Source organism: Brassica napus, chromosome C5 (assembly GCF_020379485.1).
Source record: "Brassica napus cultivar Da-Ae chromosome C5, Da-Ae, whole genome shotgun sequence".
NCBI classification, from domain to species: Eukaryota; Viridiplantae; Streptophyta; class Magnoliopsida; order Brassicales; family Brassicaceae; genus Brassica; species Brassica napus.
This window is the reverse complement of record NC_063448.1, coordinates 23,828,091-23,900,179: the sequence shown is the minus strand read 5'-3', so window position 1 is coordinate 23,900,179 and position 72,089 is coordinate 23,828,091. Positions and strand designations below refer to the sequence as shown.

Genomic DNA, 72,089 nt, shown 5'->3' with positions numbered 1-72,089 from the left:
GATACCCGTTTTGTTGATCCGTTACGGCTCGGTATATAACTTCATAATCTTCAGCTAACGTTTTGGCCACCCGCACGCAAGCTTCGGACCTGAGTTTAGGGACTTGTATCTGCTCGAACTCAGGAAGAGTGCCTTCGCTTCCCAAAACGAGGCCGAAGAAGGCCTTGAGGCATTCTGACAGCACTGCGGGTGATGTCTCCTGTCGTCCAGACAAAGCAAGTTCAGTTGTGGTGTAAGAGCGGAAGATTTGCATTTTGTCTGAAAGACCGCATCTTTGGAGGAGCGTGTCGACTTCTTTCTGGACCAGGAGGTTTATGTGGTTCTCGATCATTGATCCGATGTTAGTTACGTACTGTGACGCCACATCGTGTCTTAGCAACGGTTGTTGGATGGCGCATAAACAGTTGATGAGGAATATCTTCGAGGGTGTTTCATTGTTCTGTAAGAACGAGATAAATCTTGAGAAAAGTCTTTTCTTGAGGTTAAAAGGAATGTAACGGATTATATATATATATATACCTGTGGTGGGGACGAGCTGCTAGAGAGTAGAGCATCTACTGTTGTTAACTGGCTTGAGTCGGAACTTGTTCGGCTTCGTCTGGTTAATTGGCCGCTCATTTTCGATTTGTGCGCCTCAGCTGCTTGCTCACACATCTGTGGAGTTTCAGAAAAGTTCAAGAATTTATCTTCAATGCACAATCATGGCTTTTGATGGACAAATGATTTATACCTTAATGATAGGGTCGAGCAGTGCAGAGAGGACGGGATCAAATGCCGGTTTCTCTCCTGAAGCGGAAACCATCATGCTATTGTAGTTCTCGATTATCTCAAGAGTTAGAGAAACTCCTTCTCGGACAGCTGGAGGCGGAGAGAGATCAATAGCTACCGGTGGAGGGTATCGTAGAAGCTTCTCCCCTCGGGTTTTAAGAATGTCGAAGAAGGTTTTCTGTGCAGCATCCTTAACCATCCCAATTGTATTACAGAGAGCAGTGTCTCGCCCGAGTAAGTCTGAGATCTGCAAGGTGAAGGGAACAACGCGGTGATGAAATCTAATAGAGCGATAAATGCTTGTAGTATAGCAGAAGAGGTCAATAAAAAAAAAAAACTCACAGTGTAGCTGTAGAACTCCAAGGTGTTGGTGAGTTTATAAGAAATAATAAGACTTGGTTGTGACTGCAGCACTTGCTCGACTCTCACTTTAAATGGCCTGCAAACTCCTTCGAAAATTCTATCCAGAACAAATGTAAAATCAGATTCTGCTGCCTTTAGGGAATCATTCTCAGCCGTATTCTTCGCCGTTGATTTATAATCTGCTGAGTCTATGTCAAATAAAGCATGAACAAGTTCTCTTTCTGATGCCAAAGCCTGCACCCAAAACAACAACCACCTTAGGAAAAAGAAGCACAACAACATGATATATTTGGTCTGAAGATCATGACAATGAATTCACACACTATATTGATAACAGAAGTTTTCATAGCCAAAATAAAACAATCATTCTAACATCAGTTGCATTAGGACTCAAAAGAGAAGAAAAAATGGTCACAAACCTGATGCAGCCACCCAAGCATGTCTCCAACATATCGTAAGGGGTCATGGGCATGAACTTCAATAGGTCTAGGCATTCCTCCAGGTCCTCCACGTGTAAGAGCGCTAATAAACCTTCTAAATAAGGCATTATGTCTCAGATTTCCTACCTGCATGATTTCCGCAAACATGCCCCAGTATCATTAAAGTATAAACAAAGAGTAGACTTGAGTAAAGTTGAAAGACTAACCTCCTCTGCACAATATTTGAAGAGCGCGGGTTTCTCCTTAAGACAGCGAACAGCAGTCCTCAAAAGGTCACCCACCTCTGGGTTATCCGTATCACCCAGTTTCCTACACTCAGCCTGAACCCACCTAGAAGAATCAACTTTTTTTCGGTTATATATTGATAGTTATGAAACCTCAAAGCTCACAGCCAACAAAAAATATTCTTCATAGTAAATCTTCTCTTGGACATGGCTAAAAATCTCTAGCAAACTGATAGGTGTGGTAACTGGTAAAGAAACACCGTTGAGAAGTTCAGGAAGAGACGACCAAACTATATTTAGGGTCCAAAATAGCAATGAAGAATTCATGCTAGTTCCAAATACTAACCAAGTTTCAACCAACAAAGTAATCTTTTGGAAAGAAGAAGCAGAAAATGTACCTGCAAAGACGCTCATACGCTCCTTCTTGGTACATAGCCATCACTCCCATCAACTCCAACCCAGCTCGCTGCATACACATTCCTTATAATCAAACACTAAACCACTCTGAACGCAAGACAAATACAAGTTTGGAACTTGTTTCGGAATAAGTCACCTGATGATGCGTCCTGAGAAGCAATTTGCAATTGGAATGAATCTCCTGAACATGAGACAAGGCTTGGAAGAAACTCTCATCCAATTCATCTTCCCTAAGCGCTTTAATCTGCATCAATCAACAACAATTACAGATCTGATCACCATCAAGATACAAACGCACTCCCTCACTCACTCACCTCTTCGTTCGATAGCTGATAATCACGAAGAAAGCAACCAACGATCTCCTGCCTCTGAGTAGTAACCTCAAGCTCTTGCTTCAGCCTCTCAGTGGTACTGATGATATCGCTTGTGGTCTCCGCTGAGCTGCTTAGCGCCGCCGCGATCTTGTCGCAGCAATCTGCCAAAGCGTTCACTTCCTCCTCCACGCGATCCAACGCGATCTGAGTCGAATCGGCCGCGCTAAGGAACTCGCTGTTGATCTGGAGCGCGCGCTTCTCGATCGTCGATCTGAGGTTCCGCCGCGCGTGAGCGCTGTTCTCGTCGTAGAATGAAGACAAAGCGTTTAGCGACGCCACCAGATCCGGAGTATCCGTACGGCATTCTAGTACCTTCTTCAGCTTCCGAGATAGTCCGGGAGCTAATCCCACCGTCGAAGCCATCGTCACCTCTGCTCCGTTTCGTTCTCTTCTACAAACGATCTCCCAGCATTTGCCTTCTTCTTCTTCGATCTCAGATGATTTTCTCTCGCCTACACTGTCGGATCTGATTTGCTACTATGATGGGCTGGATACTTTGTGCGCTAGGCCCATATAACTTCTTTAGATATTCCCCTGGTAAGATAGGCCCGTATAATATGTTCGTTAAGACCCATCACCAACCAATCCTGCTGTATAATTTATGTTTGATATGAATGGAAATATCATTTTAAGAAATCAAAGTTGAGATACTACAGCATGAGATTAACAAATTATAATAAGACTTCCACACATAATTTCACAGCAAGAAATAATGACGTGGAGGTAAAACCGATTGGTACTTAAAACCGTTTAGCTAGCTTAGTAGCGAACGTCTGTAGAAGTAAAAACCAGAAAGCATATATAGTATTAAACGGTTAAAACCATTATAAGCACTTAAACGGTTAAATCTATCAAGTTACGTTTTAATACTAACCGGTACATGCTTGTTCTAATGTCAAGCGACTTGGGTCAAATCTATTGGGAACAAAAATAAATCACGCATCCTTGCTGCTAAAACTTGGTTGGACACGATAGGTCAAGGTCTAATACGCAATACTAAAAGTAAACCTAATCATCACATTATGGCCTAAAGACTATATAATATGGTTACTCTGCTAACTTTCTTGTAACTCCAACCCAAACCTTTCAAAACCCTAGAGCGGCGATTTTTTCCTCTCCCATACCTCTTCAACTTTTTCCTCAGATCTGAGGTCTTCTTCGGTCCGGCGGCGCTTCTCGCTGGTACCGTGAGAGGGTCTCCTCTTATCATTACCCTTTTCAAGTTTAATTTTTTTCTTAGGTGTATGTTCTTCGACGTTGCTGGAAGTAAATATAAGTTATGTTCGTTTCGGTTGTGATCTTGTGCGTGGTGTGTGGCTTCTTGCCTCCTCCTCCGAAGATATGGATTCAGATCCGGAATAGAGACTCAAATCTCAGAGAATTTCATTTCGGTTTTCACCTATGTTGATCTTTTTAGATCTAATGTATGTGGTGTGGTGGTTTGTCATGGTTTCCGGTTGTACTAAGAAGGATCTTGTTGGTGGGGCTTCGGTTGTCATGTTCGCGGTGTGTAGTCACATTAAAAGTGTGTGGAAGGCCCATTCACATATGTGGTTTAGCCACCGGAGAAGTGGTGTATCTTTTGGCATTGTCAGGGTGTGGAGTCGCATCAGAGGCGCGCGAAAAGCCCATTCACAGTCCAATAGCATATCTTCTTTGGATATGGAGAGGCTCTACTTCGACGGTTATATATTGCAACCATGCCGGTTTGGTTTTCTCTTTGTCGGGTTTTTCTTTCAGTCTCTAGTCGTTCTTGTCGTTTTATTTTGGCTCCAGTCATTTACTTTAGAGTTTGAGTTGTCATGATTGGTTTGTCCTCGAGTCTTTAGCTCTTGCAAGCGTTACCCTTTTGTGGGTTATAGGAATGCTGCAAGGATTGAGGAGTTCTTAGGTCCTGTAGCTTCAATAGATTGGGAGCTCTTTAGCAAGACTATGCAGAATTCCCTACACTACAAGAAAACAGCGGCATACTGAGGAAAAAAATCGTCGGTATGTCGTCGGAATAACGCTATTCCGACGATATACCGACGAAAAAAATCCTCGGAAATAACTCCTCGGAAATTCATCTTTCCTCGGAAATCCCTCGGAAATTTCCGACGGAATTCCGAGGACTTTTTTCGTCGAAAATTCTTCGGAATATTCCGAGGAAGATGTCGTCAGAATATTCCGAGGGATACACTTCCTCGGAATATTTCCAAAATTAAAAAAAAAATTATAAATTTATTTTTTTAAATTGAAATTCGAAAATATAAAATTAAAATTGAAATAGAAAACATATTTAAAATACAAAAAATAATAAAATAGTTTTTATAAATAAAAAAAATGTTTTATAAATACAAAATTAGTTTTAATAAATATAAATATTTTTATAAATATGAAATCATCTTTTTATAAATACAAAATAGTTTTTATAAATACAAAAAATAATAAAATAGTGTTTATAAATCAAAAAAATGTTTTATAAATACAAAAATAGTTTTAATAAATATAAATATTTTTATAGATATGAAATCATCTTTTTATAAATACAAAATAGTTTTTATAAATACAAAAAATAATAAAATAGTGTTTATATAGAAAAAAACGTTTTGTAAATACAAAAATAATAAACAATTTATAAAAAAAATTCTAAATCAATTCAACACAACCAAATCACAATTCTAAACCTATTACACAACAAATCACAATCCTACCCAATCACCCTAACAAAAATCTATCAAAAAACTTCTAAAATCATCAAATCTACTTAAAAACCTAACAAATAGGACCTAAGAGAGTGGGATAGGGTCCTTACATGATTTGTAAGGGAATGGAAAGGATTCGCCGGAGAGATCGTCGCGAGAGAAGGTGGAGAACGCCGGAAGGAGAGAGAGATCGCCGGAGAGGAAGAAGAGAGAAATGGGGAAGAAGATGCGGTTCGAGTTTATAAAACCTTGGGTCTGACGGATATTTTCCTTCGGAATTCCCTCAGTATTTTCAATTTCAATTTTCGCGAAATATTTGGCGGCTTGTTTGCCCGGTTAAATGAAAATATTCCGAGGAAATTCCGACGGCCACTTAAATATCCGTCGGAATTTTCTCGGAATATTTTCATTAATTCGAGGAAAAAGAATATCATGTGCATGTATTTCTATTAATTTATATTGTTCCTCGGAATTTCCTCGGAATATTCCGAGGAAATACCGAGGAACTAGTGTTTGGGGTTTCAAAACATCAATTTTTTTTGCTGTATTTCATTTCTTATACAATTGTAATGCATACCATTGAGGATTCTTTGTATAGATGAGCATAAACCATGAAATAACAAATTTCAAAACTAATTGAAAGTATTTCCTTTACCGTTCATTAAAGTGTATAAGTGTTTCTCTTATGTTGTGGGGATTTCGTTCATACAATCGGAAAAGTGTTTATTATAGGGTAAGGAACAAATTTTTGACTTCATAATCAGTCTAAGACACTTAATAAGGGTTATATAAGTGTTATTCAAACCGCAAAACGTTGTTTTCGGTTTAAAAATCCTATTTCCTCGGAATTTCCTCGGAATATTCCGAGGGAATTCCGAGGAAACCCTAATCTTCCTCGGAATATTCCGAGGAAATTCTGAGGAACACTTGATAAACTCGAACGTTTTTTTATAAACGCATCGATCGATCCGTTGATGTTCAAAAACGCATCGATCGATCGAGTATATCAAGTGTTCCTCGGAATATTCTGAGGCTTTTCCGAGGAAACAGGGTTTGGGGTAACAATGTGATCGATCGATTAGATTATCCCATCGATCGATGTGGATATCCAATAGATCGAATGAACAAAATCTCGAACGTTTTTTTATAAACGCATCGATCGATGCGTTTATGTTCAAAAACGCATCGATCGATCGAGTATATCAAGTGTTTCTCGGAATTTCCTCGGAATATTCCCGAGGCTTTTCCGAGGAAACATGGTTTGGGGTAATAATGTGATCGATCGATCCCAAAATGGATCGATCGATCACCAAGATAGACCAAAGCGTAACAATGTGATCGATCGATTAGATTATCCCATCGATCGATGTGGATATCCAATAGATTGAATGAACAAAATCTCGAACGTTTTTTTATAAACGCATCGATCGATCCGTTTATGTTCAAAAACGCATCGATCGATCGAGTATATCAAGTGTTCCTCGGAATTTCCTCGTAATTCCTCGGGAAATTCCGAGGATTTCATTTTTCGTCGGAATGTCCGTCAGAATACCGATGTTTTCTTGTAGTGCTAGTCCACTGGTTGATAGGAAAGAATGAAAAGGGTAGACTAATACCCTGGTGGTCTCATTTCAGCTGGTTCTTATACCTTGACGGTTCAAGGTTTATTACTTAATTTGGTGCCTACTGGTATCAGGTTTATTACTTTGGTGCCTACTGGCATCGATTGTCTTTATCAGCTACTGTTTTTTTTTCCTTTTTTGTATTGGTGTATGTTTACACTACTTGGTTTATGCATTTATGTACGACCATTTTTGTCATGAACTCTATATTGGAATGAATGAGATTAAGCGTAAAAAAAAAAAGACTATAATATGGTTTGAGTACTTAAAGATTAACCTCTATTACCTGCAAAATTAATTGTAACGTTCGATCAAATAATGTGTATCTTTAATCACTTTTGTTAATAATGGGCGGTGCAAAGTTAATTAAGGATAGTGTAATATAAGAGTGCAACAAAATAATAATTAATCGAAAAGGGGAAAACAATGGTGGACGACTTGAAGATGATTAAGACAAATAATGATTAGGTCTATAAATAGTCCCAAGTGGGTTCACGGTCCCGACCAGGCTGGCCTATATCCTCGAAAGAAGACACGCCTATGTCTTAGTTTATATGAATAATATTAGGCATTTAAGTATGAGAAAGATCATTATGGTAATTAAACAACTAGTAAAAGCATGAAACTATTATTTATTTGTATCGATAGAGTGTCGACATAAGTTGAACGTGTGCATGTAAGTCGAAAACAAGATTTTTTTGTAAAGAATTTACCAGTGACAAAAATGTCATGAAACAGAAGAAAAATATAAAACTAAGTGCATTATATATAAGATGTATGAGATAAACCAATTTCTACCGGAACAGTGAATGAATGTCATTTCATGAGTGTATTCAACACCATCGAAGCGAATTTTAAGTTTATAATAAACATCACCAATACAATAAATAATCAATTTAATTAGGTTGCATTCATGATCACGACAAGAATCGATTACTGTACATATTAACAACATTCTCTATGGTTTCTTTTCTATCATAAATATGTGTATCGTGCACCTTATAGACAATCTTAATTCTGAGATTTCAATATTCTTTTGTCCAAATTCAAAGTTACACTTTTCTAACTTGTTTAATAATGCGTTTTTGACGTCAAACACTCATCTTTAATAATCGAACATATTGGCCGCTTCAACAAAACTAACTAGTGGGGGGAACCAAATAAAAGGGTTTCTCTTTATGAGCTCCGCGAGCAAGAAAATTCGTTCTTTTCTACATTTTTTTGTATCGTTCGGTTCATAAACAATCCAACGGAATAAGCCAAAATTGAAGAAAATATTATACGTTAAAGTATACTCCAATCCGACAATCATACATCCAATTGTTAACTATTTATATGCATGTATATTTTCACACGGACTAACGTTTTTGCAGCCTAATAACTCATCATCTGTTACCGCATATTTTTTTATATGGGTTTAACCCGCTGGTTCCTTTTTTTTTTGTCAACACCATTTGGTTCCTTTAGAATCAATATAGTTAGTTTCATGGGAATTTTTCTAAGTATGACTCAAAATTTGAATTTGAACACAAAAAAACTCATGTTTTTTTATTGAAATTTTTATTTGCCATATTCATCCTAAAAGTTCGAGTTATTCGCAAAAATGCTATTGTTTCTTTTTTCCGAAAACGAGTTTTTTACTCATTCATTCTCACCTTCTTCGTTTGTTTATAACATTGTCATTGTCATCAAAACACCAACCACCATGAACAACCAAATTCAAGTTCTAAATGCATATAAAATCAACATGATATACATCTTCATATCCTTATGTTTTTACCGACATAAACAATTTACCTTTCCTTTATCTCCTATTTCATCTAAAAATCCTAAATTTTTATTTCAACAACTACAAGCTTATTAGAGTTCATGATTCATGGTCAAGAATGAGTGAGTAACTTCTAGAGAAGTCTTCTTCGCGAAAAAGATCTGAAAAAATCAAATATTATTTTTTGAAAAAAATCAACAAAGTTAGTTTTCCAATGCGAAGACTTCTCTGGTCAATGCATAGGTTAGTTTTGCAATTGATTTTTTTGTGTGTTTTTAGAACTTCTGTAGAAGTTTTCTAACTTTTCTTTGTTAACAAAAAAAAAAAAAGATTTCTCGAAAATTCTTCTCTGATAAACAAGTTAGTTTTGCAGTTAATCAAAGTTTGTCAGAAATTAGACTTTGTATAGAAGACTTCTTTACTGTTAGATGAAGTCTTCTCAGTGCCGCAAGAAATCTGTGTAGGTCAGTTTGCAGTTGACGAGTAATAGGAAAAACTTTAATATTAATGAGAGTACTTTTTAAGAAATCTTCACTACAAGAAAACAGCGATATTCTGACGGACATTCCGACGGAAAATGAAATCCTCGGAATATATCGAGGAATTTCCGAGGAAATTCCGAGGAAACACAAAATTGGGTTTCCTCGGAATTTCCTCGGAATATACCGACGGGATTCCGAGGAAACTACAGTCCGTCGGAATATTCCGAGGAAATTCCGAGGAAAACTCTGTTCCTCGGAAAAAACCGATGAATTCCGAGGAAATATTATAGCCGTTGGAGAGCCGTTGGGGGATTTTACAAAATTCCGAGGAAATTCCGACGAACTAGTTTTGTCCGTCGGAATTCCGTCGGAATTTCCTCGGTATGTCGGCAGGATTTAAACTATAAATACAAGCACTCCTCTTCCTCTTCATTCACTTCATATCTTCATCCTCCCTCTTACTCTATTTACACACGAATTTGATTCATAAAAAATATGTCTTCTTCAAATTATTTTCGTTCTTGGATCGATCGACCTCATTTGGATCCGAACACGAGATTGCTTACGGAAGAATACCAACGAGGTATAACTGAATTCATGGGGTTAGTTCACCGACAACCGGAAGCAAAAACAGGTATGTTAAGATGTCCTTGCTCTAATTGTAAAAATAGAAAGGTTATTAAAGAGTGGGATGTTTGGACTCATCTATATTTGAGTGGGTTTACACGAAGTTACAAAATTTGGTATCATCATGGGGAAACTGATTATGAACATGGTAGTACTAGTGAACCTCAGCCAGCGGTTAGATTAGAAGAACCAATTAGAACGGATGTAGATTATGGTGTAGGTACTGAGCAGATGGTAAATGATCATTTTAGAGGGGAAGATTTACCCAATGCAGAAGCTAGGAGATTTTATGATATGTTGGATGCTGGAAAGCAACCATTGTACGAAGGTTGCAGAGATGGTCATTCAGCTTTATCATCTGCTACAAGATTGATGGGCATTAAAACAGATTATAATTTGGCTGAAGACTGTGTGGATGCGATTGCTGATTTTGTAAAAGGTATTCTACCCGAGGATAATGTAGCTCCTGGTTCATACTACGAGGTTCAGAAACTCGTAGCTGGTCTTGGTTTATCGTATCAGGTAATAGATGTATGCAGCGACAACTGCATGATTTATTGGAGGGTGGATGAACAGCGGGTTACATGCAAATTTTGTGGAAAGCCTCGTTATAAAGATACAATTGGAAGAGTTCCAGTGCCATATAAAAGGATGTGGTATTTACCTTTGACGGAAAGGTTGCAGAGGTTGTATCTGTCTGAACGCACAGCGCAACCAATGAGATGGCATGCGGAGCACTCAACAGATGGTGAGATCAGACATCCTTCAGATGCAAAAGCGTGGAAGCATTTCCAATCAAAGTATCCCGACTTTGCGTATGAGAGAAGAAATGTCTACCTTGGATTATGTACTGATGGTTTCAGTCCGTTTGGCAAGAGTGGAAGACAGTATTCTCTATGGCCCGTCATTCTTACACCATACAACCTCCCCCCAAACTTGTGCTTGCGACGAGAGTTTTTGTTTCTCTCGATTCTCGTTCCCGGACCAGAGCATCCTAAGAGATCACTTGATGTGTTTCTTCAGCCACTAATATATGAGTTGCAACAACTATGGGCTCAAGGTGCTGAAACATACGATGTTTCGTGTAAAGAAAACTTTCAAATGCGGGCAGTACTAATGTGGACAATAAGTGATTTTCCAGCATATGGTATGTTGTCTGGATGGACAACGCATGGAAGGCTATCATGTCCATATTGTCAAGATAACACTGATGCTTTCCAACTAAAGCACGGAAGGAAAACGTGTTGGTTTGACTGTCACAGGAGATTCCTACCACCTGATCATCCATATCGTAGGAGTAGGAATTTGTTTACGAAGAACAAGAGGGTGTTTGACAGTCCACCTCCGGAAATTTGTGGGAAAGATTTGAAGATACAACTAAGAGATTTTGGTGCAGAAAGGACGCCAGAAGTCGGTGGACATGAGCGTTTTCCGGTAGATGCTGTTGGAGAACTACATAACTGGCACAAAAAAAGTATTTTCTGGGATCTGCCATACTGGGAGGATCATCTGCTAAGGCATAATTTAGATGTCATGCATATTGAGAAGAACTTTTTTGACAATCTCATGAACACGATCCTTAATGTTCAAGGTAAAACAAAGGATAATTTGAAGTCAAGACTGGATTTAGTCGATATATGTGCTCGTTCAGAACTTCATGTTGATGAGAATGGTAGGGCTCCTTTTCCCATATACCGACTTGATGCAGCGGGAAAAGATGCGTTCTTTGATTGGATTTCAAACGATGTGGAATTTCCAGACGGTTACGCATCAAATTTGCGTAACTGTATCGACAGAAAGGAAGGAAAGTTTACTGGCTTGAAAAGCCACGATTGCCATGTAATGATGCAGCGCCTCCTTCCGTTCGCCTTCAAGGAAATATTACCACGAAATGTTCATGAAGCAATTGCAGGGATAAGTGGTTTCTTCCGCGATTTATGCACGAGATCAGTGACTCTTGAAGGTATTGAAAATTTGAAGACTAACATAGCCGTGATTCAGTGCAACCTTGAGAAGATATTTCCTCCCTCATTTTTTGATGTTATGGAGCATCTTGTTATTCACCTGGCAAGAGAATTGGAACTTGGTGGTCCTGTGCAGTATAGATGGATGTATCTGTATGAGCGGTATATGTTCCATTTGAAGAAGATGGTGAAAAATTTAAGTAGGGTGGAAGGTTCTATAGTCGCACAGATGATCAATGAAGAAACTTCAAACTTTGCCGAGTACTACTTTCCAGCAGAAGTTCAGACCAAAAACAGAAGACCTGCTCGGCATGATGATAGAGGCGAACGGGCAACATATCATGTTACGGTTCCAGACATTTTCACAGACGTTGGACGACTTAGCGGAAAACCAAAGGACCGTCGACTTACTGAGCAGGAGCGCAGTCATTTGCAAACATATTTGCTCACCAACTGCGAAGACGTTCTTCAATATGAGAGGTAAATAAATGAGCTTACAAATTTTTATTTTAACAAGTTGAAATTTAAATCTTAATTAATTACATTATTGTCATCATATACAGGATTTTCATGGCAGAAAAGCGGTTCGAGTATAGATACGCCACAGAGGACGAACTAGAAGAAATGAAGCAGAGAGAATTTACTGGATGGATGTTTACTTATGTGAGTGCTTTAAACAAATTAAAATATATTTTATCACATATTTATACTAATTCACATTTATTGATATAATATATATATATGTGCTATTAATAGGTGTCTGCTGGTTTGGCCAGAGGTGAAACATTTGACGATTGGATACGTGAGATGGTCGTTGGACCAAACTTTGTTGTGAAGTCATATCCGAGATTTTGTACTCGAGGATATGCATTCACAACTCAGAAGAGGAGACGTTCGAGTACGACTTATGATGCTGGCGTTTGTTCTGCATCAGGAGATGATGTATACTACGGACACATACATGAGATTTTGGAAATCAAGTATTTGGGCATGGTTGGATTGCGCTGTACTGTTTTCTATTGTGATTGGCACGACAACACCCCAGATCGAGGTGTGAGAACAGATGCATTTGGTGTTATATCAGTAAATTCGAGGCGAAAGCTGCAATATTATGATCCTTTCATTCTTGCTTCCCAGGCCGATCAGGTAATTAAATGTTAATTATTCAGAATGATTCATCATCATGTGTATTAATTTATAATTTTTCTAAATGTTACAGGTTTGTTATATCAAGTACCCCCGGGTAAGGAACAGAGATGATCCATGGGTTACTGTTACAAGACTCAACCCGAGAGGCCGAGTTCAGGGAAGTTCTGAGCTGGAAGACCCACTACAACCAAGCACATCCGGCAACTGTAGTGCAGCAGAAGATTTAGCTGGAGTTGGCCTTGTAGTCGATTTAACCGACTTTGGAGAGGAAGCCGTCGTTCACGTAGAGGATGAACCAGTAATTGGAGAGTTTCACCAAGATCCAGATTCAGATTCATCTGGTGATGATGACTCGGAAACAGACTACCATTGAACTTATTTTTTTTTTTTTTAAGAAATACCGAGGAAATTCCGAGGAACACTTGATATAACCTCTTTCCTTGGATAATAGTTATTTGGTTTATCTAGCAAGGCAAAGCTGAATACGAATTAAAAGCTACACAAAACACAACCAAATAAAACAAAGAAACCATGTAAAAGAAATACGAACTCATAATTAAGAAACCTAAAAAAAAACTCAGTTCAAAATTAACAGAAAATAAGACCATAAAACGTTAGAATAGAAAAGAAAATAAAATAGCCGGTGATAGCTCCTACTCCTCGTCTCCTGCTCCAGATGTTCCTGCATCGTTGGGTCTCTTGGACCTCTTTCTTACCATGTGTGTACCACTCGAACCCGAACCAGAGCTGGATGGAGAGTTGTCCCGATGAACTACATCATCCTTTTGGCAACGACACGGCCTGATACGTGAAATGGCAGCCCAGATCTTGTGTAGCATGTCGTTGTTTGTCTTTATGCTCTGATCTCTCCAATGTTGTTGCTGGCGCGAAGTGGCGTTCGGTGGAAGCTCTTGCAGCTTGTACTGGCTGGAGTCTGATGGGAGTAGCTGATGGGGTTGTGAATCATCTGGAATGGCTTGTGCAGCCTCATCTTGTCCTTCTTCATCAACCACGCCCTTGCCTTTGGTCTGATATTTTGGCGTGAAGAAGGATGGCTTGTCTACTAGTGCGGTAGCAGGGGGTAGAAACTCAACTGCAGCCTCTGAAAGTAGAGCAGTCAGGCCGATCTGAGGCAGGTGGCAGTAGAGTGTTTTCTTCGCTCGGTCCTGGAATACGTAGACGTAAGGACCATCCCGATCGATCCTCGAGTGGGGACCAGCTATGAACTCCTTACTTACTAGAGAAATGACATCCAGGTAGTTCCAAGCAATGTTGTTCGATCTGTCCAGTGCTACCTGGTGGTTCTCACAGTCTACACCCACATGTCTAAGGATCCGAGTAATCACTGCACCAAATCCACATGCATTGCTCTTGGATTTGGTTACTTTCCCCTTGTATCCTGCTAAGTTTGCGGCCAGCACCGCTCCCATGTTGAAGGCAGTAGCAGGTGGGAATGTAGAGTTTCCAAATGCCGGTAGCAAATGCCTCACACCTTGGTACAGGAGGCACAACTCCCATTGCGTGACTGATGCGGCTGTGGTTGTCCCGTATAGCAATGAGCCAATGAGGCGTGTCGCATATCTCAGTACTGGGCTCCGGATAAGTGACTCCTTTGCCTGAGAAGATCTATAAACCCCTGTGCCAATCGTTTCCCAGAAGTTCAACAGCTCTGAAGTCCAATAAAGACCATATGTCCTCTCCCCCGCACTCAATCCAAATAGTCCGCAGAGGTCTGTGAAAGATACCTCATAGTATACTTTCTGCACTACGAATGCCAGAAAACCTTCCTGATGGCTATCATCGGGACGGGTGACGTATGCGGATGCTATGAACTGGCGTACCAACTCCGGATAAGTGGGTTCCTTGAGGTTGCATAGTTGGCCTAGACCCATGTTCTGGAACAGTCCTTCAATGTCTGCTTTGATTCCCAATATTGTCATCGTCTCAGGACATGCTAGTTGTGTAGCCGGAACGGCTACCTTCTTCATGTTGTTGTAGTGGGTGGTATCAGACTTATCCCACTTCTTTGGCCTTTGCTTCTCCAGCTGTGACGAACCCGCTTCTTGTGTGTTTTTCTTTGCTGATGTTTTCGTGCGCTTCATTCTCTACAAAATAGAATCATTGCTCTCAACATGGTTATAATCAATTAAGAAGGCAAAGCTGAACATGAAAATGAAAAGCAAAATCGAGTTGTGATAAAAAAAAACGAAATTGAAAAAAATTCTCTATCCCTAAATCATCTCAAATCATGTTCCAAACTCGTTGATCACAGACAATTGTGTTCTATTCCATGTTTAAACATCTGTTTCATGCATATTTGATCAAGGAATCAACACGGAAATAAGAAATTCACAAAACCCAAAAAATTGCTCAAGAACACGATTTCAGAATGTGGAGATTCGCGGAGTATACCTGTCTTAGGGTGAAGACGAGTGTAGGAATCAGGTAGAGCTCGAAAAATCAAGTGGAATAGAGCCCAAAATTGTTCAAATCGGATGATTATAGAGAGAGAAAGGGGGGGGCGAATTATAGGGGAAATCGGAGGGGATGAGAGTTCTAAGGTTTAGATCCAAAAAAGGTCGGGTTTTGCCTTATAATTCTGTTTTCCGAACACGCATCGATCGATGCGTTTTGTTTCTATAACGCATCGATCGATCACATTCTTACGGCCCGGGCCATCTTGGTAATCGATCGATGCGTTTTTGTTCTATAACGCATCGATCGATGCGTTTTTAAAAAAACATACAAGATTTTCCGAGGAAATTCCGAGGAACAATTCAGATTGTCGATCGATCGATGGGATACTCTCATCGATCGATCACAATCTTACGGCCCGGTCCATCCTAGTAATCGATCGATGCGTTTGTGTTCTATAACGCATCGATCGATGCATTTTTAAAAAAACATACAAGATTTTCCGACGAAATTCCGAGGAACAATTCAGATTGTCGATAGATCGATGGGTTACTCTCATCGATCGATCACAATCTTACGGCCCCGTAAATCCTAGTAATCGATCGATGCGTTTTTGTTCTATAACGCATCGATCGATGCATTTTTAAAAAAACATACAAGATTTTCCGATGAAATTCCGAGGAACAATTCAGATTGTCGATAGATCGATGGGTTAATCTCATCGATCGATCACAATCTTACGGCCCGGTCCATCCTAGTAATCGATCGATGCGTTTTTGTTCTATAACGCATCGATCGATGCATTTTTAAAAAAACATACAAGATTTTCCGAGGAAATTCCGAGGAACAATTCAGATTGTCGATAGATCGATGGGATACTCTCATCGATCGATCACAATCTTACGGCCCGGGCCATCTTAGTAATCGATCGATTTGTTTTTGTTCAAAAACGCATCGATCGATGCGTTTTTTTAAAAAAAATTACGTTTTGAAACCCCAAACACTAGTTCGTCGGAATTTCCTCGGAATATTCCGAGGAAATTTCGAGGAAGAAGAGGGTTTCGTCGGAGTTCCCTCGGAATAATCCGAGGAAATTCCGAGGAAATAGGGTTTTTAAACCGAAAACAACGTTTTGCCGTTTGAATAACACCTATATAACCCTTATTAAGTGTCTTACGTTCATTATGAAGTCAAAAATTTGTTCCTTACCGTATAATTAACACTTTTCCGATTGTATGAACGAAATCTCGCAACATAAGAGAAACACTTATACCTTTTAACGAACGGTAAAGGGAATACTTTCAATTAGTTTTGAAATTTGTTATTTCATGGTTTATGCTCATGTATACAAAGAATCCTCAATGGTATGCATTACAATTGTATAAGAAATGAAATACGGCAAAAAAAATTGATGTTTTGAAACCCCAAACACTAGTTCCTCGGTATTTCCTCGGAATATTCCGAGGAAATTCCGACGGATATTTTACTATCTGTCGGAATTTCCTCGGAATATTTTCATTTTACCGGGCAAATATTTCGCGAAAATTGAAATTAGAATTCCGACGGAATTCCGACGGATAATGTCCGTCGGACCCTAGGTTTTATAACCACGAGCCCCTTCTTCTTCCCCATTTCTCTCTTCTTCCTCTGCGCGACTCCTCTCTTTCTCTCCGGCGATTTCCCCCTGAAATCCGACGATATCTCCGGCGATCTCCCTCTTCTCTTACACAAATCATGTAAGGACCCTATCCCACTCTCTTAGGTTCTATTTGTTAGGTTTTTGTGTAGTTTTGATAGATTTTTGTTAGGGTGATTGGTTAGGATTGTGATTTGGTTGTATAATAGGTTTAGAATTGTGATTTGGTTGAATAATTTGTTTTGTTGAATTGATTTAGAATTTTTTTATAATTTTTTTATTTTTTGTATTTATAAAATCAATTTTTGTATATAAAATCGATTTTTGTATTTTACAAAACGATTTTTCTATATAAATTCGATTTTTTGGATTTTACAAAAAAAAATTTCTATATAAATTCGATTTTTTGGATTTTACAAAACATTTTAATTATTAAACAATTTTTATTTATTAAAACTATTTTTGTTTATTAGAACTATTTTTATATATTTATTAAAAAAATTTAATATATATAAATCTTTTTCTGTGATTAAATTATTTGGGATTTTTTTTTAATAAAAAAAATTAATTTATATATTTCTGTATTTATTAAATATATATTTTTTAATTTACAGGTCTCATGATGATCAGACCCGGCCTCGACAGCGTCGTGGTCGTGGTGGTACGGGGAGCCAGTCTCGGGATTCCAGCCATTTTCAGGATTCCCCTTCGCCCCACAGCTCCAACCATACATCTCCCTCTGCTGCACCCGCTCATGCTCCTCTCGCTCCCGCTGCTGCATCCGCTCCTGTTCCTCCGGGTCCTCCGGGAGTGATGAGGGTTGCGGAGTTGGTTCAACAGCCCGGTCGTGACCATCTTCCGTATCTCACTCCGTATCCACATGGACGGGGTCAAACATGGTAATTAAACATTTTTTTTTCTTTAAATTTGGATTCATTATTAACCGTTTGTTCTTTTAATAAGGTTCAACCGATCCGGGAACGGGATCAGCGCATGGATCAACCGTATGATGTACTCGGCCCTCGACAGTGGACATCCGACTTTCACTCACTTCCCAACCGACAAGCAGGTTCTGTGGTTTCGTCAGTTTGCGGTAAGTATTCTAATTTTTTACTTATATTTTTAATCTTTAATATAAATTTTCTACTAATTGTGTTTTTTTTTCAGCAAGAGTTCAACTGGAATTCCGATGAGACGCTCTTTATCTATCACCACTTCGTCCATAAAGTAATGGACAACTATGGGAAGCAGATCCACGAGTGGAAGAAGAAGTGGGAAATCAATAAGGTTCGATTTAATTTATTAAACAATTTTTTAATTTATTAAACTATTTTTTAATTTATTAAACTTTTTTTTTTTTTTTTAATTAAAAGGTCCCAAAGTCGATGAACGATACGGTCTGGAAGGAGTTGTGTGCGCATTGGGATAAGGAGGAGACGAAAGAAACTTCTTCCACCAACTCCACCAACCGCAGGAGCGACCGTAAAGGGAAGGGCATCTACAAGCATAACTTGGGTGCTCAATCTATTGCCACTCTCGGAGATCGCATGGTAAGTTCAACCGCTTTTTCTTCAATTATTTGAGTTTCAGAATTTAAATTTATTGTGCATTTCTTCTAATTTCTAATGTTTCTTTAATTTTATGTTTTTTTTCAAGGCGGAAGAAAATGATGGCGAGCCGGTCGATGATCTCGCCCTAATGAGGAGGGCGTATACCAACAAGAAGACCGGCCAGATTGATGACGGTCTTGTGAGGGACGTGGTCGACCTGGTCCAAACTCAGGTGGTAGACGAAGTGTCTCAGCTTCAAACCGAGGATGACGCTTCGACGGCTTCGACCAACTTGTCCCGGTTTCGAATCAACGAAATCGTTGAATCCGTAAGTTCTTTTTTTTTAAAGTTCAATTCATTTATTTCTTGGTTTAAATTTCTAAATTTGGCTTTTTTCTATTCAGTCGGTTCCAAAGAAGAAGGGACGTTTGTTCGGTTTGGGTCGTCGCACCCGGTCGGTTCCTCCTTCTTCTGCACCACCGCCCTTTGTTGATCCAGAAGTACTTACGGCTCAGTTGAAGGACAAAGATGATCGAATATCTTTGTTGGAGACCCAGATGGCGGCTCAACAGGCGGGCTATGAGGCACAGAGGAGGCTGAACCAGCAAATGATGGAGATGATGCAGAGGATGTACCCGAACGAGGTGTTCCCGGACGTGCCAGACCCGTAGTTTTTTTTTCCCCAATCTCGGAATGTTTTATTTTTATTTGTGAAACTTTGAATATTAATTAGTATGATTTCAATTTTACTTTTAATTTCATATTTTCGAATTTAAATTTCAGAAATTTTATTTTTTCAAAAAAATTAATATTTTTTACATTTCGAGGAAATTAATTATATTTTTCACTACATCGATCGATGCGTTTTTGAACAAAAACGCATCGATCGATCCGTTTTTTTTTTAAAATATAGCGAGGGACATTTCCCTCGGAATTTTCCGAGGGACAACTCCCTCGGAAAATTCCGAGGAACGGATCCCTCGGAATATACCGAGGGAACAGTTCCTCGGAATAAACCGAGGAAAAAGTCCGTCGGTATACTCCTATCGATCGATGTATATATGTCCAAATACGCATCGATCGATGAACTTCCGAGGAATTATCCCGACGAAGTTCTACCTCGGTATATTCCGAGGACTTTTCCGACAAACAAGGGATCCTCGGAATTTCCTCGGAAATTTATTTCCTCGGAATTCCGTCGGAAAATTCCGAGGGATTTCAGAGGAAAAAAGAAATTCCGAGGAATTATTTCCGACGACGTATTTCGTCGGAATTGCGTCGGAATAACGATATTCCGACGAAATTCCGACGATTTTTTCCCTCAGAATCCTTGATGTTTTCTTGTAGTGCTTCTCGAATTTTATTCCCTTTTTTTGTCAAACCTTTGGTTACGAGAGAAGACTTCTAGAAAAATCTTCTCTGAAAAGTCAAATATAGTCAATTGCAAAAGTAACCTACTCAGACTTCTTGTGACAGTGAAAAGACTTCATGTGAACGTAAGGCTTCTATAAAAGTCTTCTCCAAGAAGTCTTCTAAAAAAAGTCAAATATCTGCATAACTAACCTTATAGAGAAGTCTTTTCTAGTATTTTCGAGGATTTTTCACATTCAAAAGTAAGCCAAGTTTACAAAGGAAGAATTCTCTAGATGTCTGATATAGAGTAGACTTCTTAAGAAATCTTCCTTCGTAAATTTGCAATTGCAAAAATGACCTAAATGGAAGACTTCTTAAGAAGTTTTCTATGTCAATCTTTATTATATACTTCAATTTTCTCTAAAATTAAAATGATTTTTTAATATTTTCATGTTAATTCATGTATATTGTATTAACTGCAAAGCGATTTCATCCGCCAAGCTTATGAACCGACATCCTTCATACCTTTGGATGATTTTTCCCAAGCTTGGCGGATTGAATTCGCTATACTAGTCAACACAAGTAAACCAATGCGAGTAACAATTTAGTAACACGAGACATAACAAAATTAGTGAACTAGTCAACACAAGTAATGAAATCAAGCACTCACAATTTAAAAATCAGTTCAAGAAATTAGTAATGAAATTAACAGACTCAGCAATCTTGTATACTAACATCAGTCAAACAATCAACATCAGAGATATAACGACAAGCATGAACCATGAAACAAGACTAGACTAGATTTATCACGAGCAAACATGGCAACAATATGACACAATGATTTATCATGAGCAAACAGAAAATGCAATAATACACAATGAATTATTAGTAACAAACAGAACATGTTGTAGTCATCATACTAAGAGAAACCAAACCGAGAAAACATACATAACACGTAGATCTATTTGGTCTTGTTGGTTCTATTACATGGATCTAACGGTCTTACACAATCAATGAACTAAGTAAATACCTTTGGATTTTGGATCTTGTTTTGTTGGTCTTTTAACATGGATTTCTTTCCTTAGTTAGCTAACAACCTGCACATAATATACAAGAGTCAAGAGTTGGAGACTTTGAGCTGAGAGTTTGTTGGATTAAGAAACTTTAAAATATTTTCTGAAATACTTATTTTTGTACATGCATGTCTAATATGTGATGTTTGGAAGCCGAGTTGGAAGAACCGCTGTTGTCGGAGTTCCATATCTTGTGACAGTGAAAGTTGAAATTGAGTCGCCTTTCACTCTCTCTCTATCAACTTTGTTTTTTTTTTCAAATGAAGAATGAAATGAAAAATCTGCAATTTGCGGGACATTAGGTTAACCACAAACTCTATTTGGGCCATCCCGATTTAAGCCCATTCCCGCACGATACCAACCCGCGAAACCCGCAATATTATGAAACATGATATGTCCAGCCCAATACCACTCCGATGCAAGCTTTAGCATGCCAGGCCCGCGGTCCAAGTTGTACATCGCCATCCTTAAGTTACATTGTGGCCCATGATAAAACAACATATATGCATTGATGTGGTAAGGTTTTACTTATAAATCCTAGTTGAAAACCGAACATTACTTTTCATTTTTTGTTATTTACTATGTGTACTAGGATAAGACCCGCGCCTTGCGCGGAATTAAGTTATTATTTTTATTATATTTTGGAGAATGAAACAATAGTTTGGCTTCATTTGGATTAGGGGTGTTCAATCCAGATATCAGATTGGTTTCGGTTCGGTTCGGTTTTTTCGGTATTTTGGTTAGTAAAATATAACTACTATTCTAAATCCATATTTACTTTGACTTTAATCTTTCACATACTTTTGAAAGATTTCAACTGGACAACTAAATTGATCAGTCAATCTTGTTGCTTTAAATCATTAGTATATATATATATATATATTATTTAGTTTGAATATTTATTAAATAAAAAATCATATGCGTTATATTTTATGATCATTTGTAACTTATTATAACAAAAAAAATAATCTATTGATCACAAAATTTTCAGAGTGAGAATCTTCAAATTTCTAATAATATATAGACGTTTTGAAAAATTCAAAATATAACATATAAGAAAAAATATAAATGTTTTTATTATATATTTAATGTGATTTTTAATATCTTTTAATAATATAAAATTTAAAAAAAGAACTAAGATACCAAAATTGTTATCAAATATTTATTATTCATAATAATTAATTTTCATATATACGTTAATCATATTAGGTAATTTCGTAGCTTCTAATTAAGAAAAGTGCAAAAACAAAATTTGGTAGATTATTTATCAATTCGAATATTCGATAGTTAGTTTAATAAAAAATATAATGTAAGTTAAGATGGACCAACCTATTTTTTAAAAAATAGTATATTTTATATAGTCATTTATTAAATGAGAATTTATAATCATACAGTTCTATGATCATTCATATCGTTTTATAACTGAATATTTAAATCAACGATAACAAAAATTTCAATGTGAAATCCTTAATAAGTTTATAATTTATAAATGTTTTTGAAAATTCATTGAAAGTTTTAATATTAAAATATTTATGTAATCTTATGGTATATAGTTTAATCTATATATATATATATATATATATATGTGTTTTATTATTAAATGATATTTTTTACTCATATGGTTTTAAATCATGTGTATCTTCTTATAATATTAAATAAAAGTTCATATTAATACAATTTTATGATCATTTGTAACTTATTATGACAAAAAAATAATCTATTGATCACAAAATTTTAAGAGTGGGGATCTTCAAATTTCTAAATTTATAGACGTTCTGAAAAATTCAAAATATAACATATAAAAATATTTATTATATATTAATGTGATTTTTAATATCTTTTAATAATATAAAATTTTAAAAAAGAACTAAGATACAAAAATTGTTATCAAATATTTATTATTCATAATAATTAATTTTCACATATATGTTAATCATATTAGGTAATTTCGTAGCTTTTATTTAAGGAAAGTGCAAAACATTTTTTGGTACATTATTTATCAATTCGATAGTTAGTTTAATAAAAAGTGTAATATAAGTTAAGATGGACCAACCTATTTTTCTAAGAATAGTATATTTTATATAGTTATTTATTAAATAAGAATTTATAATCATACGGTTCTATGATCATTCATATCATTTTATAACAAAATATTTAAATCATCGATAACAAAATTTTCAATCTGAAATCTTTAATAAGTTTATAATTTATAAATGTTCTTAAAAATTCATTGAAAGTTTTAATATTAAAATATTTATGTAATCTTATGGTATATAGTGTTTAATTTATATATATATATATATATATATTTATTTTATTATTAAATGATATTTTTTACTCATATGGTTTTAAAATCATGTGTATCTTCTTATAATAAAAATGTTAAAACATTGATCATTAATTTTTAACATAATAATTTTAATAGTTTTAGTCATTTATTGTCGTTTTTAAAAATTCAAAATATAACATATACGAAAAAATCTAAATTTTACTTTTATAGCTAATTTGATTGTTTAATTTATTTTAATAATATAAAATTAAACGAAAAATGATGGAGGAGATATAAATTGTTATCAAATCTTTATTATTAAAATCATTAATTGTCATATATATATTAGTCATTTATGGTAATTCCGTAGGTTTTATTTAAGGAAAAAAAATAGCATATCATATCATTATATCATATAGTTTAACCAACTTATGTATCTAACAACATATAAAAATCGAATGTGGACCTACTTATTTTTCAATTGAATGTAATTGACTATCTAATTGAGTGTCACCTATGCATTGGGACCTATTTTAATTAATACAAAATTGAGGTTACATTTTTTCAAATGTTTCTCAATTAATATATAGATTATGTGTATATCGCAATTCCCACTTCCACAATGATATGCTATGCTAAGAGGGTCTTCTTCACAATGATAACGAAAATAATATTAAATATTTCCTCCACTCACAAAAGAATAGTTTGGGGGACTAATTAGCTAGTAATCATTGAGCACGTATGTTATAGTAATACTTTTTACTATAGTAGTATTACCCGCCATTTTACCTTTTTCGTGGTATGAAACTCTAGTTATTCTTTTCTAATATGCACTATGCGGCTGAAGGTTGTTTTTTTTTTGTTTAGTTAGGTTTGTCTGGAATAAAATCTATACTATTAAAACAAAATCCTTCTTAGGATTATGTCCCCGACTTTTTCAATTAATTACAAAATTTTCCGTTAATTTTTTTCAGTGACTTTTCCAATAATAAACATGATTTTGTCGGTCAAAACAATAAACTAAATTTGTAAGGACAGTGGGCTTGGGTCTATTAAGATAAAATAAGATATATGTTTGCTTTGCTTTCTGGTTGAATTGGTTTTTGCGATCCAACTTGATCATTTTTGCATGTGATTTTAAAATCAGGTAATAGTGCGTCTCATTTTAATTCTTTTCAGCAAATTAAAATATTTGAAAATATAAAATATCGACATTATAACTTTTTCATTATATAAACATTACAGATTATATTTTAATAAAAACTATAACATTTTTTATGAATATAGTAACTTTATGTTATTAAAACTATTTTTTATTCTTTGCTATATTATTTATACGTTAAATAAATAGATATGTAAATAAAATAATTTTCTAAATATTTCTTTCATTTTACTATATTGGTGTTTCACAATATGAAGATTTTTTTATTTTACCTCAATTATTTGAAATGATTTAAAACAGTAATGTAACCAGAACCGAAAAATTCAAAATTTTTATATATCCATACCACACAAAATATCAAAATATTCAATCACTTTAACCAAAACTCAACTTCATATATAACCAAAATTGTTCATATATTTCTAAACCAAAAACCACAAACAAACTGAAATCAAAAATCAATAAAAGCAAATTAGAATCGAACGAAAACCGAAAATGTTTATAGCGAAATAAATTAGTTAACAAACAGTTATATCAATAAATTTGTCAACAAATATATTTTCGCGCTTTGAAAGCGCAAATCAAAATCTAGTTTATTAATTAAATATACTACTCTTCTTAAGTTTTTTCTTTTAGGTTTCTGTAGTCAAGTTATAATTAGTACACTTACACTATTTTGGTTTCTAGTGGCAGGTTCAAAAAAGAGAATAGGTTTTCAGCAGCGTTGAATTTTATTGTGTTATAGTTTCTCTTTCAACCAATAAAAAAGATGGAACGAATTAATTCGTTATTATTTTTTGGTTTGCGGAAAAGTGGAAATCAAACTTCTTCTATAAGGTTCAATGAAAAAACAGAGGAAAATGTACACTAAAATTTTGTTTATATTTTTTCTCTTGACTTTTCTTCTCATTCCATTTAGCATTCAATTTTATCAGTCAAAATCTAGAACTCTTAACCTTTGAATCAAAATAATTAAAATGAACAAAACATATATACAAATGGAGAAAAAATCTTGGTACAGGAGTGGAAATAGAATATCTACATGTTCGAAGAAATCGAATAAAATCTTAGCAAAGGAACCGAAAGCTTTATTAGTGATTTGACAATATACATGAATGTGTAATCTTCCTTATTCGAGAGTACATTTATAAAATATAGACTCAAGGATGTTTACAGCATGATGATTCTGTGGTGTAGAATTTTTTTTATTACGTTTGTCAACAAGTGGACAGTAATTAAAAAAAATAAAATAAGAAGTAATCGACTTTACTCACATTTATATAAGATTTTTTTACATCCGAAATCACTTTATCACTTTTCAATTACATCCAAGATAACAATGCATTTGCAAAACACTTTTTATGGGACTTACAGAAAGAATATACATATTTGCCCTTAATGAGAAGAAAATGAGATATTTCTTAGACAAAAGTAAAGAGAAAATACGTTTCTTTATTATTGTTTAGTCTACTTTTTAATATTTTGTTTTTGGTTATTTTTAAATTAAAAATACATATAGAAAATTTTGTGGATATAATAAATTATATTTTTTTATTCTCTATAATTTGATATCCACTTTGATATATATTTTTGTTATATTTTAAAATCTATACTTGTACATGTATTCAATGATTGTGTTGTGGATGAGTGATGTGTGTATATTTGAAAAACATGGATAACTACATGTAGAATATAAGCATGAAACAACATATGTGGTTGGGTGTGGGAAAATAAGCGTGGACGGGTAAACATGGACGGCTATTTGTGGACGAGTAAAATTATGATGAAAATTCAAAATTCAGCATACTATATATCTCATGGTGGAGGACTGTGACGAGCTCGAACCACCGCAGCTTCACCAAGCTCATCCACGACGATGTTGAGCTCGGAATCCATGGTGTGGCTCACCGGGAAGAGGAGCTGACTCGTTTTGACCGGGAGTTTTGGAGGAGGAGATGACTCGTTTTAACTTTTTGGTTTATTTAGCTTTGTTTTCATCACTCAAGCTTGTTTTTTTTTCTCGACATGTACGTTGTAGTTATTGGTTTGAAGTTATTAATTTGTTCATCCTTGAAATTGTGGACACATTGGCATTCATATCACAGTCTTTCAATATGTTACATTTTTATATCTATGTTTAGTGTTTGATTTAGTACTCTATCCACTATATCAAGCTTCAATTCCCTGTACATAGGAATGGCAATTGGACCGCACCCCGCGGGCCTGGCCCGTACAAGACCCATGCGGGGCGGGTTTGGGTAGAGATACTGTAGGCCCATTTGTGAGTGGGTCTCGCGGGTTAAGTCTCATGCGGGTTGGGCCTTTACGGTTTGAGTCATTTCGGGTCTTGCGGGGCAGAAAGAACCCGCACAACTTCCTCTTTTGTTGTGTCTACACGTGAAAAAAAAAAGATGGACAAAAATGACGATATGGCGATTCATGTTTTATGTGGCCACGACTCCATTGACGAGCACCAGAGGAGCATCACCACCAACCGTTTCTTCTCCTCGACTAAGGTCACCACCGGAGCTTCTCTCCGTCTTCTTTCCACCACCATAACTTCTCTTCTTGGAGATCCCGCCACCGAAACTTTTCTCCTTCCTCGAGCCTCCACCGGAGCTTCTCTCCGTCTTCTTTCCACCACCATAACTTCTCTTCTTGGAGATCCCGCCGCCGGAATTTCTCTCCTTCCTCGAGCCTCCACCGGCGGGGCGGACCACGGCGGGGCGGGTGGTACTGTTTGCCACTAATATTTGACGACCCGCGGGCTGCCCGCAAAGGCTTAAGATGTTAGCGGGACGGGTTTGGACTTAAGGATTGAGACTGCGGGTCGTGGCGGGCCAACCCGCAAAGAACCGCTGGAGAGAGAGACCATTGTAGGGCGGGCTACGGCGGGGCGGGTGGTACCAAATGCCATTCCTACCTATACACAAATTTAAGAGATCTCTCTTGTTCTTTACTCATGGTTATGTTAGCCTTTATATCCACAACATAATCAAAATCTTCTCGTCCCCGTCCACAGACAAACATTGTTGTTGGAGTTGTGTCTTTAAGTTCAACTATTGTGGAGCTTGATCTGATGAAGCTTCTGGAATTTTTACACTCATCTCCGTCGACGCATCACCCGTTCACGTATCATCCATCCACACATCACCCGTCCACGTAGCATCCGTCCACGCATCGAATGTCTATTAAGGACAAAGTTGTCAACAATTTATTGCTGTCCCACAACAAAGTGTCTCACATGTAGGAAGTGACTATGAGTGTAAAGAAAAGTCAAAAAGTGGTCTAGAGAGTAATCAACTCTTTATATAATAAATTAAAAATGACCAAGATATATCTAATATCATTGTGCTAATGTCGCTGTATTGTCTGTCATGCATATTCCATATTCGTACATTAAATGCTACTTTTTTTTTTGAAACTAAAGGCTTACATTAAATGCTACTGATAGAAGAATAATATCACATTCTACTATATATTAAATAAAAAGTAACTTAAGTGATTTTTTATTTGATATCAATTATACAGAGAAAGTTACAAAAAAAACTGTTATAACTTGATCCGTTAATTTTTTTTAATTTTTATTTATTTTAATGGACAAAAAGTAGCTATAGAACTAATTTGTATTAGTATCCATACAACCAAAATATACACATAAAAATTTACGGTAACTAACTCTATGATTTATAGAAAATGTATATAGTGCTTCATAAATTTATTTTTGGAAAAATCTATTTTTAACGAATTTTTGTATCACTATTCTTATTTATCTTTATTAAAAAAATATTTTCATAAATACCTAAAACATGAGGTTTCAATTTTTTTTTTTTTTTTTGTGATGCAACCTCAAATTAACCCTAGAACCAACTCTCTCAAATAAGTGATCAGATGTAGCACTTGGTGATTGAATACAACAGGCCGAGAACGCAGGAAAGAAGGATATGCATGATCAAGGAGAGCGATTTTTGCTACCAGCCTCATTCACAGGAGGACCAAGATACATGAAGAACAATTATATGGATGCAATGGCTATATGCAAATATTTTGGGTTTCCTGATCTGTTTATAACATTCACCTGCAATCCTAAATGGCCTGAAATCACCAGGTATCTACAAAAGCGGAACCTTATTGCTGATGATAGACCTGATATTATTGGAAGGATTTTCAAAATCAAACTTGATTCTCTCATGATTGATTTAACGGATAAAGAGCTGCTGGGGAAGACAGTCTCATGTGAGTAATTATGTGTTATTCTCTTTTTTTTATACTTTTGACCCGTTTTTTAAGTATAGATCTTTTACTCATTTTTATTTTATTTCAGCTATGTACACTGTTGAGTGGCAGATACGCGGTCTACCACATGCACATATTATGTTGTTCATGCATCCTAATTCTAAATTTTCTACGACGGATGACATTGACAATGTTATCGTTGCTGAGATTCCAGATAAGGACAAAGAGCCAGAGCTTTATGACATTATTAAAGATATGATGATTCATGGTCCATGTGGAGCTGTTAACATGAATTCTCCATGCATGGAAAATGGTTTATGTTCGAAGATGTATCCTAAAGCTTATGCTGAGGTGACTACCGTCAACAAAGAAGGGTTTCCTGTGTATAGAAGACGAGAACAACCAGACATATTTGTTGAAAAAAAAGGTTTCAAGTGTGGCAACAGATATGTGATTCCATACAACAAGGATTTTTCTCTTCGTTTTCGTGCTCACATTAATGTGGAGTGGTGCAATCAGACCGGTTCTATAAAATACTTATTCAAGTATATTAACAAAGGGCAGGATCGTGTCATCATTGCTGTTGAGCCCCCAGAAAAAAGATCTGCCGGCCAGAACATTTCAACGAATGGTAAGTTGAATGAGAAGAAAAAAAATGAAATCAAGGACTTCTTCAACTGCATGTATTATTTCTAGCAGATTTATAAAATTTAATATTGAGCTTTCCAAGTCAGTGGATGTTTACTTTGTAGTATCCTGATCGTCTTGCTATTATTCATTGTTCAGATATGTCTCAGCCTGCGAAGGTGCTTGGAGGACTTTTATGTTTCATATTCACTACATATCAACACCAGTTGAGAGATTGCAGTGGCATCTTGAAGGAAAACAGATCATTATTTTTAAAGATGATGATACATATGAAAAAGTAACTAGCCGGAAGCTTATTGAAAATACTATGTTTTTGGGTTGGTTTGAATTGAACAAGTTCAGTTCAATAGCTCGGACACTCACTTTAGCTGAAATTCCAACAAGGTTAATTTGGAATAAGAAAGACAAAAGATTTCATGATAGGAGGAAAGGATTCAGCATTGGGAGAATCAATTATGCACCACGTGAGATTGAAGACACATTCTATTGTCGTGTGTTGCTTAACATTGTGAGAGGTCCAACATGTTATGAAGATATTAAGACGTTTCGAGGGGTGGAGTATCCTTCATACAAGGAGACATGTTTTGCAATGGGACTGTTAGAAGATGATCAGGAATATATTGACGACCTCAAAAGAGCAAGTTTCACTAGTTCTGCGTGTTATTTGCGTCAAGCTTTTGTTATCATACTCATGTCTAAGAGTTTGTCAAATCCAGAAGTCGTTTGGGAAGAGACTTGGGAGTTTCTTGTTGAAGACATTGAGCATAAGAGAAGAAAGCTATTACATAGACCAAGTACAATTTTTTGACTCAAATATTTTTGAAAATAAATATGTGAAAGCAAGATTTCTCGGTAATATAGTCTGAATTGTTAGTAACTATATATTTTTTTGGAACCAGATCTTAGTTTGAGTGATGCGGAAAAAAACAGTACGCGCTTATAGAGATTGAGAAGCTTCTAAAGAGTAATGGAACTTCTTTGGAGAAGTGGAAATCTATGCCTAAACCAATTCCATTGTTAATAACAATGTTTTGATTATGGACGAGCTCAGTTACGACCGGGAGGAGTTAGAATCTGACCTTCAGCGTGACATTCCAAAACTAACAGATGAGCAAAAGAAGATATACAATGAGATTACTGATGCTGTTTTCATAAAAAAGGAGGGGTGTTTTTTGTTTATGGATTTGGTGGTACATGCAAAACTTTCTTGTGGAGATTGCTTTCTGCTTCAGTACGTGTTAGAAGAGAAATATGTCTAAATGTTGCCTCGAGTGGGATAGCTTCTCTGTTGCTGCAGGGAGGAAGGACTGCACATTCTCGATTTGGTATTCCTATCAATCCAGATGAATTTTCCACATGCAAACTTGCACCAGGAACTGATAAAGCGGATCTGGTGAAAGCAGCCTCCCTCATAATCTGGGATGAAGCTCCAATGATGAGCAAGCATTGTTTTGAATCATTGGATAGGAGTATGTTGGACATTGTTGGAGATAAGGATAAAAGACCTTTTGGTGGCAAAGTTGTTGTTTTCGGTGGAGATTTTAGACAAGTGTTGCATGTCATTCATGGAGCTGGAAGGGCAGAGATTGTTATGGCTGCTCTTAATTCATCTTATCTATGGAAGCATGTAAAAGTTTTGCAGTTAACCAATAATATGCGTCTGCTGTCCAATAATTTGTCGGCTGAGGAGTCAAAAGCTTGCAGGAGTTTTCACAATGGATATTAGATATTGGAGATAGAAAGATTGGTGATGGAAATGATGGGGAAGCTCTTATCGACATCCCAGAGGAGTTTCTAATTCTTGATGCTAAAGATCCAATAGAAGCTATAAGTTCAGCAGTGTATGGAGATGCTACTTCTTTACACCAGAACAGCGAGGCAAAGTTTTTTCAGGAGAGAGCTATTCTATGTCTTACTAACGATGATGTCAACATGATTAATTAACATATGCTGGATAAGCTTCATGGTTAGTTACAATTTTCTAATTTTTACATGTAATATTTTTTGAAGTGATATATATTTGTTAACAACGAAGGTCTTTTATGCAGGAGAGGAAAAAATATTTCTAAGCTCTGATTCTATTGATGCTTCAGATAGGTTTTCAGTTAATGACCAAGCTCTTACTCTAGATTTTTTAAACAGAATCAAGGCATCAGGATTGCCAAATCACAGTCTGCGACTGAAAGTGGGTTGTCCAGTGATGTTGCTAAGAAACATAGATCCTGTTGGTGGATTGATGAATGGTACTAGACTCCAGATTACAGAAATGTATGACTTCATGATAAAGGCGAAGGTTATGACAGGGGAAAGAGAAAAAATTGGTCGAGCTGTGCTAATTCCTAGACTCTCTATAACTCCTTCAGACAAAAAGTTGCCATTCAAAATGAAGAGGAGACAATTGCCTATTGGTGTGGCATTTGCCATTACTATCAATAAAAGCCAGGGTCAAACATTGTCTGAAGTTGGAATTTTTCTACCAAGACCGATTTTTTCTCACGGACAACTATATGTTGCTGTTTCCAGAGTGACTTCAAAAAAAGGATTGAAGATATTGATTATTGACAGTGAAGGTAAACCTCAACGTCAAACCAAAAACGTGGTCTTTAGAGAGATTTTTGATAATCTATAGATTATAAAGTTTATGTTTAGTTACTGTTTTATATTAAAACGTTTCTCTTATATTATGATTGGAACTTTTGGAAAAGTTTGATTCATAAAGGATCCTAATTTTTTATTTTCATGATGAGGCTGGAAATCCTCAATACCAAATAATGACTATTTCAAACAGGCATATTTAAATTCTGCAGAAGTTTTATATTTGAAAACATAACACAAAATGCCAGATAAGTCAGATGCCAGCTTCATCTCTAATAAAATTTACACACTAATTTTTAAGTCTCTAAAGTAGGAAACACGTATAATGCAATCAACATTCATCAAAAAATCTTCCGGTTTATTCCCCTAACTACCAGTTTCAGCTCGAAGCCTAATTACTAAAATTTTAAGCTTTTAAAATGCACTTACTTGGGTTTGTATTTCTTTGCAGTCATGTCTTTGTCCCATGTCCTTCAAATGAATTAAGCTTCTGTCTCTAAACCTTTGACTGCTCGACCTTCTGTGTAAATCTCATGTTGTGTACAACAGACTGCACCACCTGTACATCAATTGTATATTTAATTAAGTCAACTCACTAAACGGTAAAATATATACCGTTTCTCATTTCTAAATCAACCAAATAAACCTATAGTCCGAGACTTATCTGTGTACTGCAAGGTTTTTGATAGACTTTGCCTCATGGCCTTCATCATTATTCAACTGTCAGCTTTGTGCTGTTAAATTAGGAAACAACATTAAGTCTAAAGTTGATAGTTTCCAAATATTGAATATGACTTTCGTGGATGAATAGATGAAAGAAAAACTATGTTCCAATGGAAGATATATTATATCTAATGTAAAAAAGACAAACTTTCTGAAAATAACTTAACTTTTATATTGAAGTCATGTTTTCCTTCATAGGAGAATGAAGTCTGTAGTCTTTGATTGATTCACATCGTCTTCAGACTCTTCAAAATCATTCCAATCTCACATTGATAAGAAATCTGAAATCAAACAAAACGTTACAATTTGATATATGTTATTTACAAATCTCAAGAACAGAGGAAATTATATTTACCATTTGTTTGTCTTCCAACTCTTCTTATGATATAATCGACAACCATCCCAGACTCATCTTTGTTCACAAGATTTTGCCTTCAGCTCTGAAATACAAAACAATAACATTTTTTTTAAGATCATCATTGACGTTAGAGATGGGCCAAATATAAAAGAAAAATTGGACCTACATATTTGGTATGGTCAAATCCTCGGTGAATCTACCGACTTTTAAAGCTTCTGTTTCACTCTGTTTCCTTAAAAAAAAAAAAACAAGCAACAGATTTAACTAAAACAGATTAGTTGAATCGGGCTTTCAAAACTTACATGCTTTAATAAGATCTTTGACTTCCTCTTCGATCCAAGTTCTTAACAAGATCTGAACAGATCTGAGATCTTAGTGTTCTGTTCCGTGGACCTGAGAAAGATCTTTTACTCTGTCAATGTTGCATGTGGTTTCAATTGTTAAAAACCAAGAACAAAAAATAACAAAGATTTAATCATCGAAGAATGTATTGTAATACTTACCTTTTATAACACACAGAGATGAACAAGACATGAGATTACTCCTTCTGATTTTTTTGTTCTATCTTCGAATCGGAAACAACGAGGATCGTCGATTACTTTTCTAATTTGAGAGAAGTTATGGAGAAAAGGAATATGTCGGCAGAGTTATTGTCTTTTTACTTTCACTATCTGATTTTTTAATAATACTAAAGAATCAGATTTTTTTGTCTTTTTTATTTCAACATAAAGAAAATATTTAATATATTTTTGGACCATCTTATAGTGTCTCAAGCCGAGTTATATATGCAAAAAAGACTTAATTCATATTCCAATGTGGACTAATAAGATTGAAAAATAATTTCAACATCCCATTAAACAAATCTGAGAAAATGATATTAATTACACTTTAAAAAAACTTTACATAATTAACACAAATCATCTACTACTACCCTTACATATACATAATGATCACCCAAAAACAAAGAAAAAAAACTACAAAACTATACAAAACAAATTATATTTTTGCAATTTTAAAAATTACATTTATAGTTTTTAATTATTACAAATTTGGAAAATTAAAGATACCAAATTAATTTTTAGTTTTGATAGTAAAACATGTCTGATAATATAAAAAAAACCCACTTAATATTTGAACTCTTTTCAAAACCTCTCAACTATAAATACATATATATATATATACATCTATACTATTATATTAGCATCAAGATTATATATTTTTATATTTATATATAGATACTTATCATCCTAATTATATAAAACCACTACTACAAATATAACATAAAAACACTTATTAAAAAATATACATGTTATACATGTTATAAATAAAATATATTTCAAAATAAGATAATCCCGCGCTTTGAAAGCACGGATCAAAATCTAGTCTATACTATTAAAACAAAATCCTTCTTAAGATTATGCCCCTGACTTTTTCAATTAATTACAAAATTTTCCATTAACTTTTTCAGTGACTTTTCCAATAATAAACCTGATTTTGTCTGTCAAAACAATAAAATATATTTGTAAGGACAGTGGGCTTGGGCCTATTAAGGTAAAATAAGATATATGTTTGCTTTGCTTTCTGGTTGAATTGATTTTTGCGATCCAACTTGATCATTTTTGCATGTGATTTTAAAATCAGGTAATAGTGCGTCTCATTTTAATTCTTTTCAGCAAATTAAAATATTTGAAAATATAAAATATCGACATTATAACTTTTTCATTATATAAACATTACAGATTATATTTTAATAAAAACTATAACATTTTTTATGAATATAGTAACTTTATGTTATTAAAACTATTTGTTATTTTTTGCTATATTATTTATACGTTAAATAAATAGATATGTAAATAAAATAATTTTCTAAATATTTCTTTCATTTTACTATATTGGTGATTCACAATATGAAGATTTTTTTATTTTACCTCAATTATTTGAAATGATTTAAAACAGTAACCAGAACCGAAAAATTCAAAATTTTTATATATCCATACCACACAAAATATCAAAATATTCAATCACTTTAACCAAAACTCAACTTCATATATAACCAAAATTGTTCATATATTTCTAAACCAAAAACCACAAACAAACTGAAATAAAAAATCAATAAAAGCAAATTAGAGTCGAACGAAAACCGAAAATGTTTATAGCGAAATAAATTAGTTAACAAACAGTTATATCAATAAATTTATCAACAAATATATTCTCGCGTTTTGAAAGCGCGAATCAAAATCTAGTTTATTAATTAAATATACTACTCTTCTTAAGGTTTTTCTTTTAGGTTTCTGTAGTCAAGTTATAATCGGTACACTTACACTATTTTGGTTTCTAGTGGCAGGTTCAAAAAAGAGAATAGGTTTTCAGCAGCGTTGAATTTTATTGTGTTATAGTTTCTCTTTCAACCAATAAAAAAGATGGAACGAATTAATTCGTTATTATTTTTTGGTTTGCGGAAAAGTGGAAATCAAACTTCTTCTATAAGGTTCAATGAAAAAACAGAGGAAAATGTACACTAAAATTTTGTTTATATTTTTTCTCTTGACTTTTCTTCTCATTCCATTTAGCATTCAATTTTATCAGTCAAAATCTAGAACTCTTAACCTTTGAATCAAAATAAAATGAACAAAACATATATACAAATGGAGAAAAAATCTTGGTACAGGAGTGGAAATAGAATATCTACATGTTCGAAGAAATCGAATAAAATCTTAGCAAAGGAACCGAAAGCTTTATTAGTGATTTGAGGATATACATGAATGTGTAATCTTCCTTATTCGAGAGTACATTTATAAAATATAGACTCAAGGATGTTTACAGCATGATGATTCTGTGGTGTAGAATTTTTTTTTATTACGTGTGTCAAGAAGTGGACAGTAATTAAAAAAAATAAAATAAGAAGTAATCGACTTTACTCACATTTATATAAGAATTTTTACATCTGGCATGCATATTCAAAATCCGTACATTAAATGCTACTTTTTTTTTTGAAACTAAAGGCTTACATTAAATGCTACTGATAGAAGAATAATATCGCATTCTACTATATTTTAAATAAAAAGTAACTTAAGTGATTTTTTATTAGATATCAATTATACAAAGAAAGTTACAAAAAAAAAATTTTATAACTTGATCCGTTAATTTTTTTTAATTTTTATTTATTTTAATGGACAAAAAGTAGCTATAGAACCAATTTGTATTAGTATCCATACAACCAAAATATACACATAATAATTTACGGTAATTAACTCTATGATTTATAGAAAATGTATATAGTGTTTCATAAATTTATTTTTGGAAAAATCTATTTTTAACGAATTTTTGTATCACTATTCTTATTTATCTTTATTAAAAAAATATTTTCATAAATACCTAAAACATGAGGTTTCAATTTTTTTTTTTTTTTTGTGATGCAACCTCAAATTAACCCTAGAACCAACTCTCTCAAATAAGTGATCAGATATAGCACTTGGTGACTGAATCCACGGGGAGCTGAAACACACAATAGAGCAGATCAAATATAAGATTAAGTTAGGCAGATAAAATATTAAAACAATAAATAATGAATAAAGCGGTAAATAAAATAGATGAGTTTGTGTTCACAGATAAAATAGAAGCTAGACTTTCATGTCAGATAATTCAAATTATGATATAGTTGCTAAGTGCATGTGATATTAATCAATCCTAGAACTTGAATACTAATGTAAGATATCCAGCTCTCGCTGCGAGTCTACGTGTTTGAATCTATATCCACACTCTTGTATGTGACACATAACAAGTGTCGATCGATACACCTATAGGGTGTCGAACGATACTTCTTCCAAACAAGCTTTAAGCTTATGTCGATAAGTTCACTTAATTTGTGAAACCAGCTAGCTATAGCTCGTGTCTAACAACCTAGTTCGGCATAATTATTATCAGGTATGAGTCTATTTTCGTAGTTGCCAACTCCTAGATCATGATCCTAGTTAGCTACTCTAAAATGCAAGCAATAAGTAGTAACTCTGTGAAGGATGTTAATTAATCACCTTAGCAATTCTAATATCAATAATTCATCATAACCATATAAATCCTAAGTCTAACAAATTAACTACTCAGACATAATCAAACAAGACATAAAGATAAACTAAATGAATTGCATAATTAGATTAGAGATAGAAAAACCAGAGTTCCAATACAATACTCTGAATGAGTTATGGGATCTTCTCTCCAAAAGCTTAAGCTTCTAAGAAAACTATAAATATTTGTATATGTTGTTTCTTACCCAAACAATAACACAACTTATATAATCTAGATCAAAACTTGTTAGGGGCATTCTTGTAAATTGTGTAGACTTCTGGGCCCAAATCTTGATCATGGCCCGTAAGGCTTCTCGAATCGGGTGTCGATCGACACCAAGGATGTGTGTCGACCGACACTTCCTCTAGATATTGACTCTGTCTCTTCTTCATTTGCTCAACTACAGGTTTTGCTACGGTTAAGCTTCATTTAGTTCCATAAACTGCACAATGTTCCAGAACGTATCTATACATGTAAAGACACTAAAATACACATCAAACATAACAAGTGGTCAAGTCCATATTATATCATTTTTCAGAAACTTAAAGAGACTCAAAAACATGAGGCTCCATTAAAAAAACAAAAGCAAAAAGATGACAAAAAAAAACATTAACAAAGCAAAAGACTCTTCTACCATTACTTAGATTTATAGATATAAATAAATATTTAAATAAATAATAAAAATAAAGAAATATTTTTATATAGTTTTTGAATTCAACATTTTGAATTTCAACTTCTTATAATTTTTTTTATTTTTCATTTTTTTAAAAAAATTTTTATTGGAATTCAAAAAAAAAATTAAAACTATTTTTATAAATTTTATTTTAAATTTTAAGTATTTTTAAAAAAATTCTAATCTCCAACCTCCAAAACTTGACCCTCCAAAACTTGACAAAAAATTAATTAATTATCTTATTTAAATGAATATGTCTAAATTATATTTGAAACAAAATAATTATTACATTTAAATATTTTTTGGAAAATCTGATTTTAAGGTTTTGACGGTAAATCCGGTTTACAGTTTTTGAAGGAAATCATATTTTACGATTTTGGCGGAATATTGTGATTTAAAAAAATTGGCGCGAAAATTTGATTTTTTTTGTTTTGGCGGAAAAATGTGATTTTGTATTTTGGGTGGAAATTCTAATTTTTAAGATTTGGTGGGGAAAAATATAACTTGGCGGTTTTGGGAAAAAAAAACTTAATTTTGTAGTTTAGGTGGAAAATCTAAATTTGTTTTTTGGCGGAAAACCTAATTTTGCGGTTTTGGTGATGTGATTTTACGGTTTTCCGCAAAAACCCAATTTTACTCTTTTGGTGAAAAACTTGAATTTGCATTTTTAATAGAAAATTTATTTTTTGGTTTTGAGCGGAAATTTTGATTTTACAGGATTGGCGAAAGACATGATTTTACGATTTTGGTGGAAAACGTGACTTTACTATTTGGCGAAATTCTTTATTTTTTTTACGGAAAACGTGATTTTGCAGTTTGGGTAGAAAATATGATTTTACAGTTTGGAATGAAAATTTGATTTTTGGTTTTGATGGAAACATTTTATTTTGCGGTTTTGATGGAAAAAATCGAGTTGGTGGTTTTGGCGAAAAAGCGTAAATTTATGGTTTTGACAAAAAAACATCATTGCATGATTTTACGGAAAAACAAGACTTTACAGTTTTGAAGGAAAAACTCAATTTTACGGGTCTGGTAAAAAAAATCAAAGTTTGCAATTTTAGCGAAAAACTTGATTAACGGTTTTGGTGAAAATTTCAATTTTATTATTTTAGCCGAAAACTCTATTTTATAATTTCATCAAAAAGTGTATATATAATAAAAATAAGATAAACTTGTTTTTTTATATATTGCTGAATGAGATATTTCATTCTTTTGAATTTTGAGATGCAAATGTTGCATTAAAACTCCATATTTTTGCATCATATATATTTGAATTAATGAACTTTTATCTAGACATATTATCTAAATGTTGATGTAATAGTTTGTAAACAAACAACGTCCGAGCATTTGCATCCAGGTGCATCATCTATACTATTAAAGCAGAATTCCTCATAGGATTCTACCCTTATTTTTTAATTTATTTACAAATTCATGCCACTCTTTAATTTTAGAAAATATATTAATTAAAAACAGCCAGCAAATAAATTTATTTAAAAAATATTCCAAAATGTTATGAAACTTATTCAGACCATTTATGTTACATAATATTACGTGTGTTAATAATATATCATACGTTTTATGTTTCTTTTTTTTGTTAATGATATGTGCATTACGAATATTAACTATATAATTAAACTCTAACAAAAATTGATGAAATATATATCACCAAATAATATACGATTTTCATTGTTTACATGTTCATCTCCGATATATACAGGTCAAAATTCGTTTTAAATATATACAAAATAAGTTAATACAGTTCAAAATTTTCAATTTTTTGACAATTTTATGAAATTTAAAATAATAAATATACTAGAATAAGTTTCATCTGATATCTTTTTTAAATTAAATGTAATTCTTTCTAAATTGATATTACATAAATATTCTTAATATATGTGCTTACAACTATAATTTTACATACATCCTAATTAATAAATTCTAATTATTTTAAATTAATATTTAAAAACTTAAAATATTGTTGATTTTTTAAAAAACAACCTACAATTTATGGTTAAACATTTTTACAATTACCGTTTTTCCAGGTTATCTCATCGAATATACAAAATATTTATCAAGTGACAATGGATTGAACAAATAGATTTTTTTTTATTTTGCTTATTAACTAAGAAACAGGTTAATAATTTTATAAATAAAAATAATATCGCGCTTCCAAAGCGCGGATCAAAATCTAGTTCATCATTAAAAGCAAATAGTGCTTAATACCTGAATTTACTTTTCATATTTTTATAACAAATACAAAAGAGTTTTGATGGAATCAAATCTACATTATAATGAGCCAGTTTCATCACTCCTGATGCGACACATCAGCAGGTAAGTGGGTCCCACTTTTTAAAAGTATGAAAAAGTGCCAAATTTGTGGCTCGAACCCGGATTACTGTGATATAAACACCAACATTTATACCAATAAACTAAAGTATACTTTATACATTGATTACCGAAACTAATATATATTTATGAAGGATTTCTTATAGTGGATCCCACACATAACTGTAATGTTTCAATACTACGTGTAACTTTGATCATCGAAACCTATTTAGTAAAATCCGCATTGTGACCCAATAAAACATATAAGTGGGCTAAATCCTTTTTGTATGTGTCTAGGATTTTATAGTACTTTTACTCCACCGATAAACCGAAGCGTTACCCTTTTAGCTTATCAAAATTTTTTTTGAAACTTTTCATCTTCACCTCTCTATATCTCCAACGATCAGTTATGGTACTGTTTCACCTCTGAAACGATCCGTCTTAGTATATATAATTCCTCAAACAAACCTTGAGACCCATATCTCTTATTAAATTACTCCTAAATTGAACTGTCGTAGCTTTTAGCCAACCTTCGAAGATGTCAGCCTCCAGTGTTGTTGTTGCTTAATCGGTCGTTGTCCCCGCCACCTTTCTCCACATAGAACATAGTACCCAGGAAAAGGTATTGACAATTTGACTTTTATGGAATACTATATACCATATTTGTTTAATCAATATTCAAGCTATCTGTTTTAATACTTTAAGTGTATGTTTCTCTGGACAGAATTCCGAGATCCACGGTTCTATCCCAGTTCGTGTGAATCACTACCATCCATCGCTACGATAAGGGGTCGATCGTGAAAATTGATTGATCGCTTTGAAGTTGTCCGATTAACTAATATGATGTAAACTCTCTTCTGATGGGCTATAACGGAAAGTTATTTGGTTACTAGGACTAACAGAGGCTGCAAGGCTGGGTACGTCTCAGGCGGAGCTGAAGGACGTCTCAGGCGGAGCTGAAGGACGTCTCAGGCGGAGCTGAAGGACGGCACAACTAGAGCGCCTATTGTCCGGTTTTTGTCGTGCCAACGTGCTATGGAATTTAAGCCTTCCTAGGAGAATCCAGATCACTTCGAAACGTCGGCTGTTATTTTCAACAGGTACCACCAAGATGTAAATTTTTTTATGTTTGTGGTGTGGTTCGACTCAAGATTGAAACTTTTGCTGATGAAATAATGATTTTGTGGATGCATGTCAATTAGATTTACGAGGCTACAAACTGTTCACTGTACATTGGCAGGGAAAAAATGGCTATGTATGGTTCAGTTGTAACACCGGTGTGGTGCAATGGGGATGTACATGGTAACCAAAGGTGTGCATAATGTTATTGAGTTCCTCAGCGATGATTCCCCTGACATGGATGTGATCGGAATCTCTGGTGAATTCCTTTTGTATGTTATTGGTTTGATTTTAAAACAAAGTCTTTTAGTTTAGTGTCATCTTGAGACTTAAAAACTTGAAATTTATTTGTCAGATAACTTCTTCTCCGACATTAACAAACCTGCAGCGGTGAACTGCATCGAGGGACATGACAGTAATTAGAAGAGAGATAGGGAACAAGGTGTTGAAAACGAGTGTGTCTGGCTTGGTGGAGCTCAATATACTCAAGAATCTCACCGTCTATGTTGTTGCAGGCTCTCTAGGTCGATTCAAATCTCATGCCAACAACATAGTGTTTGATGTATTCATAGCTACTTGCCAAGATCCAGCCCAAAACATGGAGAGCTCTCAAATTGATGGAAGCCATTAATAGCAATCACTGTACCTTCACTATATCCACCATCACTGAAGATACCATCGTAGAGAACCATGGCAAGGTTGTCTAATTTTAAATGTCATCACGTTCATGTATTTCAGGAGCACAATGAGAACATTCTTCCAAGCAGTGAAGGTGACGTAGGATTGGCAGCATCATCGGGCCCGTCTGTTTTGGAACACAAGGTCGATGAGGAATGTGCTGCAGCAGATCCTCCAGAAATTTCAGACGCTCAGAACAACCGCAAGCGCTGCCGTGAGTGATTGAAAATATCTATTATATTCCTATCAGCCCGTCAACGTCTTTTCTATGATATCTACCTTTTTAGTTTTGATCTTGGTTCAAGCTTTAGTCTAGTTTAGAAGGTAATTTATTGCTACTCGAGTTTGTTGAGGCTAATAATCCAAGTCTTGAAAAATAATGCAAAACATTAGTATGTTTTCGTAAAAAGGGAAAATATATTTCAAAATATGCGGTTTAAAAGAAGATATTTCACACGCTTAAATCAATGGTTATATTTCTTATAATAATGGATGCTGTTTGACCTAAATTATAATGAATACGTAAAGAAGTGATATCATTTTGATAGATTCTAACATACATATACTTGCGTTTGGACATGCAAAATACATTATGTACATAAAGTAAATCTACATTATAATGAACCAGTTTCATCACTCCTGATGCGACACATCAGTAGGTAAGTGGGTTCCACTTTTTAAAAGTATGAAAAAATGCCAAATATGTGGCTCGAACCCGGATTACTGTGATATAAACATCAATATTTATACCACTAAACTAAAGTATACTTTGTACATTGATTACCAAAACTAATATATATTTATGAAGGATTTCTTATAGTGGATCCCACACATAACTGTAATGTTTCAATACTACGTGTAACTTTGATCATCGAAACCTATTTAGTAAAATCAGCATTCTAGCCCAATAAAACTTATAAGTGGGCTAAATCTCTTTTGTATGTATCTAGGATTTTATAGTACTTTGTCTCCACCGATAAACCGAAGCGTTACTCTTTTAGCTTATCAAATTTTTTTTTGAAATTTTTCATCTTCACCTCTCTATATCTCCAACGATCAGTTATGGTACTGTTTCACCTCTGAAACGATCCGTCTTAGTATATATAATTCCTCAAACAAACCTTGAGACCCATATCTCTTATTAAATTACTCCTAAATTGAACTGTTGCAGCTTTTAGCCAACCTTCGAAGATGTCAGCCTTCAGTGTTGTTGTTGCTTAATCGGTCGTTGTCCCCGCCACCTTTCTCCGCCTAGAACATAGTACCCAGGAAAATGTATTGACAATTTGACTTTCTATGAAATACTATATACCATATTTGTTTAATCAATATTCAAGCTATCAGTTTTAATACTTTAAGTGTATGTTTCTCTGGGCAGAATTCCGAGATCCACGGTTCTATCCCAGTTCGTGTGAATCACTACCATCCATCGCTACGATAGGGGGTCGATCGTGAAAGTTGATTGATCGCTTTGAAGTTGTCCGATTAACTAATATGATGTAAATTGAAAGTTATTTGGTTGCTAGGACTAACAGAGGCTGCAAGGCTGGGTACGTCTCAGGCGGAGCTGAAGGACGGTACAACTAGAGCGCCTATTGTCCGGTTTTTGTCGTGCCAATGTGCTATGGAACTTAAGCCTTCCTAGGAGAATCCAGATCACTTCGAAACGTCGGCTATCATTTTCAACAGGTACCACCAAGATGTAAATTTTTTTATGTTTGTGGTGTGGTTCGACTCAAGATTGAAACTTTTGCTGATGAAATAATGATTTTGTGGATGCATGTCAATTAGATTTACGAGGCTACAAACTGTTCACTGTACATTGGCAGGGAAAAAATGGCTATGTATGGTTCAGTTGTAACACCGGTGTGGTGCAATGGGGATGTACATGGTAACCAAAGGTGTGCATAATGTTATTGAGTTCCTCAGCGATGATTCCCCTGACATGGATGTGATCGGAGTCTTTGGTGAGTTCCTTTTGCATGTTATTGGTTTGATTTTAAAACAATGTCTTTTAGCTTAGTGTCATCTTGAGACTTAAAAACTTGAAATTTATTGGTCAGATAACTTCTTCTCCGACATTAACAAACCTGCAGCGGTGAACTGCATCGAGGGACATGACAGTAATTAGAAGAGAGATATGGAACAAGGTGTTGAAAACGAGTGTGTCTGGCTTGGTGAAGCTCAATATACTCTAGAACCTCACCGTCTATGTTGTTTCAGGCTCTCTAGGTCGATTCAAATCTCATGCCAGCAACATAGTGTTTGATGTATTCATAGCTACTTGCCAAGATCCAGTCCAAAACATGGAGAGCTCTCAAATTGATGGAAGCCATTAATAACAATCACCGTACCTTCACTATATCCACCATCACTGAAGATACCATCATAGAGAACCATGGCAAGGTTGTCTAATTTTACATGTCATCACGTTCATGTATTTCAGGAGCACAGTGAAAACATTCTTCCAAGCAGTGAAGGTGACGTAGGATTGGCAGCATCATCGGGCCCGTCTGTTTTGGGACACAAGGTCGATGAGGAATGTGCTGCAGCAGATCCTCCAGAGATTTCAGACGCTCAGAACAACTGCAAGCGCTGCCGTGAGTGATTGAAAATATCTATTATATTCCTATCAGCCCGTCAACGTCTTTTCTATGCATTTTTAAAAACTGCTATTATCTTTGTTTTCCATCATAAAATTTGGATATTTTTTCCCTTGTATGTTTTCTGTGTTCAGAGATTTTATTTTTATTTTGGATAATTAATGAAACGTCGACGGTTTCTAACTCATACAAGATTTGTCAGTGGTGTATTTTTTTTGTTTACCTATTTCTGACATTTTTTTTGTCCACCATAAACTATTTTTAACAAAGTCGAGTAAAACTCTAAAAATAAATAATTTTGCAACCGTATAATTTTATAAATTTTTCTAGAGTTATTAATTTTTTTTAAAAAAATAGTTTATTACAATTCTATATTTTGAAATTAATTTAGGTAAAATAAGAAAATAATTTAATTTTTTGTTCGATAAATTGTTTATTTTTTTGAATTCAAATTTTATATTTTGTTACTTACATTATTTGTTTTATATACTAACATCTACCTAAGTAAATACTAAACAACTTTATAAACTTTATCTTTTGAACATGAAAGCGCTGATAAAGCTAATGGTCAATCAAATCATTACGAAAATAATGCATATGAATTCGCCGGTCATTCTTATATCAACTTAGTCAAACTATGTAACTTTCAAATGTTATGTTCATCACCATTATATACAACACGGAAAAACAAAAATGAAAAAAAATAAACGACAAAATCCCGTACACAAAACTACACAACGATCAATAAATTATCCGGCGAATATACCCCTGGTATAATTAGTGGCTGGGTCACATTTTTTTTTGTCACAGGCTGAGTCACGTCTAAGAAAATAATAAACTTTCTAAACAACTGTTAGTTAATTAAAATGTAATCAGATCCTGACATGATAACAAGCACCCAAACGAGTGTCAGAGTGGGCAACACGTGTCAACTTCCGAACAAATATAGGAACTTCCTCCACCAAACACAAATGAAATCATTAGGAATTTTCACTTATGTTTTCATTTTAAGAATTTTTACTTATGTTTTCAAGTGTGTATCTATATAGGAACTTCCTCTCTCTTTCTTAATTTTCTCTAATTTCTCTCTAGAACTGCAACTTTCCGACTAAACTTTGTGTCCGGTGGCTGACGGTAGCTTTGCTGTCGGTCACCCGTCACCACCAACTCTTGTTTTCGTTGTACATAATAGATCTATATGAATCGATCTTTTGTTATGGTAATAAAATTTCGATCATTTAATCGATTTTGGTTTCGGGTTAGCTGATTATCTCTTCGGGTTTGCCAATTTTGCTTCCGTTTTGACGAGTTTTGTCTCAGTCTCATCAAGTAGTTCTTCAAGTCTGTTTCTTTTATCTTGATGAGATTGAATTTTTCGCTTTTCACTCGGTCTTAATTAAATCATGTCGGTGATTTGAGTAGTCTCCTTCGTTTACTGTTCACTTTCATCCCTCTGTAAGACAATCAGTTTTCCTTGTCAATAAACCGGTTATGGCGTTGAGGATAACATCTCTGATTGGGAGTTGATGAGGTTTGATGGATTGCTTTACTCATCTGTGAAGTAAGATTAAGAAGAGTTGGTGTTCTATGGTCCAACAAATATTCGGTCTTCCGTTTTGGTTTATGTGTCCTTTGCGTTGGAATTCCGGTGAATTAAGGAAAGACTAATCAAGTAACCGAGGCTTAGTTGAAAGGCATCATGGTATAAGCGATTAGAACAGCGACAGAGAAGAAAAGAGACTTGGGGGTGGGTATGCTAGAGTCACGGTGGAGAAGTCATCTCGACGTTTGTGCCTGCCGGCTCATCGTAGAAGAATACATGTGGTTTACATGTTATACTTTGAAGTCTTCATAATCGACACGTGTTACATACCACTTCTAATTTTTAATATATATGTAATGTCTTTATCGTTAAAATCAATCGTTTGTACTTCTTTAAAAGGCTTTTGAGGCCAATGAAATGGATGAATGTCGATAAAGAAAAACTTAGGTTTTCATTAGTCTTATACTTCTTCTATATTTAAAATAATGATGTTTTGTATTTTTTTTTTTTATAAATATTGAGAAAATCTAAATATTTTATGTGTTTATTTATTTTTTAAAATTTTTTAAAATTTTATTTGTTTCTCAGTAAAATTATATTTTAATTTTATAGCAAAATGCACTAAATAAATCTAAAATATCAAAAGAAAAATGATAACTCATTTTTTTAAATACAGAAAAGTATTTGATTTGAAATGAAAATACGACAAATCAATAATAGTTGGTGCGCATACTTGTAAACATCTAAAACGCACACAAGTAGATCAAGATCAACAATGCTAAAAACAGATAAAGGTATATGAAAATAAACCAGAGCAACCTCGTTGGGGGTATCTTGCTCCTAGGTTCTTAAAATACTTGTATATGTATTTATATATTATATATGCATATGTAATTGTGGGGTTTTAAGCTTTACGGAAAACTCAACCGAAAATTTCTTAAGTATATACATACCCATACATGTATTCTAAGAACCTAGAAGCGAGATACCACCACTTAGGTTGCTCTTATTAGAATGATATACATTTTTAATTTATCATTAATATATACTTATATTCAATAAGCAAGTTGGAGGGAAAAATAGGTGCTCTCGGAGAAGAAACGCACCAAAATTTGTACAAAAGAAACAACTAATCGATAGACAATAATCATTACGAAATTTTGAAAATAATAGAAGCGAAAGAGAGAGAGTAAGGCAAAGACTGTCTGGCTCAAGTTACAAAAAAAAAAAAAAGACTGTCTGGCTCCACTTCGAGTTCATCAGTTCATACAGTAAGATTAAGTGCTAATCGAAGATCTGAAATAGTACTATTAGTTTACATATTATATGTTTATATATATGTACTGCATTTTTAATATTTTTTTTTTATAATCCAGGTAATTCGGACACTTCGAAGGGAACCCGACTAGCATCTAAGTATATCTATGCAGAAGGCATCCTGGAAGGCCATCTTTTTCACCCCATTTTAATCGACGGTGTTCAGCGGGATTCGAACCTGGATCCGTATTGGGGCCAAAGCTCCCTCGAAACCACTGGGCCGTCCTCGCTTGGCTGCGTATGGGCTGTCCTCGCTTGGCTGCGTATTTAATATTCTCTGAAGATATTTAGATGCTCTTCCTTTATGTTATCTGCTACTTAGAATCAACGTATAAAGCGACCGAGGTTAAGCGTTTAATATCATACTCTTAACAACGTACCGTACTTAGAAATTAAAATCATGAGTTAGGCCGTGTCTTAGTGTATATATATAATTACATATTTATAATATAATGAAACAATGAATGATCCCTATTTAATTCCGAAACATTACAACTTCTTTTTGTACCTACGCGTCATCAATAAGATGATTCTTAAAATCACTAGAAAAATAAGGTGGTCCATCTAATTATATAATAGGGATTTTTACTAAGCTAATCATAAATTCATTATTAATGTTTTTATTATTTCTTTAAATAAAATTTACGGAATTGCCTAATATAGTTAAAGTATATACAACAATTAATAATTTTGAATAATAAAGATTTGATAAAAATTAGTGTATCTTCTATCATATTTGTTTAATTTTAAACTATTAAAATAAATAAACAACCACATTAACCATATACTAAAAATATATATTTTTGTATATGTTATATTTAAATTTTTTTAAAAACGACTATAAATTACCAAAACTTTTAAAAGTCTCACATTCAAATTTACTGATCCATGGCTTAAAATTTTTGTTATGACAAAATACAAATGATTACAAAATCATATAAGTAAAAAGTCTAATTAAATTTAATTTTGAAGAAGAGATATATGTATATATATATATATATATCATTTTAAATTAAACTATATAACATATAAAATACATAAATATTTTAATTTCAAAATTTACTTTGAACAATTTTTTTTTATAAAAGTTTTTGAACAAACATTGACAACTTAACTTAATTTAAAAAAATATATAAATTACTAATATACTATTAATCCTACAATAAAATTTTTTTATCAGTACTTTAAAATTTTTGATATAAAAAATACAAACAATCAAATAAAACATATGAGTAGAAATTATCATTTAATAGATATTAATATTAAAAATATACTATGTATGTTAATATCATTTAAATTTAACTATATATCTTATCAAATAGAAAAAAAAATTATTGTTTGGATTAATAAAATTGATTTATATGTTCGCACCAATTTAATTATATATGTAATAGTTACTGACTTTTAATTATTCAATATATATTTATTATTTCATAATATGTAAAAACATATAATACATAAAATAATATATACATATATAATGTTCATCATCCACAAAGCGCTGATGTTAACCTAGCTAGTTCTTATTAATAAAGAAGGTGAATAATTTGTAGAAAGTCTTCTACATATGAATAAGAATATGCTATATGATAAAGTAATGGTTTTTGGTAAATGAAATAATAAAAATTCATATTGGTGAAAGAAAAAAGGGTTTCATATTGGTGGTATATCGTTTTGAGGATTCGGGTTAGGGTAACATTATATTATTTGGAAATACGAACGAGATAGTTGAAAGTGAAATAATACGGTCGCTTTCACTAAGATTTTCTTAACCGAAAAGAACATAATTTATAATTGATGGTATATTAGTGCCAATATTTTATTCACATGTTGAGCAAATGATTATATATTTTTAATAAAAATGGACTTTAGTCCTTGGACACTTGAAAGGGACGATATACATACTTAAGAGTGAAACAATAATTGTTTTTGTATCGTTGTATATGTTTTTTTCTTTTTGGTAGAATGTTAATATTTATAACAACACAACAACAAAGCTAACACATTACAACAACAAAACCTATGAGAACAACATCAAACCCAAGTCGAACAGCCACAAACTGCAAGAGCATGCGTGAAAAGATACGAATAGGATATGAGAGCCAAGACTAATGCAGGAAAACCCGCAGCTGAGGAAAACCCATACCTGAAACATTGTGGAGTTTATGGAGCTAAATGGAGCTTAAAGGGAGTAAAACCCGTAGCTGAACAAATCAAGAGGAAACATAGTGGACGTACAGAGGAAGTGCCGGTTGACATTCACCCTTGATGTCGATCGACACTCACGCGAAAAGGCTTTATCGGATCAAGATCAAGAATTGGGCCCATAAGTTTTCACAAAATTACAAGAATGCTTCTAACGAGTTTTGACCTAAAATAGATATGTTTATGCCAATGTTGAGGCAAGAAACACAGATTAGATTTTATTATCCTTAGAAACTTTTTAAGGTTTGGAGAGAAGGTCCAAGAACTCCTTCAGAGTATTGTATTAAAACTCTAGTTTTTCTATCTCTAATCTAATTATGCAATTCATTCGGTTTATCTTTATGTCTTGCTTGATTATATCTGAGTGGAATTCTTGTTAGACTTAGGGTTTAATATGATTATGAAGAATTATTGATTTAGAACTGCTAAGGTGATTAATTGAAATCCTTCGCAGAATTCGATCTTATTGTCTGCATTCTAGAGTAGCTAACTAGAATCTTGATCTTATGATTGACAATTGCGAGAGTACGTTCATACCTGAATATAATTCTGTTGAGCTAAGTAATTAGACACAGTGACACGCTGGTTTAATACTCGACTTAGTGAACTTATCGATCTGATCATTAACGCCAGTTTGGAAGGGTATCGATTCACACCCTATAGGTGTATCGATCGACACTCGTTCTGTATCGCATATGAAAGTATGGTACATATTCAAACATGTAAACTCACAGTGATATCTGGAGATATTATATTTGCATTCGAGTTCTAGGATTGATTGTCACATGTTCTTATCATTCATATCATAATTTAGATTACCTAAACCTAAAAGTCTAGCTTCTGTCTTATCTGTTTACAAACCACAACTATCTTATTTATTATTTACTCTTTGATATATTCTTGCCTAGCTTAATCTTACGTTTAATCTGATTTATTGTGTGCCCATGCTCCCTGTAGATTTGATCGCTAATTAGTACAACTGAACCTCTTATTTGAGAGAGTAAAGTTAGCTCTAGTGTAATTTGAGATACTATCAAAGGCCCATCTCGACTTAACTCAAACTCACACTTTCGCTTGAAGAACGAAAACAAACTTGATGACTGTATGCGAGACCGGAACAGCAACCAACACTTTGAATGGCGTAGGCCCTAACACCAGACGAACCCGCAAGAATACACCGGTGCTGGGAAGTAATGACCCCCCATGCACCAACTGCAACACTACCACCACTGGGAGACACCTTTGTCAGTGAACTCTGCGACACATTGAGCTCCGAGAACCAGAGAAACAAACCACTCTACGCTGCACAACAAACACTCCTCCGAACGCCTCACCACCACACCAGGAAGTAGATCAGAGATGGAGGAGGACACCCACTGGGTCACGCGCCGTCGTCTGGAAGGGTACACCGGACAATCAGTGCTTCGATATATATGTTTCTGATCGAAAACTATAGGTATAGCTCTCTTTATTATAACATCACCATTTCAATTGATTAAGAGGTTGTATTCAATCGAGAATTTAAAGTGGCTTGATTTTAATGAGTTTTTAGATAATTTTTATAAATTGAAGAATATAATTATTTAAAATTTTGTATTTAATTAAAAACTCCCTTTAAACATTCTAAAATCACTTAAATACTTTTAAAACTCTTTTTTTGCACAATTACTTTTAAAACTCATATCTTCAAATATTTTTAATAACAGTGAATTTCATAGGCCTTATGAAATGTCAAGTTCAATAGCAATGAATGAGTTTAAATAAGTTTTTTTCAACAAAATGTTATTATAATTCTAAGAAGATTCAAAACCCAAAAACCAATTCGGTGGAATTGAATCAACATTACCATAGCAGAAGACAAACTCCTAACACTGCGTGCAAGCATGTCATCCATTGTATTTTGCGCCTTTAGAATTTGTTGGATAGCAAAGTTCTGGAAATATTCCTTACATCGCGAGAATTCTTCCATGTGCGTAGTGAAGGCCGGAAATTCTATCGGTGTAGGCATCATCTTCACCAATTGTGAACAGTCTATTGCAAACATCACTTATGAAATATGTAAGGTCTTCATGCACTGTATTGCCCAAAACAAAGCTTCACATTATGCATGTAAATGTGATAGACTCTTACGGATATTCATGGCACCCATCATAGTTTCGTTAGTCATTCCTTTTCTGCAAAAACCAACCTTGTCCTGTAAAGATATCATGTCTTTTCTAGGCTCCATCTGTAAAGCACCAATTGATATCTTTGAAACTCAATATGTCAAAATGTGTATGTGATTCTTGCACATCTCTGGAATCCTTGATTTGTGCTTCACTCCACAAAGTCCCTTCAGTCTCTGCTACCCGCATGATTTCTTGAGGATTTCTAGTTTTATTTTTATAAATCTTATCATTTCGATTCTTCCAGAAATACCAAATTATGCATAATAAATAGCTTAAGTCAGGTTCTTTTGGAAGTCTCCAGAACAAATAGTCCATATTAGTGTAAACTGAAGGGCTAGGGAAAATCACCGGGTGAGATGGGATCTTTGGTAATGCCCAAGTTTGAATTGCTAGTGGGCATTCGAAAATAACATGATTAATCAATTCTTTCTCGGCTCCACAAATGATGCATTGAGTATCACATTTAATCCCACGAGACCGTAAATTATTTGTGACTGGTAAACACCCTGATATTACTTGCTAAACAAAATGTCTCAATTTTGGAAAGCATTGAAGCTTCCAAACGTGTTCCAAAAGAGGCTTTGTGTCTGGTCCAAAAAATTCTTGATGCAATCCCAAATCAGGGTGCAATTTTCTTAACGATAACCTGACTTGATCGTATACTGGCCTTGTTCTGTAAAATCCAACCTAGGGCTGGGCAAATAAACCGAACCCGAAAACCTGAACCGAACCCGATCCAACAAAAATGAATCCGAACCGATCCGAACCCGACATAAATACCGAATGGATCTTGTTTTATGGTATTTCGGGTTATGGGTATTATCCGAACCGAACCCGCACTTAAATGGATATCCGATGAAACCCGAAACATTCAAAATCTCAAAAAGAACTTGTACCAAACATGATCTCAATTCCAAATATGTATCAAAGTACACTAAGATATTATTGAACATCTAAAATAATTATCTATTACATGAAAGTTGATGGTTGAAGGTGGTGGTTGAAACTTAGTGGTTTGTTTCATTGAATAATGTTTCTTATTTCACGAGAACTAGGTTTTCGTTTTATGTTTTCATTTATTTGGTTTTCTTTCTAACAATAATAATGTTTACTTTTCGTTTGATTTTAAATGATCACGTTTGATGTTTCTTTCTTATTTTTGAATTGATTTTAAATATGTTTTGGTTACAAAATAGGTACAAATCAGGTACTTCAAACCCAAAGAACCGGTTTTACATATGTTTTGGTTACAAAATAGGTATAAATCAGATACTTTTTAAACCAAAGAATCGATTGGGACCCGAACCCGAAAGTACACCGGGTTGAATCGGTTCTTTGAAGATTTACTAATCCTGACCCGAACCCGATAGAACCCGAACCGGTCCGAACCGAACTATCATATAATCCGAATGGGGCTGATTTTGATAGACCCGAAAAACCAAGAACTAATTGGACAAAACCGAAACCCGATTGGGACTCCGAATGCCCATGCCTAATCCAACCATAATGAGTCTAGTATGGGTTTCCTACTAATCGCCATACCATAAATAATTTGCACATCATCTGGGTGTATATATGCTTTAAGCAGATCCAAATTCCATGAAAGATTCACTGGATTAATTATTTTCCACCTTAATTAATGGATTAGAGAACTGATTTTGATGTTTTGGTATTGCTGACCAAGGACGAGGAGTGGGGATCCAGAGATCATTCAATACAGAGATGTTTGATCATGTTCACACTTTTTTTAATTAGCCTTTGTTAAGTAGAGATCGAACATAGATAATACTTCTCTAGCCATACGATGGAGAGTATGAATTTATTGGATCCAAGGGATCTGATTTTCTATAAGATCTTCCTTAGAAAACTTTCGTAAGTAAATATTTCGGTTTATCTATTAGTCTCCATAGTTACTTTGCTAAAAGAGCAGTATTAGGTTTCTGAATCCTATTCCCCCCCCCCCCCCCCCCCACATTCTTCCTTTTCCCTACATATTGTATCCCATGAATAGCAATAAATACTTTTATGGTTTCCACAACTACCCCACCAGAAAGTTTACAATTGCACTTGTAAATTTTTCGAAATCATTTTTAGGAGTCGGAAACATGACATAACATGAATTGGCGTCACTGATGCCACTGATTTAATAATTACTTCCTTGCCCCTTTTGGTAAGAAAATAAATGGTCCAATAATTAACTTTGTTATTTATATCTATATTACTAAAACTGAAGTACATTTTGATACTGTTTGGAAACATGGATAGCAGTATAAATGAGAATTGTTTGGAAACATGAATATTAGTTTTTTTAGTACTTCATTTTATTTACACATTTAGCCATTGCATTTACACTAAATTAGGTACTTCCATTTTGTAATTTTTTTATTTACAGATTCTGCCAGTGCATTTAAAATCAATTTAAATTAACTAATTACAATTCCAAAACTTATCTAACAAAATCGATATTCATATATTAACCATTATTAATATTGTACGAATATTAACTCATTAAATCGCATGTATTAAAGGGAGATAACCTTTTTGTTATGGTCAATTTAGTTAATATTCGTACAATATTAATAATGGGTAATGCAAAAAAATTAAAATATTTAGTATGTTGTTTCATTTTAAAATAAATTAACAAAAAAATAGGTTAATATATGAATAGTATAATTACATCAAATTGCATCAAGTTATAAATTTTTAATATAATATTATGTACAAATAAAAAAATTATTATCAAACATCTATATTATAAAATAATATGTTTTACTCTATATGTAAATACATGAGAGTATATGTAAATACTCTGTATTATAAAATTATTACAAAACATAAAAAATACACATGAGATTTTTTTTTATAAAACCAGCGGTTTATGAGTTTACGTTGAACACAATTTAAGTCAAACATCCGCGCCCGTCAAGTTCTAGATTTCATTAAGAAAGCCAAAAACCTAGGCATGTGCATTCGGGGTCCCAATCGGGTCTTTTTTTTTGGGTTTATCAAAATCAGCCCCATTCGGGTTATATGAAAGTTCGGTTCGAGACCAGTTCATGTTCTATCGGGTTCGGGTCGGGGTTAGTAAATCTTCAAATAACCGGTATAACCCGTTGTACTTTCGGGTTCAGGTCCCAATCGGTTCTTCGGTCTAAAAGTACATGATTTGTACCTATTTTTTAACCAAAACATAAGTAAAATCGGTTCTTTAGATTTAAACTACCCGATTTGTAATTATTCTGTAACCAAAACATAAGTTAAATCGATTCAAAAATAAGAAATGAACATCAAACGCGATCATTCAAAATCAAACGAAAGATAAACATAGTTATTGATAGAAAAAAAACAAAATAAATGAAAGCATAAACTTAGACCTAATTCTCATGCAATGAGAAACATTATTCAATGAAAATAAAACCTTAATCTAAAAAAATTAAGCTTCAGCCACCACATTCAACCATCAACCTTCATGTAATAAATTATTATTTTAGATATTCAATAATATCTTAAAATAATTTGGATACATATTAGGAATTGAGATCGTGTTTGGTACAAGTTCCTTTTTAGAATTTTGAATGCTTCGGGTTCTATCGGATATCCATTTAGGTCCGGGTTCGGTTCGGATAATACCCACAACCCGAAATACCATAAAACAAGATCCATTCGATATTTATGTCGGATTTGGATTGGTTCGGATTCATTTTTATGGGATCGGGTTTGAGTTTTCGGGTTCGGTTTATTTGCCAAGTCCTACATAAACATGTGTCTTCAAACCACCAAGTTTTTAAAATTCATGTTTGAATAACCGTGGATTTGTCATTAATCAACTCAAACTCTCAATTGAATACATCTTTTCTTTTCTACGTATCTAATCTATTAAAACTGAAGCACAATTAATACTTAACCCTTACCTTTTTTCTAATATTTACTATGTAATGCCATTGGGTTTAAACTTTAAATACTATCGTTTATAACTTTGCTAATGATGCCTAATAAATTTACGTGTACTTAAACTTAAATAACAAAACTGAGTGAACCTAAAATCACACGATTTGTTAACAATAATGCTTCAGTTTAATTGGGTCTGCATAAATAAAAACAAAGGTTCATTGGTTAAATAATTAAAAAAAAAATTAATTGTGTTCATTAAATTTTAATTAGTTAAAAATTATATAAAGTAGTTAATCATAAAAATAATACACTTATACTCATTTAATATGCCTTATATATGAGAAAACTATAGAACATATATCTTTTGAAAAGGAAGGGGTATTCAAGTTTAAATATATTTTTTGTTTGTTTTAGTTTTAGTTTAAATTATGTATTCAAGAGACCATCTAAAAAATAAATTTAATTTGATGTTTATGAGTATTTATATTCTGCAGTATGATTTATTATTATTTGAATTAGCTGTACTTATTGTTGTTTTTATATAAACAAAATATATTAAATAAAAAAAATATTAATTCTCTTATCGGTGTAAAAAAAATTAAAAATCAATTATTTTAAAACGGAAGAAATATTACCGAACCATTTGAACATTGAATTGAATAGATTATAGGGGCAATTTGCTGAATATTCATAAGAGGTATAGAAATGAAGAATATACTCATTCTACAGTGTCATCCTTTCGATGTGACAAGTTATGTCCGAAAGTGATGATTTTCTCCCTTAAAACACGTGCGCGTGGGAAAGAAAAGGAAGGCAGTAGACTATACTATATTCAATGTAGTATGGTTACATTATCAAACACACAAATGACCTATAGTTACAATATGTTTATACTCTCCTATGTGTTGTTCCATAAGCTCCAAGTGTTGTACCGTAGTTTTTGTGGGAAAGGAAAGCGGATCCAAAATGAAAGCAGATGAAGAAAAACGCTTTATGAGACCTGAAAATTAATAAATTGTTGCAAAGTGCATTTGTAAGCTATTTTATATTACAAACGTTATAGTATTGTAGTTGTTATAAGCCATGTAAATCATAAGGTGTAGGAGAACATACGATTTGCGGAGGAGTTGGTGTCACTGTCGTCGAAGTTGTCCATCTTTTCCAATTATGAAACTTAATTATAGCATATCATATACTATACCACATTGTATATTTAAATGATATAGTCTTTGTTTTACTGGTTAAGAGTGTTTAACACCTTCTTAGCCATTTTCAATTTCCAGTAATATAGTATTTGGTATGTAATTACTTGTAATTGCTTAGTCTTAATCAATAAATAAAAACTAACTAATTCATAAAATGATGCATAAACAAAATACAGTGAAACCTCTATAAATTAATAATGTTGGGACTACACCAAAACTGTAATTTTTTTTATTAATTTATAGATATATTAATTTATCGATATACTAATTGAACCAAAAATTCAATTTGGGACTATAAAATTATATTATTTAATAGAAATTTTTAGTGTATATTAATTTATAGAGTACACTACAAGAAAACGTCTCCATAACAACGAATATTTACGACGAAAATATTTCCTCGTAAATTTACATGGTGTTTACAACGCAGTTACGAGGAGACCAAATTTCGTCGTAAACTCCATGTAAATTTACGAGCAAATATTTTTGTCGTAAAGTCCATGTAAGTTTACGACGAAAGTACGTAGAATGAGAAATACGTCGTAATCGTTAAATCGAAATTACAACGAAACATGCTACCGTTATATTTAGGTGAAAACGTGTGTTCAATGTGCTTTAACTTACCTAATTTCGTCGTAAAGTCGTTGTAAATATTATGTTAAAACCATGTAAAATCCATGTAAAACATTCCTTGTAAAATCGTTGTTATATTTCAACTACCAAACTCGAAAATTTCTCTATATATATGTCATTTCCCACAACTCTCTTCCTCACAACACACAAAGGGAAAAAAAAATCAGAAAAAAAAATTTCAAAAAAATCTAAGAAAAAAATGGCCAGCGGCGGTAGTATTTACGAGTTACGGAGTTGGATGTATTTGCACAAAGATTCCCACAGGAGGGTGACGAACGCATTTCTGAGCGGGCTAGAGACATTCATGCACCAGGCGGACTGTACACCGATCACGCAAGAAAGCGGTAAGATGTTGTCCTTGTCGGAAATGCAAGAATTCAAAATTTGCACGTAGTGAAACTGTACGGAAGCATTTAGTAAACAGAGGATTTACACCACAGTACTACATTTGGTATCAATATGGAGAGGGTTATGGGGGAAATGAAGCTAGTAGTAGTAATAATAATTTTGAGGATGCTCATCATAGTGAAGAACCGAATCATTTGCATAATGAATATAATTATCATCAAGAGGAGCAGATGGTAGATCATGAGAGGGTTCAAGATATGATTAGTGATGCATTTTTAGAAACAACTACAACAATAGCTGATGGAACTGGAAATGTAGAAGAACCTAATTTGGATGCAAAATGGTTTTATGAAATGCTAGATGCTGCAATCAACCAATCTACACTGGTTGTAGAGAAGGTCTCTCTAAATTGTCTCTAGCAGCTAGGATGATGAATATTAAAATGGATCATAATTTACCTGAGAATTGCATGGATGCATGGGCGGAGTTGTTTAAGGAGTATTTGCCAGAAGACAACGTGTCTGCTGAATCTTATTATGAGATTCAGAAATTGGTTTATAGTCTTGGGTTGCCTTCGGAGATGATTGATGTTTGCATCGACAACTGCATGATCTACTGGAAAGAAGATGACAAGTTAGAAGAGTGTCGATTCTGCAAAAAACCACGATTCAAACCGCTAGGCCGTGGGAGGAATAGGGTACCGTACCAAAGGATGTGGTACCTACCAATTACAGACAGATTGAAAAGATTATATCAATCTGAGAGGACTGCTGCGTCGATGAGGTGGCATGCGGAACATGTCCAGAGAGATGGTGAGGTTGCACATCCATCAGACGCAAGTGCGTGGAATCATTTCAACAAGGTACACGCAAATTTTGCTACAAATATTCGGAATATCTATCTTGGGTTATGCACCGATGGATTTAGTCCATTTGGAATGTCTGGTAGACAATATTCTTTGTGGCCAGTCATTCTTACGCCGTACAATTTACCGCCGGATATGTGCATGAAACAAGAATTTCTATTTTTGACCATATTAATCTCTGGGCCGAAGCATCCAAAACGGTCTCTTGATGTTTTTCTTCAACCGTTGATAGAAGAGCTAAAGCAATTGTGGTCAGAAGGGGTGAGGACGTACGATTGTTCCTTGAAAAACAATTTTACGATGCGAGCAGTTCTGCTGTGGACGATAAGTGATTTCCCTGCTTATGAGATGTTGTCTGACTGGACAACACATGGAAGATTATCTTGTCCATATTGTCTTGGATCGACGGATGCTTTTCAACTGAAGAATGGTAGGAAGAGTTGTTGGTTTGATTGTCATCGTCGCTTTCTTCCACTTGCCCATCCGTACAGAAGAAATAAGACATTGTTTCGGCACAAAAAAATTGTCAGAGACAGTCCTCCTCCATATCTCACCGGCCAGCAGATCGAAGCAGACATTGATTATTACGGAGCTTGGGAAACACTTAAGGTTGGAGGAAATTGGTATGTTCCTGGAAATATGCCTGATGGGTATGGTGTCTCTCACAATTGGCATAAGAAGAGTATATTTTGGGAGCTACCCTATTGGAAAGATCTTCTCTTACGCCACAATCTGGATGTCATGCATATTGAGAAGAACTTTTTTGAGAACATCATGAATACATTACTTAACGTCCCTGGGAAGACAAAAGATAACAAAAAGTCAAGGATGGACTTACCTGATATTTGCTCAAGAAGTGAGTTACATATCAAGAGCAACGGAAACGTTCCTGTTCCCATCTTCCGGTTGTCATCAGAAGCCAAAACAACCTTGTTTGACTGGGTTGTATCAGAAGTTAAGTTTCCTGATGGTTATGTTTCAAATTTGTCAAGATGTGTTGAACGAGGTCAAAAGTTCTCCGGAATGAAGAGTCATGATTGTCATGTGTTTATGCAACGACTACTTCCATTTGCTTTTGCCGAGCTCCTTCCAGCAAATGTCCATGAAGCACTTGCAGGTAATTATAATTTTATAATATATATACATATGTTATGAAATGTTATTAATTTGATTACTTTTGCAATATACAGCCATCAGAGCATTTTTCAGAGATCTTAGCACACGTACGTTAAAGGAAGAAGTCATCGAACAACTTCATCAGAACATTCCGATCATATTGTGCAACCTGGAGAAGATATTTCCTCCTTCATTTTTTGACGTCATGGAGCATCTAGTTGTCCACCTACCGTATGAAGCATTGCTTCGTGGACTTGTTCACAATGGATGGATGTATCCGTATGAGCGACATATGAAACATTTGAAGGGGAAAACAAGAAATCTTGCAAAGGTGGAAGGTTCAATAGTTGCGGGGAGTTTGACAGCCGAAACATCTAACTTCACATCATACTACTTTGCTCCAACTGTTCGTACGAGAAAAAGAGTTCCTAGAAGATATGATGATGGTGGAGTACCAACATCATATCCAATTGATGGTGTTCCTGACATTTTCTGCGAAATTGCACGGTTTGGTGGTCATGTGAAGAGGATAAACATAGTGCCCACACTTATATTCTGCTCAACTGCGAGGATGCAGTGACCCGTTACTTTGAAAGGTAAATATTTTTGTGAATGTTAATTATATGAATTGAAGTTAATTATGTATGACTTGATTATTTGTTTAATTTGCAGCATGTTTGTATCTCAAGTTGAAGAATCAATACCAGGAATATCTGCAACTGATGTGGACACACGTAAAGATAAGCACTTTGTCAAGTGGTTAAAATCACATGTACGTAATATATCTCATACATTAATTAATTAAGTAAGTGTTTTGATACTTCAATATTAATTAAGAATATCTGCTTTTTGCAGGTTGATTATGACGGTCCTTATTATCCCGTATGGTTTCACGAATTGGTTCAAGGTCCAGTTGCAAAGGTCACCACATCACCTATGTATTTCACACGAGGATTTACCTTTCACACATACGAGTATGGGAGACATCGGGCAACGAGTAACTACGGAATATGTGTGAAAGGTGAAACAGACTTTTACGGGATCTTGCAGGAGATTATTGAAGTGGAATTTCCGGGGTTATTGAAGCTAAAATGCGTCCTCTTCAAATGTGAATGGTTCGATCCTGTTGTGAACCGAGGGATTCGGTATACCAAATTTGGTGTTGTGGATGTCAATTTTGGGAGAAGATACAACAAATTTGAGCATTTCATTTTAGCTTCACAAGCCGAGCACGTTAGCTTCCTTCCTTATCCTCGGCTTCGAACTTCCGGGATAAACTGGTTAGTTGCTATCAAAATTACACCTCGTGGACGCATTGTCACTGGAGAAGAACCGCCCTTGCAAGAAGAAGACGCTATCATTGAAGTTGAGGTACCAGAACAACCAACTGATGAAATCCTTTTGATCGACCCGCAAAACTTTCAATATGAAGATATTCCCGAAGATGCGACAGATGAAGCACGTGAAGACGAGTTCGAGAGAAGCGACGATGATGATTGTAATGATAGTGATGAGAACGAAAACGATTTAGAGTGATGTAATATTGATGAGAACGAAAACAATTTAGAGTGATGTAATATATGTAACAAATGTTGTATTTCTCTATTGTAACGTATGTTTAAAGAAATATTGTTTTTTTACCATCTTAATGTATGTGTAACAAATGTTGTTTTATATAATATGTATTTCTTTAGTTTTTAAAAATTTATTTGGAGTTTTAGGGTTTTAGAGTTTAAGTTGGAGAAAGAGCAAGAAGTAGTAGAGAAGAAGATATGATGTTAGATGATATGTGACTTTGGGGTTTAGGGATTTCATTCTCGGTGTTCAGGGTTAAGCGTTGTAAAATCGTTGTAAAAATAACATGGGCATGGTAACTTCGTCGTAAATGGTTAAATCGATTCCACGTAATTTCGTCGTAAATGGAAAAAGACGGGCCTGATAACTTCGTCGAAAACGGAAAAGCCTGGTAAATCGATTCGACGTAATTTCATCGTAAATGGAAAAAGACGGGCCTGGTAACTTCGTCGTAAATAAAAAAAGACGGGCCTGGTAACTTCGTCGTAAATGAAAAAACGCGGGCCTGGTAACTTCGTCGTAATATTACGTCGCGTTTACGATGAAACGTTTTCTATATATTGAGACGCCGAGAGCGAGCCTGCATCGTTCATTCCTCCCAAATTCTTTTGCTCTCCCTCTATGGTACACTCTCTTTCCTCTTCTATTTTTTTAAAGTTAGTTTAGGTGATTAATTAGTTTGGTAATTAGTTTAGGTGATTAATTAGGTAATTAGTTTAGGTGATTAGTTAGGTGACGGAATACTATAGTTTAGGTGATTAGTTAGGTAACGGAATAATTTTTTAATTATGTCGTAATTGATTAAATTTATTTTAATTTTTTTTAGATGGCTCCTAGGAGGAAACCAGCAGCACCTACTTATGCCCACTTGTTTGGCGATGGTTCCGGTATATCTTCTTCCGGTCCATCATCTTCTGATGCACTTCCAGACTCTCAGACTTCTCAGAGAGTTTCTTCGAGTCCTCCTCTTCCACCGCAAATGCCTCCACCTCCTCCTCCAGCGGCTGCACCTCAGCCTGTCCCAGAATGTGCAGTTCATCCGGATTTGCGTGTGCCTTCATATGCTCTATTCGCGAGATATACGGTGGAGGATTTGCTTGCCCAGCCTGGACGGGAAGGTTTGGATGTTCTAGACCCCGATAGACCCCGAGGAACTTATTGGCAAGTTATTAATTTTTATTACATTAAAATTTAAATTATTTTTATTTTCTAACGGTTAAATTGTTTTTTTCAGGTTTGGGGCTAACAACCGTGTTAGCCGGAGCGTTTCGGCGACGATTAATGGTTACTACGACGGGGCATATCCGAACTGGAGCAAGACACCAAATCACGTTAAGATCACTTGGTTTAAATGTTTTGTGGTAATATTTTTAAATTTAATTAAATTTTCACTTTTAAATATATATATATATATATATATATATAATTTTTAATATTTATTATTAATTGTAATTTTTTCAAAAATTTGTGTTTCAGCAAAAGTGGCATTGGTCTTTGGGAATCACCGAGAGGGTGAAGGCGGAATTCGTTGCAAAGGCAAAGATCCGCCTCTGCAACACAGTCTCCGATTGGAAGGACAAGTGGGAGATCTACGGGTATGAGGGAAAGCCCACTGAGCTCACGAAGGATGTGTGGGATGGCCTCATCGCCTATTGGGAGCACCCCTCTTCGATCAAAAAGGCCAATTCGTGCTCGGCTTCTCGAAGGACGAAGGATAAAGATTGTCATTTGCCCATGCTTCACAGAACCGGACAAAAACCTCATGCAGGAGTCCGTCTAGGAGCTGTAAATTTTGTTTTTAATATTTATTTTAAAATTTTCAATTAATTTAAATTTTAATATTTAATTTAATTTTTTTTTTTTGTAGTTAGAGAGGACGGGAGTCTTACCATCTCTGTCTGAGCTATTCAAGATGACTCACGCCACATCAGACGGAGTTTTTGTGGATCCTGCATCTGAGAAACTCTTCCATGCAGTGGCTACTCGGATTGAAGAACGGGAGACGCAACTAACCCAGCAGTCTCCCGATGGATTACCCGTCACATTGACCACCGAAGAGACCGACAAAATCTTCGAAGAGGTACAACTTAAAATTTTTGTTTACATTATTTTTAATATTTTAACATAATTAACTATATTAATATATGTTTTAATTTTATAGGTGACTCCTAAAAAGAAGGGACGGACAGTCACTTCGAGACGGGATGAAGAGACTTCTCAGATGAAAGCTCGAATGGATAGCCAGTAGGTTTGTTTAGACTCTCTTGAGGATCTGCTAGACGTGATGGCGGTGGGAAACCCGACTATACAGAGAATGTTGAGTGAGAGACGAGCCACTCTTGGATTGCCAGTACGAGATCCCGAAGAGTCCGATCCAAACCGTCAACAGCCGAGCAACCCCACCAACTACTTCGAGGATATGTAGTTTTTTTTATATTTCTGTTTGTATTATGAATTTAAATATTATTGTATGACTTTTAAATGCCTTTTTAAAATATGTTTTTCAATTTCATATTTCGTTTTAAAATTTAAAATATTTTAAATTCCGAATATTAAATATAAATTAAAATTTATTATATACTAATTAATAATAATATAATAAGAATCGATGTAAACTCCTCGTAAACATTACATGGAGTTTACATCGAATGTTTACGAGTGATTAACATCGAAAGATTTACGAGGGTTTTACATCAAAATGTTTACGAGTGATTTACAACGAAAGTATTTACGTGTGCTTTACATCGAAATCATTACGTGTGCTTTACCACGAAATCTTACGTGTCGTTTACGATGAATTCTTTCCCTGCGCTTTACGAGGAATATATTTCGTCGTAAACGTAACGAGTCGTTTACGACGAAACCTCCGTTACGACGGACGTTTAACAACGAAATGTCTTTCGAGGTTAATTCGTCGTAACACCCCGTTTACGACGAATTTACAATGAATACTGCCCTCGTAAAATGTATGTTTTCTTGTAGTGGTATTAATTTGAAGAGGTTATACTGTATAATAATAATACGTATTTCTTACCGTAAAGCCATATTTCTATTCTATGTTCACTAAATAGAATAGCACTAAACAGATTTACAGATAAAGAAGAATAACAAGGCGAAAAAGGAGAAATGATTAGTAGAGAAGATAAACTAGTTTAGTTTCCAGAGTTGATGAGATGAAGAAACCACTGCATAAGATGGAAGAGAAAATAAGACGGTGGGAAACAATTAAAGAGATCACCAGTGATGACGGTGGTGGAAGACAAAAACGATGCAGAAGGTGGCGCCAATGGTGGAAACGATGATGGTGGTGAATAGGGCTGGGCATCATTACTCGATACTCGCCTTATACTCGTGACTTGACCCGTATTCGCCTTGAAAAGCCGAGTACTTGCCGTTAGCAAAGCAAGTAATAAGTCAAAAAAATTTACTACTTGCAAAGACAAGGAAAATATCAAGTATCATTTTATTTTTTGGTACTTGCCTCGTTACTTGTTACTCGTTCTATAAAATACTTGTTACTTGCTAAATAATACTTGTTACTTGCAAAAAAAATTTGGAACATCGAAATAAAATGGAGGAACATTGAGTTTCATATGGTTTTATTTTCATTTTTGTCTATTTATTTGAAAATTTATGTGAATTTTGGATGTTAAAAATCTAGAATATGTGTTTTTTATGTAATCAAGAGACAATTACTTGGTTTAGCAAGTAACAAGGCAATGCAAATTACTTGCAAGTATCAATTTTTTTTTTCCAAGTACTTGATAAAACAAGTACTTGTTTCAAGCAAGTCAAGTATCAAGTTGTAAAAAAAAATTACTCGGACAAGGCAAGTCAAGTAGCAAGTAACCAAGAATCGGCAAGTACTTGCCTCGTGCCCACCCCTAGTGGTGAAGAATAAAATAAACGGCATATGCGATGGTGGAAGAGAAAACAATGGAGACACTATGGTGGAAGCGGTAATAGAGGCCAAAATGAAACAATCGATGACAACGATGGTGGTAGTGGTAAAAATAGAAGTGACTGCGGCGGGAGAAAAACAAAATGATCGGAGATGGAAGAGATGAAATTATAAATAGAGAGAAGAAGAAAATGTATGGCGCGTGTGATACCAAGGGTAAAAAAGCTATTAATACATAATATACACAAAATATCATAGCCAAGGATTTGTTATGTGTAGAAACTTAATTTCTCATATACAATAGACATGTGGCCTAATTTCTCTAGATTATGTGCACGCCTAAAATTGTGTGTGCTATACGCTTTGCATAGTAAGCTACCTTAGTTGCTTTCATATTTGACGACGAGAAAATATAACAATTCCATCATTTTCTAATATTAAAATAAACTTTGAAAAAAATTAATTGTGTTTATTAAATTTTAATTAGTTAAAATTTGTAAGAAATAGTTAATCATATAAAATAATGCAGTTATAAATATTTTATATATGATGGATAGTTCCAATGAAATCGAGTGCTTACTACTATTTATTATTGAATTAACCGATAAATTTATTATGAAAGATTTTTTCTGTATTCTAAAAATTTCATTCGAGGTCCCCTTAATTTTATTTAGTATTTACAAGTGTGCCATTGCTATTTAATTTTAATAACAAAAGTTATTCTAATTATTTGAACACCCAAACGAATATTCCCTATGCTTAATTTTGTGGATACGCTTAATTTTGTGGATACAGCGAGTAGACCAATTTGGAAAGAAAAATTACAGCGAACATATTCTAATTTCTTAAGCAAATAATTTCTATAGGTAAAAAAAAGAGCTCGATGCTACTTATTGAACAATGTTTATTTATTATTTTAACGTCTACTAAAAAACATCGTAGGTACGTAGTTCATTGCTTTATGTATCACTTTTCTTTTTCTTCATGTTACTATATATACCACAATCAAATTAAATTTCCGCCAGTAGCACCTCTTAAACCTTAATATTATATTCAAAATTTAAATATACAGCAGATCTTAACGTCAAAGTCCACATCTATTCACTATTTTCATTTGCTATGCAGATTAAGTGGAATACTAGGACTGTTACAATTGTTCCATTTACGAGAATATATATGAATACAAATTTCTACACTATCGTTAATTTTTAAATAAACTCATACTCATGTATTTGTATGTTGATAGGTTCAAAGTAAAACAATAGCAATTATGTTTTTTAAAATTTTTAATGCAAAATTAAGTTTTTTTTTATAAATTCTAAAATTGTATCCACAGTTTAGTTACTTCTTCCTAAAACTTAAAATAAAATATTTTTAAAAGATTTAATTTGAAATTTAGAGATTTGTTTTTAAAATTGAATCCTATTATTTTGATTAAAAACATAGTTTGGATATTAAAATGAGTATAATTTTAAAATAAGTGTATTAAAATGAGTAAAACTATTAGTTTGGTATTAAACTGGGTAACAAAAAAAATTTTGGTATTAAAAATCGTAATGAAATTTATTTGGATTATTTTTATGAAAATTTTTCTTTTACAATATTATAACCATTTACAATTCAAAATTTTATTTTACAATATTATAACCACTTACAATAACTCCATTTCAAATCAATTATACATATTGTTAGTCTTCGAATTTAATAAACCATTTTTTCGAAACTCAATCATTTCTATTTTATAAAATTAAGAATCAATATAACAACTAAAAATTAACAAAATAAATCTTACGTTTTAGAAGCGTGGATCAAAATCTAGTTATGTGTTATACGATTTATATAGTAAGCTAGCTTAGGTTTTTTCTTTTCTTTTTTTTTTTTGTTAAAAATCTAGCGTAGTTGCTTTCATATTCGACAACGAGAAAATATGACAATTCCAGCATCTTTTAATTAAAGTGTGTCTATATTCGGATTCTTGTTGCATTCATGCAAAGTTATAAGCAAGTGGGTTACTTATAGAATGAGATTCATTACAAATAATAGAATTTGAATTTATATCCGAGAACTTTCCACATGAGGACATTAAGATGAGGAGAATCGTATTCTAACTATCATTTTATATCATAAGTAAATATCCTTTTTCCAATTATCTTAATTCTAAATCTTTATATCATGATTTAATGTAATACTAGATTATGACCCGTGCGCTCGCACGAGTGTTTTTCTAACTTTCACATCGTTCAATTTTTTTTCAGAAATAATTGATAGTATATATTTTACCACATACCAATATTTCATAGATGTTTAATATAATTTTATAGTTTATATGCATCAATTTTATTAATTATTTTTAATTGTCATTTTTTTAGTTGTTTATATATATCTATATGTCGATTTTGAAACAAATAAGTACTCTCTGCAATATGTTAGAATTTAAATTATATTAGATAAAATAGGTTAATTTCTTTACTAATTTTAATTATATATACGTATTCTTGGGTTTTATATTGATCCATTGTGTAAACCCACTTAATCATACAAGTAATATAAATGGGTAATTATGATATAATAATAGCAAACATGGGCCCTAATATTAAAAAAAAAAAATCGTTTTAAGCCCAACTTGATAAGCAAACAGATTTTGTTTTTTTCCTGGAAAAAGGATGTGGTTAGAACTATAGCCAAGCCATGAGCAGAGTAAGTGATTCCATTCATAATTTGTTTCTTTTTTCATGTGAACATCATATGGGTTAATTGCAGAATAAATCATATGAATTATCTTTTCATAAATTATTGTACATCTGCTCTCGTTGATCTTTATACTAAAGTAAATAATAATATTGTTTACTTTGGTTTGCATGTTATTGGACATTCGGAGAGCCAAGTGCGTTCCACCTAGTCACAAATGGAGACAACAAAACTTTACAAATAAGAAATCACAAATGGTTAGTTCAACTTCAGAAAGATACCCATCGATCACCTTTGCAACCGCTGTCATTGTGTTATTGACTGCGGTGATCCGATTATATTCCCATCATCTACTGAAGAGCAGGGAGAGCCAACGTTCAACATGCATAATCTAATCCGTACTAAGAAAATGATGGTTTGTTTTAATATGGTTAGGGCAGTGGCATTAAGTCGTAATTATTTAGAAAAACTTAGGTTCAATTCAAATTTGTACTTCTATTTTAATAGTTTAAGATGACTGGTTTTTGTTTGTTTTTTTATCAAAATATGACCGTTTTTCATAATTGAATATTCTTAAGGAATAATAAAAAAAAGAAGAATTAGAGGCCAGGGCCAGCTATTTCCTGCGACAAATAGAGGAGCTGTACTTCCGGCAAAAATCAAGAATTAATTGGCTAAAGGAGGGAGATTTCAATACTACCTTCTTCCATAGGATGTGTCAAGTCAGGGCCAGCTATAATGCTATCAGATCCTTTTTATCAAGCGCTGGTGTTCTTGTCATAGACCCCATTGAGATGAGTATGCTGGCAGTTTCTCATTTCCAGTCTGTCTTAGGACCGCAACAGTACACCCCACCACCTATCCGATCGTCCCCATTCTGGTTCTCCCAGCTCCTATCATTCCAGTGCACTGACTCTCACTATCAGCAGATGCTACTCATGCCTACTCTGGAGGAAATTCAGTCTCTCTTCTTCAAACTCAACCCGAACAAAGCTCCAGGGCCAGATGGTCTAACCTCCGCGTTTTTCAAATCTGCTTGGGATGTACTGGGAGAGGAGGTCACCAGATCAATCCAACACTTTTTCAACTCGAGTTTTCTCCCGGCAACGGCTAATGCAACCATCCTGACCCTTGTTCCCAAATTCCCTGGAGCTTCAAAGATCTCTGACTTTAGACCGATCTCATGCCTAAACACAATATACAAAGTCATCTCCCGCCTTTTGGTAACTAGACTGAAGCCTATCCTACCTCAGCTGATCCTCCCGTGCCAGACTGCCTTTGTCAAGGACCGCCTCCTACTTGAAAATACTATCTTAGCAAGTGAACTGATTCATGGCTATCACAAGAACAAAGGAGCAAAAAGAATCACAATAAAGGTAGATATAGCCAAGGCGTTCGACACCATCTCATGGGAATTCCTATTCTCCTGTTTGGAAGGACTGCGCCTGCCAATGCCGCTCCTTTCTCTCCTCCGAGCTTGCATCTGCACAACAAGTTTTATGGTGGGTTACAATGGCACTGTTAATGGTTATTTCAAAGGAAAAAGAGGACTGAGGCAAGGTGATCCACTATCACCCTACCTCTTTGTTATTGCTATGAACTGTCTCTCCCACATGATCAACAAGGCTGCAGCTGAAGAGAGGATAAAATACCATCATAACTGTAGGGAGATGAGACTCACACACCTTTCCTTTGCTGATGACTTATTGATCTTCATTGATGGCTCCATTGAATCGGTCCAATGCGTCCTCCAAGTCCTTCACGAGTTTGAGCTGAGATCGGGCTTAGCAGTCAGCTTCCAAAAAACTAGTTTTTTCGCTTCAGGACTATCGCCACAGGAGATAGAGACTATCCAAGCATCAACAGGAATGATTAATGGGACGCTGCCTGTCCGCTACCTAGGTGTACCACTAAACTCGCGGAAGCTGAACCTTGTCAACTGTGAGCCTTTGATACACCAGATCAAGTCTAGATTCTCCAACTGGTCAGTCAAATCACTCTCATTCTCTGGACGACTCCTCCTCATCAAAACGGTGATTTCTGGTATTACTAACTTCTGGTGCTCCTCCTTTATCCTACCAAAGCGTGTATTGCGCGAATCAATTCTCTGTGCAGTGTGTTTCTTTGGAAAGGAGACATAGAAAGCCATAACTCAGCGAGAGTGGCATGGGAGAAAGTGGTGCTTACCAAAGAACAAGGCGGACTGGGAGTGAAAGACATATACTACTGGAACAAGGCCTGCTGCATCAAGCTAATTTGGATGTTGTTCTTCAGGGCAGGTTCGATATGGGTTGCTTGGTTCATAAAGGTTGTGCTAAAGGGATCCATCCACAACTACTGGACAACAAAACCGAGCCAGTCCTTCTCCTGGCTAGCAAATAAACTACTCAAACTAAAGGATGAAGTGTATCCTCTCATAAAGCTCCGACTAGAAGATGGAAACTCGGCTCGCTTCTGGCACGACAACTGGTCACCGCTAGGTCGCTTAGCAACTGTTTTAAATGTATCAGTTTCAAGACTAGGGATCCCTCTACACTCAACTGTTGCAGCACTACATAGGAACGGAGTTTGGAGACTTCCACCTGCAAGAACAGACGCGCTTCTCCAATTCCATGCTCACCTAACAACAGTGGAGCTATCAGAGCATGAGGACTACTATGAATGGGAAATGGAGGGGAAAACCATTGGGAAATACAAGACTGGTGATGTTTACTCTTACCTAAAAGGTCCGCATGATGAAGTCAACTGGGCATCCATTGTATGGTCTCCTCATGGCGTTCCACGACACAACTTTCTTGTATGGCTTGCAACCCTAGACAGATGCCCGACAAAGGATAGAATGATCAGCTGGGGATTACAAGTCTCCCCTCTCTGTCCTCTATGCAATGCAGCGGGAGAGTCGAGAGATCATCTGTTCCAGGAATGTTCATTTAGCTTTGATCTCTGGTCCCTGTGTGCCCCAAGATGTGGAATCACTCCGATTAGGCAGTGGGATAGAACTCTAACTCAGATGCGGAACTTGCGAAGGAACAAAGCTCAAAGACCGCTGCGTACTCTTACCTTACTGGTGTGGCAAGCGGTGATTTACTGGATATGGGCAGAGAGAAACGCCCGCCTGCACTCAAACAACTTCAAATCAGCGGACTCCCTCTTCTCCACCATTGATCGGCAGATAAGGAATAAAATCCAAACTCTTCGGGAGTCAAATCCCTCTCTTTGCTCAGCCATCTCACAGCTATGGTTCACACATGCTTGACTCCCTCTTCCACCGACTATGATCGCGACTCTCCTCCTCCATCGTCAACTACAAAGCTCCAAGGGACAAAAAACTGTTGGTTTCATTTGGGTTACTAAATATGAGATTCTGTTTAACTGGATTGGGCCTATAACTAAAGCTGTTAAAGCTTGTAAAACATTTTAATTTCTTTTGCTATTTAATTTGAAAGCCAAGTTACAAAAAAAAAAAAAAAAAAAAACAAAAAAAAGAAGAAAAAAAGGAAAACATATTCTCAGTGCTCGTAGACGCGACGCAATCTTTAGACAAGTAACAATGATAAAAATGTGTTTTCAATAAGTTTATTCTGTACAAAGCTTTGACCCTAGGATATGAAAATGACTACAACCTTAGCTCGCGAGACAATAATTGCATAAACATATGCAAAAGTGATGCTATAAACTTTTAATTGTGAACAAAACGAAGTGAAAGTTTTTTCGTCTAGCGATTAACATATATTTTAGTTAATGTTTTACGTGAATTTATTTACGGTTCGATTCAAATTCCAAACAATCTGAATTTTGTAAACTAGTAGAAATAGCTTTAGAAAATTTTCAAAATTAATCTTCAACACGAGATAAATAAAATGTTCATTGTCATAAATAGAGATAAATTCTGATCGTCGTAATTTTTTATAGCAGATATAATTATTTGTTAAGGCATTTCGTATACATATATACTTAAAAATTATAATAAAAATATTTTAAACAAAAGTTAAAAAGTTAAAGCAAAAGTTTCATAATTTTTCCTCTGAAATTAAAGCATACAACTTTTTTAAAAATAAAGTACTATATAGTTAAATTTGACTCTTAATTAGTATATCGTTTTCATTTTGTATAAAGAAAGGTCAAGAGAAAAATAATGCACAAACATGGAGAATAATAGAGAATACATTTCAAAAAAAAAAACAAGAGAATAAACTAATAAAAGAAACAAGAAGAAATTTATTTTATTTTATGATATTCTCATTTTCTGAAATTAGCAAAAAGGAAAAACTTAT

At 34.4% G+C, this 72,089-nt stretch overlaps 2 protein-coding genes, 1 long non-coding RNA gene and 1 pseudogene across 8 annotated transcripts in view; 2 read left to right on the top strand and 2 right to left on the bottom strand.

Annotated features, from left to right (window-relative positions):
* Positions 1 to 3,034, bottom strand: part of LOC125587727 (conserved oligomeric Golgi complex subunit 6-like) — a 3,286-nt gene extending 252 nt beyond the window's left edge. The window contains exons 1-9 of the mRNA XM_048758758.1: positions 2,527 to 3,034; positions 2,349 to 2,456; positions 2,194 to 2,261; positions 1,778 to 1,901; positions 1,551 to 1,697; positions 1,111 to 1,365; positions 731 to 1,015; positions 520 to 654; positions 1 to 439 (exon numbers count right to left, since the gene is read on the bottom strand). The exon at positions 1 to 439 is cut by the window's left edge and continues 252 nt beyond it. Of these exons, the coding sequence (XP_048614715.1) occupies positions 1 to 439; positions 520 to 654; positions 731 to 1,015; positions 1,111 to 1,365; positions 1,551 to 1,697; positions 1,778 to 1,901; positions 2,194 to 2,261; positions 2,349 to 2,456; positions 2,527 to 2,949 (1,984 nt within the window). The 5' untranslated portion in view covers positions 2,950 to 3,034. The remainder of the gene's footprint in view (positions 440 to 519; positions 655 to 730; positions 1,016 to 1,110; positions 1,366 to 1,550; positions 1,698 to 1,777; positions 1,902 to 2,193; positions 2,262 to 2,348; positions 2,457 to 2,526) is intronic.
* Positions 3,035 to 17,746: 14,712 nt separating this feature from the next.
* On the top strand, positions 17,747 to 20,481 carry LOC125587726. The gene is made up of 7 exons (XM_048758757.1): positions 17,747 to 17,832; positions 17,897 to 18,026; positions 18,101 to 18,220; positions 18,307 to 18,483; positions 18,590 to 18,811; positions 18,888 to 19,150; positions 19,427 to 20,481. The coding sequence occupies exons 1-7, from the start codon at positions 17,747 to 17,749 to the stop codon at positions 19,815 to 19,817; spliced, it is 1,389 nt and encodes a 462-aa protein (XP_048614714.1). The 3' UTR covers positions 19,818 to 20,481.
* Positions 20,482 to 20,686: 205 nt separating this feature from the next.
* LOC111209298 lies at positions 20,687 to 35,901 on the bottom strand. Of its 6 annotated transcripts, none has more exons than XR_007324042.1 (6): positions 33,404 to 35,897; positions 33,203 to 33,293; positions 33,067 to 33,132; positions 32,898 to 32,982; positions 32,249 to 32,823; positions 20,687 to 20,933 (listed from the first exon to the last, which is right to left on the bottom strand). It is a non-coding gene; the product is annotated as an uncharacterized LOC111209298 (long non-coding RNA). The 6 variants fall into 6 exon arrangements; XR_007324041.1 differs by lacking the exon at positions 20,687 to 20,933 and having other exon boundaries at positions 23,452 to 32,553; positions 32,710 to 32,823; positions 33,404 to 35,901; XR_007324039.1 differs by lacking the exon at positions 20,687 to 20,933 and adding an exon at positions 23,452 to 27,528 and having other exon boundaries at positions 33,404 to 35,896.
* Positions 35,902 to 41,247: 5,346 nt separating this feature from the next.
* Positions 41,248 to 44,365, top strand: LOC111209954 (annotated as a pseudogene).
* Positions 44,366 to 72,089: the final 27,724 nt, after the last annotated feature.

What these genes read in the sequence shown, in the direction of transcription:
- LOC125587726 (XM_048758757.1), top strand. Translation starts at nt 17,747, where the DNA reads ATGAGGGTTGCGGAGTTGGTTCAACAGCCCGGTCGTGACCATCTTCCG. An exon ending in TGTGGTTTCGTCAGTTTGCG is followed by an intron (nt 18,027 to 18,100) that starts GTAAGTATTCTA and finishes TTTTTTTTTCAG; the next exon opens with CAAGAGTTCAACTGGAATTC. An exon ending in CCACTCTCGGAGATCGCATG is followed by an intron (nt 18,484 to 18,589) that starts GTAAGTTCAACC and finishes TTTTTTTTCAAG; the next exon opens with GCGGAAGAAAATGATGGCGA.